General features: G+C 35.7%; 7 protein-coding genes, 1 long non-coding RNA gene and 2 pseudogenes across 14 annotated transcripts; 4 read left to right on the top strand and 6 right to left on the bottom strand.

Moving 5' to 3' along the window:
- Window positions 1-5,406: 5,406 nt before the first annotated feature.
- On the bottom strand, window positions 5,407-6,471 carry LOC147293077 (uncharacterized). The gene is made up of 3 exons (XM_086234318.1): window positions 6,379-6,471; window positions 5,813-6,298; window positions 5,407-5,698 (listed from the first exon to the last, which is right to left on the bottom strand). Exons 1-3 carry the CDS (start codon window positions 6,406-6,408, stop codon window positions 5,522-5,524), a joined length of 693 nt encoding a protein of 230 aa, XP_086090444.1. The 5' UTR covers window positions 6,409-6,471; the 3' UTR covers window positions 5,407-5,521.
- Window positions 6,472-6,664: 193 nt separating this feature from the next.
- Window positions 6,665-9,192, bottom strand: LOC147293076 (protein FAR1-RELATED SEQUENCE 5-like). Its single transcript, XM_086230999.1, has 6 exons — window positions 9,154-9,192; window positions 8,554-8,703; window positions 7,276-8,477; window positions 6,964-7,197; window positions 6,813-6,871; window positions 6,665-6,726 (listed from the first exon to the last, which is right to left on the bottom strand). Exons 1-6 carry the CDS (start codon window positions 9,190-9,192, stop codon window positions 6,665-6,667), a joined length of 1,746 nt encoding a protein of 581 aa, XP_086087125.1.
- Window positions 9,193-12,624: 3,432 nt separating this feature from the next.
- LOC147293075 (uncharacterized) lies at window positions 12,625-14,666 on the top strand. 2 transcript variants are annotated; one of them, XR_015120396.1, is made up of 4 exons: window positions 12,625-13,196; window positions 13,684-14,012; window positions 14,198-14,255; window positions 14,397-14,666. XR_015120396.1 is itself a non-coding variant. In XM_086232404.1 (2 exons), the coding sequence occupies exons 1-2, from the start codon at window positions 12,725-12,727 to the stop codon at window positions 13,761-13,763; spliced, it is 552 nt and encodes a 183-aa protein (XP_086088530.1). In that variant the 5' UTR covers window positions 12,625-12,724; the 3' UTR covers window positions 13,764-14,144. The 2 variants fall into 2 exon arrangements, 1 of the variants encoding a protein (XP_086088530.1); XM_086232404.1 differs by lacking the exons at window positions 14,198-14,255; window positions 14,397-14,666 and having other exon boundaries at window positions 13,684-14,144.
- A 5,035-nt stretch (window positions 14,667-19,701) lies between these two features.
- Window positions 19,702-25,708, top strand: LOC147293074 (uncharacterized). The gene is made up of 7 exons (XM_086232367.1): window positions 19,702-19,855; window positions 20,346-20,811; window positions 22,332-22,384; window positions 22,899-22,963; window positions 23,048-23,126; window positions 24,424-24,729; window positions 25,137-25,708. The coding sequence occupies exons 2-7, from the start codon at window positions 20,372-20,374 to the stop codon at window positions 25,289-25,291; spliced, it is 1,098 nt and encodes a 365-aa protein (XP_086088493.1). The 5' UTR covers window positions 19,702-19,855; window positions 20,346-20,371; the 3' UTR covers window positions 25,292-25,708.
- A 2,669-nt stretch (window positions 25,709-28,377) lies between these two features.
- On the top strand, window positions 28,378-29,173 carry LOC147293073 (uncharacterized). Its single transcript, XM_086233781.1, has one exon. The coding sequence runs from the start codon at window positions 28,489-28,491 to the stop codon at window positions 28,930-28,932; it is 444 nt and encodes a 147-aa protein (XP_086089907.1). The 5' UTR covers window positions 28,378-28,488; the 3' UTR covers window positions 28,933-29,173.
- Window positions 29,174-31,627: 2,454 nt separating this feature from the next.
- LOC147293072 (uncharacterized) lies at window positions 31,628-34,391 on the bottom strand. Of its 3 annotated transcripts, XR_015120539.1 has the most exons (4): window positions 33,980-34,391; window positions 32,206-33,440; window positions 32,013-32,056; window positions 31,628-31,785 (listed from the first exon to the last, which is right to left on the bottom strand). It is a non-coding gene; the product is annotated as an uncharacterized LOC147293072 (long non-coding RNA). The 3 variants fall into 3 exon arrangements; XR_015120541.1 differs by lacking the exons at window positions 31,628-31,785; window positions 32,013-32,056 and having other exon boundaries at window positions 32,075-32,518; window positions 32,777-33,440; XR_015120540.1 differs by lacking the exons at window positions 31,628-31,785; window positions 32,013-32,056 and having other exon boundaries at window positions 32,075-33,130; window positions 33,376-33,440.
- Window positions 34,392-39,950: 5,559 nt separating this feature from the next.
- LOC147293071 (plant UBX domain-containing protein 11-like) lies at window positions 39,951-55,201 on the top strand. Of its 2 annotated transcripts, none has more exons than XM_086232584.1 (10): window positions 39,951-40,081; window positions 41,094-41,226; window positions 44,127-44,179; window positions 44,281-44,362; window positions 51,273-51,338; window positions 51,430-51,497; window positions 52,042-52,293; window positions 52,470-52,908; window positions 53,418-53,693; window positions 54,672-55,201. In XM_086232584.1, exons 2-10 carry the CDS (start codon window positions 41,127-41,129, stop codon window positions 54,878-54,880), a joined length of 1,545 nt encoding a protein of 514 aa, XP_086088710.1. In that variant the 5' UTR covers window positions 39,951-40,081; window positions 41,094-41,126; the 3' UTR covers window positions 54,881-55,201. The 2 variants fall into 2 exon arrangements, with proteins under 2 accessions (XP_086088710.1, XP_086088709.1); XM_086232583.1 differs by having other exon boundaries at window positions 52,392-52,908.
- A 1,274-nt stretch (window positions 55,202-56,475) lies between these two features.
- LOC147293070 (uncharacterized) lies at window positions 56,476-59,891 on the bottom strand (annotated as a pseudogene). Its single transcript, XR_015120341.1, has 9 exons — window positions 59,879-59,891; window positions 59,603-59,660; window positions 59,105-59,183; window positions 58,661-58,720; window positions 58,483-58,585; window positions 57,931-58,035; window positions 57,648-57,828; window positions 57,360-57,541; window positions 56,476-57,231 (listed from the first exon to the last, which is right to left on the bottom strand). The product of XR_015120341.1 is annotated as an uncharacterized LOC147293070 (transcript).
- A 1,610-nt stretch (window positions 59,892-61,501) lies between these two features.
- Window positions 61,502-63,628, bottom strand: LOC147293069 (uncharacterized). Its single transcript, XM_086230998.1, has one exon. The coding sequence runs from the start codon at window positions 63,626-63,628 to the stop codon at window positions 61,502-61,504; it is 2,127 nt and encodes a 708-aa protein (XP_086087124.1).
- LOC147293068 (putative disease resistance protein RGA1) lies at window positions 63,492-66,574 on the bottom strand (annotated as a pseudogene). The gene is made up of 2 exons (XR_015120339.1): window positions 65,357-66,574; window positions 63,492-64,372 (listed from the first exon to the last, which is right to left on the bottom strand). The product of XR_015120339.1 is annotated as a putative disease resistance protein RGA1 (transcript).
- Window positions 66,575-69,996: the final 3,422 nt, after the last annotated feature.

Raw genomic sequence — 69,996 nt, 5'->3', positions numbered from 1 at the left:
TGTGGAGCACTCTGTAGTTTTCTGTTTGATTGTTTTTTTTCGGTTTGTTATACAGTTGTGACTGTCAAACAGTCAAAGTTGTAACTATATGAAATTCATAAAAATTTAAAGTTTATAAGGATTTAATGCTTTTGATTTAGGCTTAGGGGATAGATTCATACAACTTAGAGACTAAACATTAAAGTTTAAGCCTCGAAAAGACTGAAAAAAAATAACAAATCAATAAAAAATTTGTGACTGTTGGACAATCACAGTTGAGTTTGTAAAAAAAAAAAAAATCTCTCGAGCGCTCAACATTGTTCACCTAGCACTCGATGAACAGTCCGAGCGCTCGGTGAACAGTACAGAGTGCTCGGCATAACCATATATTTTAAAGTTGGTATTTAAACTAAAATTTAGTATATAAAGTGAAATGACATCAACGTTTTGGTAGTTAAAATGAAAAAACATTAAAATTTGGTACCTAAAATCAACGAACGTTTTATTTTACGCTCTTGTCGCTTAGAAAAAAATCATTTTAATTCAAGTTCTCTTTTAATTTTTCTCACTTTATATTATTACTCTTCAATTTCATTTAATCTATGCACTTTAAATTTCTTCCATTTAATTACAAGTTTCTGTTATATTTATTACACTTATTTTCCGCTCGATTCATATTTTTTATTATTCATTATAAAGTCTTGTTCTCAAGACTAAAAAAGAACTTAGGTCAAGAGGTGGTTCCTTGCTTAGCCGCACTATTGCTCGAATAAAAGACAGATTTAGACGCAATCACCAAATGGGTCACATTCAATTTCATTCATGCCATAATCGGCCATGACTGGTGACAGTGGCGGATTTAGAAACCTACTATTATGGGGGCAAGATTAAGGAGCAAGCGCAGCCGCAGCAGCGCAGCGGCAATCGCGAATGACGGATTGAGGTAGCGAGCAGGCCAGCAAGAGGCCGTCAGTGCGTTGCGAGGGAGAAGCAGCCAAGCAGGCGTCAGCGCGTCGTAAGGGAGCAGGGGCGACTGGGCGAGGGTGACACTACTATGTTCAAATGTTGTTTCAGTTCACTCGTTTTCTGTCATTCTGTGTGACTGTCATTCCTCTTCTTCAGATATATGTTCTTCATTTCTCTCTTAGCCATTTTCACAAACACCATGCTTGCTTCTCTTGCCCCTGCGCCTGCCAGTAACACCCAATCTTCATGGGGTCAAAATTTTTTCTCAAGCCCAGCAATTTTGAGTTTATGGGGTCAATTGAACTCATTGTAGATCCGCCCCTAATTGATGACATGCCTTGCATGAAACACCAAAAAGGACCAAGGTTTTGCTCTAGCTGCTCTCGACAGAAAAATAGCAAACACTAATATTATGCTTTGGACAGAAAAAAAAAAAGAAAAAGAAAAAAAGGGAAGATTAGTATTATCTTTTGAGGAATGAAGATAAAAAACAATACAACAACATCATGAAATTACTTAGCAGAAAAAAGGAAAAAAGCATCATCAAATTACTTTTATACATGGAGTTTTTTTTTTTTTTTTTACTTTAATTTATTTTACATTGTTATGCTTGTGCCGGCTACAACTTCTTTGATACTCATATCGTGTTGTGTTTGATAGGTGGAACGTACACTACACTTCATATCCAACACGATCAAATATACCTGTGTCATACATATTAGGTTCTATCATGTTATTTTGTGTTCGTTTTAACTGCATGGAGTGTCTGTCATACTCATGTTTGGCTGGATCCAATATATATATATATATATATATATATACATCTATATATATATACATCTAAACCCTAATGTTGCATATTTCGGAGTTAAGTCATTAATGCAAATCTGAGCTAAACTACGCAACCTTGATTCAACACACATTATTTATACAATAAAATATTAAACAAAAAAAAAAACATATATATACTTTCAAGGGCAGCTGGCTCACCAAATTAACAGTAAAGCTGAGCTGGTAGAGTGGTATATTGCAAGATTTTCTAGCAAGTGGGAATTATGGATTAAAATAAAATCACAATGATTGGTTTGGCTGACAAGGAATATATAAATCAATAGTATTAAGTATTATAGTGTTCTAAAGAATCCAAACTATAAGATTTAGGATTCACTCAAGCCAATACAAGTTGACTGACGATGGCTTTGAACATGGGATAGGAAAAGGCATTATTCCCAAAGATGCCGGATCCCAAACACTACCCCCTGCTTAATATATATTTTGGGCAGGAACACCCCCTGTTTAATTAAGGGAGCTGCTATTTGCACACCCCTATTTTTCTCTTTGCACACAAATTTCTCCTACACACCCCTTATTAATTTGTCAAACATAAAATTTCTTTTTTACACACCCCTATTATGACCAAAATACCCCAATCTCACAACCAAGTCTAAATTTCTCTTTACACACCCTCTCAACCCAAACATTACACACCCCCACAAACACACACCCCCACAAACACATCTACACTACACACCCCCTACCTCACCCCATCTCACTTCACAGCCACAGCCACCATTGCCGACACACCCCCACAGCCACCATTGCCGACACCCACCATTGCCCCGACACCCACTATTGCCGACACCCATCTCCGGCTTCATCACCACCGTCATCGCCGTCGTCAGCACCGCCGTGAACTCCATCAGTGGCCTCATCACATTTCTGCCACTCCTATCCCCACCACAGCTCTAATATTCAGTGAGTTTCTCAAATACATTAGTTTTAAATGTAAATCTAATACTTTTTTATCTAATTTGAATTAGTTAATCCATCCCAAATACCTTTTTCGTCTGTTTCACTAGATTTGTAGGGAGGATTTCGGGTTTTGGAGTGAGCATTTTCGGGGTTCCTCCATTTTCTGATTTCACAGCTCGTTCGGCACTGGTCTGCCGAACGAATTCATTCTATTCGGCAGTCATCTACCGAACTAAATGAATTGGTTCGGCAGTACCCTACCGAACGAATGCAAAATCAGAAAATGCCCATACTTTGGTTCGACAGGTGACTGCCGAACAATGAATATTGGTTCGGTGGTTACCTGCCGAACAAATTGAATTAGTTCGGCAGCACGCTACCGAACGAATGGAAAATTTCGAATTTCCCTATTTTGGTTCGACAGCCATCTGCCGAATGGTGGAATTGTGTTCGACAGTCAACTGCCGAACAGTTTCACTTTGCTCGGCAGTTGACTGCCGAACCACCTGTGTTGAAATTTTTTTTTTTTTTTTTTAGCTTTTAAAAAATCATATATTTGCTAAAACAATTTTCAATTTCTTGTTTGAAATTATAGGATGGACAGAAGAAGAATCAGACGTGGTGCATCTTCATCTAGAGGGGAAGTCCCCGATGTTGCCGATGATATGCAAAGAACACGACCCACAGCATCTGGGCGAAGAAGGCTAGTACAAGCACGAGCTAGTCGTGAGGCAGTTCCTGAACAAGCTGAAGTTCCGGTTCAGGATTACAATGAGGATAATCCGAATGAGCTTGCTGAGCCTTTCCCGGGAGGTCCCATTGACACGTCCCTGCTGAGGAGTTATGGAACTCACGTAGCTACTGAAATTTGGAACAACGAGGTATGATCTTTAACAGTTGGTATTTTATTCTTGTGCAACTTGCAGTAATAATGAGTGAATTTCTTTGGTTATGTTTGAATTAGGAACGGGAGCCTTTGAGGTGCATGTCCAAAACCACCAAGCTTCGTGAGTGGAAGTTGTGGGCCAGAACAGATAATGACCGGGTGAAGGGATATGTCCTTAATTCTGGGTTGACATCACTGGTGCAGTGTTCTTATCGTACGGTTGACAAAGTGTTGGTGTCCGCTTTTGTTGAGAGGTGGCATCCGGAGACCAATACATTTCACCTGCCTTTTGGTGAGATGACCATCACACTAGATGATGTAGCCAACATTTTAGGCATTCCGGTTGGTGGTGCACCAGTGGCTACACTTGTGGAGGATAACATTACTTGTGAATATCTACTAACTGCATATTTAGGAGTTAGTGGGGATCAGGCATCAGAGCAGTTGATGGACTTTGGTGGTGAGTACGTACGATTAGAGTGGTTACGTACGTGCTTTAGTGATGTCACTGATGCCGACTCTGAGCATGAAATCCAATGTGCAGCCCAGGCGTATCTTCTGTATTTATTGGGTTGTACCCTGTTTGTAGATAAGACTGGCACAAGGGTACAAGTGCAATATCTCAGACTGCTCACTAATCTAGACACCGTTAGCCATTATGCATGGGGCGCTGGATGCCTAGCATGGTTGTTTAGGCAGTTTGGATTTGCCTCTCGAGCTGGTGTCAAACAAATCGGCGGATATATGACACTGATAGAGGCTTGGGTGTACGAGCACATGCACACCATTTTCGGTCCAGCGTACGATATGAATTATTCCGAGAATACCCCTCGTGCGCTCCGCTGGACTCCAAGGCGGGATGGTGGCAGTGATCTTGAAGCAGTGCAAAGAATACGGCAACGACTTGATGTTTTGTCGGCTGACGAGGTAGATTTGTAATTTACAATTATTTTTATAAATTTAGGATTATATTATGTTTTCAACTATATAATGTTATTGTTTTTTTTCAGGTTATTTGGGAACCATACAAATCCCAAAGACAAGCACACCCATTGCCAGCTATAGCATTCTTCACAGGGATGATAAGGTGTTTTGATGTTGTTGAGCCTTATTGTCCCGAGAGAGTACTTAGGCAGTTTGGGAGGGTACAGACGATCCCCCCTGCACCACGTGCGGTTTTTCAGGGGGTTAGAGGTTCGAATGCGCACTCATACAGACCCATGTACAACTATTTAGCTGGTATGTGGGAGGCATGGGGGAATCACGTGTTGTCTGAGGAGGCGCGCAGTATACCGGTGAGGCGGCCATCGGATACTGTGAGAGGGTACCTCGATTGGTTCACCTCTATATCACATCCAATCGTCCACAACCCTACTCGCAGAGGTGCATTTGACCCACACGCCACATCGGATATTCCACACGCCACATCGGATATTGCATACTACCGGGTACGTAAATTTACACAATAAATTTTCTCATTTTCCGATTGCATCTGTTAATGTTTGCATATTTTGGCTTTTAGGAGCGCGAGGCTCGGATGCTACGGATTACCCAGCCGATTATTGACATGGGCGAAGAAGTTGCTATCACACGTCCTACTTACCTCTATCAGTCCGTTCAGAGTTTGCAACATATTTTACAGGGGACGCATTTGCAGGACACTATGACATACCAACGCGGTTCGAGGCGGCGTCCCCGCCAATGATTATAACTTGATATTTTTGTAGTTTCCGTAACTAGATAAGGTTTTATTTATGTCAAATACTATGGTTAATTTATATAATTGAATCCACCTCATTTTTTATGTGAAATACTTAGGTTCATGCAAAAAAAATATCCAAATACTTATATATACTTAAATCCACATACTTATATATATTTAAATAATACAATAATCTCATCATAACTCAATGTAAATGCATCAAGTCCAGAACATAATCAATCACTATCAAGAGACACTGGTTCTTGTGTGGATGGATCACTATGGCACACAAATTCTTTGAATTGCTCAAGGCGATGTTGGTATCTAGTATACCACATTTTTGCGCTTTCGGTGGCATGCAAGGTCCACACAGTAGGAATAGGTGGCATGGGGTGATCCGGTACTAAGTGTACCTATAAAATAGCATTACACATGAGTTCAATAAATATGGAATAAATATCCACTAAGTGTACCTATAAAGATAATTTAAATATCCAATAAAACAAACCATGTAGTTCAATGTGTACCTGTACGAAATGATCGTCATTGACAAAACCGATACCAATCTCACGAATCTCGGATCCCTCTAGTATATCTGGGTGTACGCTAAATGGTAGGCATGTTAAGCATAACGACCTAGATACATGGGTCACCACTACACCATAGCATGTCGCGATAACATATCCCATCTCCGGCATGTCCATCCAATAATCCTTTGGTGCAATAAGAGGTTCTTCAAAATACTCAATCGAATGCTTTAGCTCAGCAACTCGAGATCGACCAAATATGGACTCATATAGGATGGACAATGACCGTAACGAGTGGAATAAATCTATACGCACTTTCCGCCACGCATCTTCACCCAACCCCAATGCCAAAGCTACGACTCTATACCCACAATGACCGTCGGATTTCACATCAGTGGCACCGGTAATGAATGGCCTAATGCTAGCGTTGAATTGCTGTGTATACCGGTGGGTCGGAACAGATGGCGTGAGTGATGTCTTATATGCCTGTAGAAAAATATAAATAAATCCGATTATGCAATGAGTATTAGTAAAATAAAGTAAGATCATCCAAATGAATTATATACCTTCAATTTTGATACTCTTGCCTTTGGCATCTTCTTTGGTGAATTGGTGCCAACTGTACATATTGTAGGTGATGGTGAGTGGCTACCTTGACCCGAAAGTACATACTCGAAGGCAGATGGCAAACGGCGGGTAGAATTTTTGGCTTTACTAGGGCGCCCTTTAGTCTTTACCTTTGCACGCAGTTCTTTTAGCACCGTTATCTCTGGATTCATAAGCTCTTCTATTTTCAAACTCATCATCCTCTTAGTGTCCTCATTCTGTCCTTCCATCCATATTGCTAGTCTATCAAGTGTTGACTGAACCGGTGGATTTGACACTATCACTTGTGGTTCGTGAAGCATATCCAACTTTCTCCAACGGGGATGCACTGAATCAAGTGGAATACGCATCTTCCGTCGCCTATACGACAAAATCTCATGTGCACATGGCAAACAGTGTGTATGGCGAATCGTGCAATCACACGGTAATGTTCCAGTCGGATTTGAATCGGCCCTACAAAAAGAAAAGAATTATATTAGTCAGTAAGCATCACATTAATGAAGTGTTCATGGTAGTAATTATAGTTGAGTTAGTATCCAAATTACCGGCCAATCTCACAAGCAATTATAGTCAATGCCGTCATAGATACATAACCAATCAAATCTTTCAATTCCGGCTGTCTCATTTTGACTTGGACAAACGTTCGACTCTTCTCAAATGATGCCTTGATGTGTGTATGCTGCAATACTAACAATGAGTGTATATGTGCCCAAGAGGTATCAAAGGGAAGCTGGCTAGAGCCAAGTTCCCTTTTTAGCTTCGCGTGTGCACTTTCCGCCCTATTAATAGTCAAGTTAGTTTATATACAACACAATATAATAATTAACAAGTAATGCCAAATATGTGAAAGTGTTTACCTATTGGAAGTTGTATTACCAAAATGCATACATGTGTCTGTCCATACAGCCACAAACTTCTCCTTGAAAGGTATCAACCAAGTGTCCTTCAAATAGTCAATAACTCCAGGAACCCAACCGAACTTAGATTCAATCTGCTGTAAGTCTCTTAAATACACATCTTCTGACGTTGAATTTACCAAGGAATACCATGAACTATAAAACTTATCCCAATCATCCTTGGTTCCAAACTTTTTCTTGCAATTTGCCATCACATTTTTGCTAATGTGCCACCTACACAATAAATGTCTAGCAGTAGGAAAAACTGCAGAGATTGCATTCATGAGTGCTAGATCTCGGTCTGTGACAATCACATCAGGAAGACAATCATCGCTGAGTAACGACCTCAATCTAGTCAAAGCCCAAATGTAATTGTCTTCCTTCTCATAACTAATGTAAGCAAATGCAACTGAGAAAGTCATGTCCGTGGATGTGACCCCAACAATCTCAAAGAGTGGCAGACGGTACCTATTAGTCTTATACGTGCAATCCATGATCAATACATGTGGAAATGCACGTAAGAGATCAACACAACCAGGGTGGCTCCAAAACAAATCAGTCACAATATCATCACCACCAGAACATCTATGCCACTCAAAGTATTTGTGTTCAGATAACTTACTTAGCAAACACTGCATTTCAGTTTTTCCAGCCTTCTCTTTCACCCTATTGCGGTGTCTGACATTGTATATTGTTTTGATTGTTGTTGTATTCGAATAATCCCTTTCCTTCAAGATGGTCAGAATCTGCTTCGGTTTCACTAAACTCTTAGACATATCCACCAATAAAGAACTCTCTGTTTCAGATAATCTCCCCACAAATGAGTGTCCTTCACCAGTAACTAAAACTCTATGGTTATGCACTCCACATACCACACTTAGCATCCATTCATCCTCATTACCAGTTTGCACACCCTTTAATGAGAAGGGGCATCCACATCTTTTTGTAGTAGAGTCCCTACCATCCTTAGGACGTTTTACTATACAACTATCAGCATCATACTTGGATGGCCTATGGTGACCACTTCGTTCGCAACCAAGGAACACTCTAGCTTTCTTCTTCCCCACCCCTGCTGTATTAGACCTCATTATGACAATGACTATGTTGTTCGTCCTTCCTTGTGCACGTGCCCAGCTAACCAATGCATCCCTCGAATGAAATATCTACACATATGAAATTTACATTATTCACATTTCAACTACATTTGCAACATATATTTCCCAAATAACAAATTCATACCTCGTTTGTTGTGAATTCATTACTATAGTCACGTGAGTATTCGGTCAAAACCTTGGCCTCGACCTCGACCTCGACCTCGGGCCCAATGTAGTCCTCAACCTTGCTGTTCCGAGTAGAAGCACCACCATATTGCTCAGTCGGTTCATCATCCTACACATAAAACATGAAAATAATGTCAAAACAGTACGTTCGGTAGAAGGTTACCGAATTGAATGAATCTGTTCGGTAGAAGCTTACCGAACGAAATCATATTGTTCGGTAGTAATCTACCGAACCAATAACCTTAGTTCGACAGTTGACTACCGAACAATATCGATTTTTGTAAACAAAATACTTCATTCGACAGATGTCTTCCGAATATATGTACAATGTTCGGCATGTGTCTGTCGAAATTTATAAGTTCATTCGGCAAACAGTCACCGAATGGATTTTTTAAAATTTTTTTGTAATTTTCATTCGGCAGCTAACCACCGAATATGTTAGTTATGTTCGGTAGTCATCTGTCGAACAATGCAGAAACGTTCGGTACTGGTTCGCCGAATGAACCGCGAACAGGAAATGAAAAAGACGAAAAAAAAACTCAAAAAATCACGATCATACCTCGTCGGAAGGCGAATACGGGACGAGTGAAGGCTCCATTCATGAAAATGAAGACTTATTTGGCAAAATGGGTAAACACTTTCAATGAGGAAAAATGAAAACTTAGGGTTTAATGGAGGAAAAATGAAGAGAAGAGGTTATGAGAGGAGGGGGTGTGCAATGAGAGTATTTTGGCTGAGGTTTAAGAGTTTGGGTGGGGTGTGTAAGAGTGTTGGGATGGGTGTGTAAGGAGAGTTTTTTTTTTTTTCAAATAATAAAGGTTGTCCTTTTTGGTCTTTTCTCTTTGTGTCAATTAAGTAATTTCACAAATTGGGTTGTTAGGGGTGTGCAAAGAGAAAAATAGGGGTGTGCAAATAGCAGCTCCCTTAATTAATTACAAGCTTACAAAGACAAGGATTTTGGATGTGAAATGCTCCATGCACACCCACTTTGATTGTATAATGTATTAAGGAGAAATATATTATTATTTAGGAGGAATTAAATATTAGGGCCTATTTGGTACGTATCTGATTACAATAATTTTGGTTCTTGTAGTTTGCCAGGGTTTTATTTTTGTTTCTTTATTTTCAATTTTGACAATAATGCTTATATACTTACCTGATGTTGCATTTTGAATTTTAGGAGTTCATTTATTTATTTATTTTGACCAATATTACATCATTTTAATCACTCAATTTTCGATGTATAATGGTGGGATTTCAACTAACAACTAATTTCAACGCTCAAAACCAATTGATAGTTTGAGTAGAGACTCAAGACCTTTATTATAAGCACACTTACAAAAAAATTATAATTTTTCAATGTATGACAATTGTCGAAACCCAAAACCGGACATGTAACAATTGCACATACTTTGAGTAGTCTGTTTGATTTTAAATAGGTTGGATTAGAGTATTTAAATGGACAACGGAAAAATGAGAGATAATTTAATTTTTTTCACAAAAGACTAATCCCAAAGTTACAGTAGTTCAAGATAACTTTGAAGAATAATATAAGACTCGAAATACCAAAAGCGTCCATTAAAGGGTTTCAAAATCAAACAAACACTACTTCAAAAACAGTTAAAGGTAAATGGAACTCAAGATCATCTCTCTGAGCAACAAAGTATAAATAAAAAACAAATGCCAACTCAAGAAACAGTTGAGTGGAATCACCAATGATAAAATAGGAAGTTGACAAGTCCAAAAATGCGTGACCTTCGTCCAAATAAATCTCTTCACCATACCGCCTTGTTCTTGTAAATAAGTCTAATAACAAGGTCAAGAGAATATCGTATCATGAATTGTGACAACCCTTATAGTGTAGGTTATTCTACTAAAAATTTCCTATTTTTAAGAATAAAGAAAATGAAAAAAAATGCATTGTTGCTTTTTGGGTGTTCTATTTGTACCAACTCCATTGTTATCTATACCCCCATTCCATTTGTTTCCATTTAAGTTCCAATTTTACCTTTAATGAAAAAAAATTAACAAAATCAAAGAAGAAAAGAACAACTAAAATGTCAGTCCCAACGCCAGCGGCCTTGCCCACCTGCGGCCACCTGGGGCTGCTTTGTTTTTTTTTTTTTTAATTTTTTTTTATTCTTTTAGTTTTGTTTTCATCAAGTATAAAATGGGGGGTTACAATGAATAATGTAAGTGGGTATAAATAAAACAACTCTTACTTTTTTGAAGTGTGAATAACTTCCTAGATATAGATAAATGAATATACCTCATATTGATAAACTCTATAGATCCCGACCATGTTTTGGCTTGAGAATTGAGATCATGACCATGTTATTGGATATTGATAAGGCTTTCCTTTCTTTGTCCTATTGATAAGAGTATCAATCAAACACAAATTCAATGATGTGGGTGACTTCCCCCTTAGGCACAAACACTCACATCAAAACAAAATCCTTTTATTCACAAGAAAATAACTTCTTCCCACGTGCCTTGTCTTTCATATATACAAGCGACAATAATCTTAATGCTTATCATATTTATTCATTAAATTATATGAGAGCATAAACCTCGGTATTTTCAAAATATATTAATTCGTGAAAAATTCGATGAAACACTCATATGAAGCCATTATACTAATAGTGAATTTTATTTTAGTACCAAATCGCTAATAAATTTTATGTAAAGAATTTTAATATAATAAATTGGTGTAAATGACAATTTTTAGATTTTTTTTACAGATGTACTTATTGTATTTTTTTAGATGTACTGGGTTGATCCTTATTTAAATTTTGATCTTCATATAACTTACTTGACTGGTTGTCTTTTAAGCCAACAATTTTAGTTGTTAAACTCTACAATCTAACAAATTCTTATGTTAATATGGTTAAAAGTTTTTATTATTAATTCATATTATGTTGTTAATGACCATTAAGTTTAGCAGACAATCAATTTAATTTCTTTTTATGAGAGAAAGTTTTGAATTTAATCATGAACAATAATTACTTTAAAATATTTAGACTATACTTGATAAATATAAAACAAAATTATTCCATACATTAAGAATGTTAAATAAAACTTTAACTTTTTTTTAAGAGATAATTAGGTTTAGGTCATTTAGAAAAACAGTTTTTAGATGGAGACCAGAGGTGTTTTAAAATTTATAAGAAAATCATTTTAATTCATAATAAAGTTCTTTTAATTTATAAAAAAATTCTTTTAATTCATAATAAAGTCTTTCCCCGATTTAAAGAGTATTTTCCCCTATTTGAAGGGTATTTCTCTTCCTAGAATGTAGAGTGGGCTTTGTAGAGGCTTCATGTTAGGTTTTAACTCTGAGATTTTGGGCTCCGCCCAAAATTTTGGAGTTAAAACCTAACATAAAACTGTCAAAGAAGAAAAATAAAATGACTTAATTAAAAACTCTAAATCATTACCGGTCTTAATCTAAAGACTCATAAAATGGACTGAACTCTAAGTCTCCCTTTTTTGTATTATACAATTTTATAACATCATTTCTCATGAGGGTTGAATACAATTTTATACAATTTTAATCATAAATTATAATTCATATGAGTAAAACGACGTGATCAACCGTTAGCACCCAAATTTTTATCCGAATCGAACGAGACTCACGCAAACAAATCCAGCCACAACATGCTGGACCTGCAACGCCAATGCCTTTTCGTGTCCAAACGACCACCACGTGTCAACTTCCCAATTCTGTCTTCATCAGCCTCTCTCACCTCACAGTACAGCTGTCCTGTCCACGTCACACATCACAGACAATAATTTAGATGATGATAGGCTTAGACATACACATCCACACCTAGTCCACGATGTGCCATGTATGTATGAATGGTATGATGATGTATGATGTGCTACATACATGACATATATTATAACATATATACATCCAAAAGTGGAAATTTCAAAAAAATAAAAAAATAATAATAATTAGTTGCTTCCGTCTCGAACTCTCGATACAGCTTTAAAAGCAGACTCTCTCCGCGCTCTCTCTCTCACACACACTGCTCTCTCCTCACGGGAAAGTAATTAGGAAAGTGTGATTACGAGTTTAGAGAGAGAGAGAGAGAGAGAGAGAGAGAGAGAGAGAGAGAGAGAGAGAGATGAGGAGCTTTGAATGTGATTCAGAATCATGGGTTTCTTCAGCAATCTCATTCCAAGAGAACCCAGAAGAAGAAGATGAGATGACAAATCAACCGCTAGAAGAATTCGTAGAAGGAGAAAGAGAAGCAGAATGGCCGAAGCTGAAGAGCATGAAGAAGAAGAAGAAGAACCAGGTTTTGCTTGAAGGGTATGTAGAGGCAGTGGACGAAGACGATCTGACGAGGACCAAGAGCTTGACGGACGAGGACCTTGATGAGCTCAAAGGGTGCTTGGATCTGGGCTTTGGGTTCAGCTACAATGAGATTCCTGAGCTCTGCAACACATTGCCTGCTCTTGAGCTTTGTTACTCTATGAGCCAGAAGTTCATGGACGAGCACCAGAAGTCTCCCGAGAACTCTCCGGCGGCGTCCCCACCCGATTCGTGCCCTTCGGTTTCGAGCCCGATTGCCAATTGGAAGATCTCTAGTCCTGGTGAGTCATCTGGCTTTTCTGTAAATTTTTCTTTTTTGGGTTTTTTTTTTTTCTTTGGTTTTAAACAAAACTGTGACATTGTTAGCTGGCTGTGACTTGTTGATGATCCAGGTCCTCCCTTTGTTTTACTGTATTATGGGTTTGGATTGTGATTTAATATGAACTCAAGATGAAATTAGGAATTTGTTGTCTGACTATCGATTATTTGAATGGAATTTGGGAAGTGTAAATTGGTCTGTTTGATGTTTTCTATGGATGAATTGATGAACTGGGTCCTCTGTTTTTAGAAGTGTCAGTTGTGGTATGATTGATGTGGAGGTTAATATTGAAGGTTCTGCCTTATTTTGAGATATTGGTGAAGTTACTCTACATTGAGTCTTGGTTTGAATTTGTCCCCAATTGGGGTCTCTGTTGTTATTCTAATGTTGTTTCAATACATAATGAATCTTCAAATATCTGACCTCTTGGTGACTTTTTGCTTGTCCAGGTGACCATCCGGAGGATGTGAAAGCAAGGCTCAAATACTGGGCACAGGCTGTGGCATGCACAGTTAGATTATGCAGCTGAGAAAGATTAGGACTTTTTGGATTAATTTCTTAGAGGAAAATCAGAAAATGGATGGACAGTTTCTTTGAGATCAAGCAAACATCAATAGTGTGGACCATCATCTGGAGCTTGCGCTTCACTGGTTTATTCCAGAATGGCTTCTATCAGGAATGAATGTTCCTGCAATTCTTTAGCTGGAGATGAACTCCTAGAACCTGTTGATGATTGATTTACTTTGAGGAAGAGGAAGATTGAAGATGAATATTTCAGGTTTGAGATCAACCAAATACCTGAGCCTTGACTTAATTGTTCCGAAGCTAAACCATTGTTTAGGATTATTGTATCCAGAATAAGGAAAATAAATCATGAAATGAATAAACGTATCCTTCGATTTTATTTCTAGTCAATGTTTTGGTGTCTATGAATTCCAACCTTAGCTGTTGGTTTTTATGCAGCGGTGAAAGCCTTCATTAGAGCTTCACCAAGTACTTGCTGACCTCTGCATTTGCTGAGGTAACTAACCTAACTGATCAGTGAACATTGTGTGCTTTTTCCGGTGCTCACAATTATGACACTATAATGAATGTTATGGTTCTGTGATGCGAAGAATGCTTAACCGTACTGACTATTTTTGTATATCCGTCCTATGGATAGATTTACACCCATTCGGCTGGAATTGCAGATGCAATTGGAAAGAGGGAGAGGATTGGGTACCTATTTTTCCTGATTGACCATGAAATTTCATTTGTAAATTCTCAATTTTGATCCTCTGGTTTGTTTTCTTGAAATATGGTTTCTGGTTATGTCAAGGGACTGTAACTTTCAAGTTTTGTTGTCTATATGGTTACTGATACATTCTAGCTATTTTATTTTCTGTTAGCACTGGAGAAGTAAAATGATGACCTTAATTTGGGAAAATTTTTCTAGTTGTGTGATCTTCATTAACGAATTGTAACCTGGAGATAAACTTTGGAAAACTTTAGAATGTGTGGCTTATTAGTAAGTAGTCTTGAAGAATACTTTCAGAAGGTTTTTCTATATTTTAAAATTTTTTAATTTATCAGAGAAGACCTTAAGGATGGGAAACAAGGTATAGGTACTACAATGCAAATTGGAACGGTAATGTTTGATTGTGTTCCAGGTATTTGGGATTTATTCCTTGTATGGGATAAGAGAAAGGATTGCCTCACATTGTATGCAGAAAAATGAATGGGACAAGAAAGGATTGCCTCACATTTTTATCACATGAATTAGAGTGGGATGAGAGAGATAAATATATACAACTTATATGCTCTTTTTAGCTCTTCTTAGGTCGGGATGAGAGAGATAAATACATACGACTTATATGCTCTTTTTTGCACTTTTTAGGTCTATGTGATAAGAGAGATAAAAATTGAGACATAGTATTGTATGGAAATTTTTCTACACTTGTATGGCTCATAGTTTTTATAAGAGGGGGAGAGGGTTGCTGCCATATTGCCATGGACCTATTCAACGTTTTGGATGCAATTTTGACTTGGCAATCTTGTGTCCCAAGAATTTAGAATGTGCTTCCTTCCTCGTGTATGATTGGAGGTTTATAATTTGGCCTACCTTCATTAACTTGTCTTTCCAAAGAATCTTATCAAATACGGCAACTTATTAATTAATTAATTAATTTTAGTTATATGCCAGCTTCATAAATCATTGGGGATGGTCATCTACTCTTTTTGGGTCAAAGGATTTGTTGCCATTAAGTAAACCCAGTTAAACACTACTTATTTTCTAACATGTATGAGTCGTTTCATTTTCTTTCTGGCCAATGAGCAATTCTTAGATGTTACGCAATTGTGCAAGTGTGTTAAATATGTCTTTTACTTCACGTTACTTATTTCCAATGTCGACTGAAATTTCTCACTTTCACACTATTAGTTGTCACAACAAAGAGTAATGTTATTTGGACAATCTTTGCTAATTTTCCAACCACTTCAAATGGCAATTTAAAAGAAAATAATTTTCATTTTGAGAATGGAGAGATGATAACAATGTAAGGATTGAAAATTGAACAAAAAATTGAGGTTAGCTAGTACACAGAAAAAATACATCTTGTTTGTATAAAAAGCAATTCCTTTGATTTGCAATTGATCATCCAAGTAGCTGAAACAAATGAATAAATGAAGGTCTCATCTTCTCTCTATCTTTGAACAATCTCATTCTTCCTCATCAATTGTCTTTACTTCTGCATCCCACCACCATTCAGCAGACCCTGCTTGCCTTGACACAATCTATAGACTTCTGGTGAAGTGGGTTCTTTTTCTTGGGTCTCAAAGCTCATTCTTGGGCCTTTTTCGAGTTTCATCCGGAATAATGAGTGGATTAGACAAGTGTTGGAAAATAAATTTAAGCGCAATGGAGGAACACTTCATCTAATAAATGCAAACATGATCTTCGAGATGTACAACCTAAAAGCCGCACACAGCTCCCAGACAATAATGAGCTTATTTGATAACAACAATTGGAACTCTTCGTTAAAACTCTTCTCAATTGTATTGCTCTTAACCTTTGTATTATCTCACTTGCTTTATTATATGGAGGAAAAATTTTAGAAAAAAGACTGACTATAACCCATGTTGTAGTGCAGTATGCCGAATTCACTTTGTACCAATTTCTTATTACAATCTACTGTTTGACTCAATTAAGGGTTTTTCGTCAACTCTGTGAAAACATCCGTTAAAAGTTGATCAGGTGATCAGGTGACCCAAATATGATCAAATTTAAGGGCCAAAATCATCATTAAAAAGTAGTTATAAAAATAAAAAAAATAAATAGAGTTAAAAAAAGGGTGGGAGGATGCAGAACCCTCCCCCCGCCCGCCACCCCCCACCCCCCCATCCCACCTCACCCCTCCTCTCTTCCCCCTCTAGCCTGCCCCCTCCTCCGCTGTCGACCCCTTGCCCCACTAGCGACACCCTTTCCCCTCTACCACGTCTCTCTCTTTCTCTCTTATGTGTGAACACCGCCAAATCCAAGGTGTGTCAATGGTGTATGTTCACGCCTAGTAGAGAGAGAAAGAGAGTGAAGGAGAAAGATAGTGAGAGAGATAGAGAGAAAGAGGGTGAGAGACAGAGAAAGTGAGACACATAGATAGAGAGAGAAGTGTAAGAGGGGGGAGAAGGGTGGCCGGTGTAGGGGAGGGGGGAGTCGTCAGACCATGGCCAGAGAGGGGAAATGAGGTGGGGTGGGAGTGGGAGTGTTGGAAATATGCGCACTAAAATCAATAGTAATTTTTGTTGATGCGACTCAATGGATATTTCAATTAATATATAATATAGAAACATATTAATAGGCATATTCATTATTCATTACACTGAGAACTCGAGGATCAATGTGTCAATGAATATATGCATCTATGGAATCTAAGTGGGACATGGTGAGCTAAATGGTTAGTCATTGAAACTCATGCTGCCTTATGTTTAGATTCCTAAATGTTTCTAGTCAAGGAAGAGAATGTTAACTAAATATTAACATTCCGAAAAGACTAGCATATGTTAATGATTTATCGCTTGAGGAGATGGTGAATCTCATGCCATAGTGTATGGACACTAGAGCAAGTATGTGGATGCATGTTACATATTGATGAGATTATATTTGGAGTTTTGACTTGTATTCCATACTTCAAAAATAAAATCATGACATTGGATGAAAGAAAGACCTCACAGTATTGGAATCATACTTGAATAGGTTTTTAGGCTAATTTTATTTGGTTTGGGAGCCATGAATTGTGGCTATGTGGTAGCCTTGAATTTTTTACCCTTCTTTAATTTTAATCACTTTAATTTTTGGCATTTTATTTTGAGGAATTTAGAATTTCCTTAATTATTTTTGGCAAAGTAGGAACTTTATGGTTCTAAAATTTTTCTTGGATTGAGAGAGAGATCATGGTTGGAGGGTGCTCATCTCAATAAATTCCAAAAGGTTTAGTGGAGTGGAATTGAATTTTGGAGAAAGGAATGTGATTTATCCAAAGTTTGGTGATTTAGGATTATTTTGAATTTCCAAAAATTAGTTTGGAAAGTGAGATTTTTCTTAATTGTTTTGGAAGTCAAAATATTTTTTTGAGGATTTAGATAAAAAGTATTTATCAATACAAGTTTGTAGGGTTTTTTGGTGAATTATTTAGAGTCTCGAGCTATTTTTGATGAATTTTCAAAGTTTGAAGAATTTTAGTAATTAAAACAAAGGAGTATGCTCATATGGCGTTTGGTTTTAACCTCAGTCGTCCAACCCAAAATACAAAAGGAAGCTTTCACATAGCCCAAACCAACGTTATTTTGGTGTTTTTTGTGTTGACACTTCTTTAACCCTCAATCTCATCCCTTGATCTTGGTTTTTGGATGCAATCTTAGCCACCCATTCTTGCCACCCACTGTAGCCAATCCTAGGCAACGACTAAAACGGATTTGAGCCATTCAATCCGCCCAAAAGATCCTATATCCCTCCATTTTTCACCCCCATAAGCCTATAAATAAAGGCATCCCTTCCCCATTTTCACTCTGGCATTTTTCTTTTTTCTTTATTGTAAGTTTTTCCTTTTTTTAGTTGTTCTTATTAGCTTGGACTTAAGAAGAAATCCTTACTAGATTGGTTTTTGTTTTCTAGGGACATATGTCCGAAAAGAAAGGTCATGCCAGAACCTTGCCGAAATTAACTTGTGACTAAGTTATTTTTGGACTTGGATTTCCAGTTACATAGAAAAGAATTTTGAGCATTGGTGAATTGGACGGTGCACTATAAAAAGGTTAAGCTTTAGACTGTAGATAAGGGAAAACTCACACCCTGTGTATGAACCTTTTTCTTGTGTGTATGTATGATAGTAATATTGTTGCAGTAGAAAGATGCATGTTTTTTCTGCCATATGTTGCATAATTTTTTGACAATGATATTAACTATTGCGATATCTATTGTGATATTTTGATGACCTCTGAGTTAGGAGTCACATAATCAATGACCTTGAGTTTCAATCTTCTAACTTTCACTACTACAAAATTATTGATAGATATCACTACATAAATATCGGTTGTAAATGCAACTAACATGGTAAATTTTTTAATATCACTTTTATTTTAATTTTTTAAAAATAGAAAATTACATTTAAATCAATAAAACATTTTAATATTACATAATGATCAATGTAAATTTTCTTTTCCCATAATGGTTAATGGATTTTGAAATTATATTCCACTTTAGTCACTAAGCCTAATACATTTGATGATGTCATGTATTTTGATGCATTAGAATATATCAAATTGCCCTTCCCTTTTTTTTACTACTTCTGGGTGTAAAATTACAACGTAGCCATTGATTTAGTTTAGGATATAAAAATGTGATTTAGGGTATAGAAATGAGATACACGGTATATAAATGAAGTTTAGGGTTTAGAAATAGGTTTTAGGGTTTTAGAGTTTATGGCTTAGAATTTAGGTCTGCCCAAAATCCGAAAGCTAAATCCTAAATCGTTTTGCTGCGTAGCAATTAAACACAAATCTAATATAAATCTAATTAAATTTGAAAAGTAATGTATGTTTATTAATTTATTATAATTTTTTTTTTTCATTTTGGTCAGTAACTAAAATAAAATTTTAAAAAAGTGCATTGATTAATATGTAATTGTGAAAAGTTTTATTTATTTATTTGTAATTGACCCTTTTAAAAACCGATATCAATACCATTTTTCACATAATCAAATTTAATGATTAATTAACTAACATCCATGAAAGAAAGACTGTGTGTCATCCAACAAATAATAGTTTTTGAGTACCTAATTGAGACAAAGACCAAGGTTTTGTATCAAAATTGACAAAAACCTTTTCTTATTACTTTTTAGTTTTTGCTAAAAAGTTTCTGAGACCCAAAACGACATCGTATGGGCTGAGTGTTTCAAAATCTTAAAAAACGACGCCAAAGCTATCAGACCTCCTCTTCTATCGCGATTGCTGCCTCTTCTCTCCCTGAAAGACTGAAAAAATTCCTAGGCTGCTCTGATTGGGGATTTCGGCGGCAAACCACTAAATTGGACGACATTTCGGTGGTTGTAGAGAAGCTTGGAGAGAAGTTGCAGGAACCCGAGCTTGGAGGTTTTTGTTCTCTTCTTCTTCTTTCAGTTTTTCTTCTTCTTCTTCACTGTTCTAGCTGGGTTGGTATTTGATTTTTCTAGTGTTAGACGAATATTTTGCTGCAACTTGGTAGTACCGTTGGGCAGAAAAGTACAATTGGCTATTTGGGTTTTACTTTTTTTTTTGTTATTGCAACTTTTTTGTATTCCTTTTCCAATTTGAGTGCAAAATCCCCTTCTCCATTTGATTCTTTGGATAAGGATGATGGTGATGTTAGTTTGAATGATGTTGATGATGAGGAGTGGGATGGATGAAGTGGATTTTCTCTTTTGGGTTTGCTTTTTTGTATGTTTTGTGAATGACCTTGTTAGATGATCATTATTATGCTTGTTTGGATTCCTTTTGTAAGTTGGATGATCTTGTTGAATTTGATATGATTAATGGTTGATTATTATCAACCAAAATAGCATAGGGAAAATGGGAAATAACAAGAATTTGATATTTTCATTAGGAAAAATCCATTCTTTGTTAGTGGTCATGCCGTACCTTGTTCGCGAGAATCTATTCATTGGCAACATCAGTGATGCAGCAGAAATTCTCCAAAATGGTAGCACCAATATCACACATATTCTATCAGTTCTGAGTTCGGCATCAATATCATTTTTCTCTGAATGGCGGAAGGGTCTTACAATTCCCACAAAGGAAATTAAGAAGGTCTATGTTAGCGGGTCTGGTGGTAGCACAGCTTCTGAGGATGATTCTGGTGATGGGACAAAAAGTAGCTTGTTGTCCGATAAGCTCTTGTACTTGTTGGAATATGCAGGCAAGGATTTGAAGCTGGTGAGGATGGGGGTTCCACTGAGAGATATGGAGAGGGAAGATTTGTTGGATTATTTGGACGTGTCTTTGGATTTCATTGATAAGAGTAGAAAAGAGGGGTCTGTTTTGGTTCATTGCTTTGCCGGTGTGTCTAGAAGGTACATATTTTTTGCTCACTTTATCATTTTCATCTTTATTGTTTTCTTTAGTTTTTTTTTTTTTGGTGAAGTTTCTTTAGTTTTTTGTTACTGTTGCTTTCATCAATTTCTTGTCAATGGCTTTAAATATTCACAAAATTGACCTTCAGCATGGTTAGCTCTATGTTATTAGTTACATATTATTCTAGAAACACCAAAATTTTGTTGGTAGATACATGTCCTCTTATCAAAGGTTCTGCAAAGGCATTTCTTATTCCAAATCCACCTTTATTTAAGGCACAGAATAAAGTTGCATACGCTCGATATTGAATAATCTTTAGATCCTTCAAGAGGCTGCAACACCAACTGAAAACCATTTTTTTTAAGTGATAATTGTAGCTTTTTCAAAATTCCTCTTCTCAGTTCAACTAGAACAACTTTTGCGCAGTCACTGGTTTCTCTTGAAGCTTTTTATATTCCTTTTCTGCTCATTGAGAATTACAATATTCTGAAAAAAAATGACAAGAATTAAATCTGGAGTTGATGAGAGGGAAATAGAAGTGAGAGAGATGGGAAGAAGAAGGGACAGAAGAAGATTGAGGAGGGAGATGGATAGAAGAAGAGAAGAAGAAAGATGAGTTTAGATAGAAGGAGAAAGTGAGAGACAAAGGTACAATAAACTTTTTTGAACTCTCAATCAGAAATAGATTATATAGAAAATAATATACCTTTGGAGAGAAGTTACACATCAAATTCATTCATGGCTTTACATAACCGTTAGAACTTCTTTTCTACTATACTTGACCATAAGTACTTGTTGAGCTTCAGTACTGCAGGATTTTAAGTCTTGCAAAGAATTATTTAAATTACTAATATTCGATGACTTTCTTATCTAGTTATCTGCATGCAGTTGAGGAAGTGATTATATATTGGATGTGTGGTGCAAAATCCAGACAATGCAGCAATTGTTTTTAGTTTCTGCATAGCAACCATTATTAAAGGAAACTTATTGAAATCTACAAGTGTGAACAATATGAGTGATTATTAGAAAAATTAAAATGTAGTTGCTTGATAATGACCTTATAAAGTAAGTTCAAAATTTGATTTGCATGTGAGGCACTTAAAATTGAGTAAAATCTAATATTAAATATTGCGCAAACATATTTGATTTGTCTTTCAAATTCTTAAAAAAAAAAGAAATGGAAGGAAAGGTTGTTGAAATGCATGCATGCATATTTTCTGGGTCATAACTTTGGATGTTTGCATGGATGCTTATTTTATTTTGGCAGTGTTATTTTCATGTTATTTTCTGGGTCAAACAGTTTGTATCTATATATTCTCATGTTATTTTTGGCAGTGTTCAATAAACTCAAGTGCATCAAGTAGGATATTGTTTCTTTCTTATTTCTTTTTTAGAATAATATCTGTCTTGCTAATCTGTGTCAGAAATTGGCAGAACAGGCCTATATTATTTAGCTTTTCTAGTTTACTGAATTGTCAAGTTTAAAGGGTTATCACCCATCTTTGCGTGTTTGTTGCAGTGCAGCTATCATTACAGCATATCTGATGAGAACAGAACATTTATCTCAAGAAGGTGTGAACAAATCATTTATTGTTTTTTCTATTGTGAGTCTACATATTGGTATATGACTATTATATTTTCAAGATCCCAATAGTTGTTTTGTCAGATTTAGATAAAAAATAGTTTTGACAAGCTTATATAACTTTAAAAGAAAAATTGAGGGGAGAGTGGGTTTCTGATGCTAAATTGCTTGACTCTTAAACCCTCCCCCCCCCCCCCCCCCCCTCTTCTGTTTTTTTTCCTTTCTTCTCATGCATTATGAATAGCTGTTTTATCAGATTTAGATTAGAAGTAATTCTTCACAAGCTTATATAACCTTAAAGAAAAAAAAAAAATTGCTAAGCAATTGAATTCATCAAAATGGAGAGAGAGAGAGAGAGAGAGAGAGAGAGAGTTGTGTTAACAAGCTTATATAACAAAAAAATTGCTAAGCAATTGAATTTGACAAAAAGGAGAGGGAGAGTGGGTTAGAAGCACTTAATTGCTTCTGTATTTACCCCTTTTTTTCTTATATACATTCCTGCAGATGCACTGGGATCCCTGCGGCAAAGCTGTGAGTTTGTTTGCCCCAATGATGGTTTTCTAGATCAGGTGATGCATAGAACTCCTATGTCACATTACGTGTTGCTAATCTTATTGTATCTATCCCATCATAAATTTTTTATTCTGTTGCAGCTAAAAATGTATGAGGAAATGGGCTTCAAGGTTGATCATGCCAGCCCCGTATATAAGTGTTTCCGCATGAAAGTATTGGGTATAATTTTTTCTTCTCCATTCCCACCCCTCTTATTTCCCAATGTTTCATTGAGCTGTCTGAATTAAGGGATGCTCATTAATATATCATGCATTTCAGTTTTTCAAAGGTTGATAGTATATGAGCTGATAAAAGTGTTCCATCGGGCATAGAGACTACGCTATAATTCTTATGCTGTCAACTGAAAAGCACTGTAGTGTATAGGCTTTTCTTGAGTCTCATGATATACTTATTTAAAAAAAGAAAAAAGAAAAATCATTAAGAAGGTGTTGAGGAGCACTGGCTTACCTAGTTGGTCACATTTCCATTGAAGTAAATCTGGCAATGGGTGAAGCCAAGTATTTTGACCAAGAAATATATTTTACAGGAATGACCCATGAGACATTTTTCTAGCATCATGGGGTAGTTCAGCCAATTTAAGCTTTATTCTCTATGGGTGAAAGAAAAAAATTCCAAGAGAAGTGAGTCAAGTTTTTTCAACTGATAAAAACTGGAAGTGCGGAATAATTTTATATCAAAACTTTTAATCTCTCCCCATACGGATGCTTGCTCAGCTGGTTGGGTGGTTATTGCTCAATGAATGTCTTTTTGAGAAGTGGGATGGTCATAACTCATAATTGTTTTGGGTTGAATATGAATGGACAATGCTTGATTATGAGAAGCCCCAAGAGAAGCTTCGTTTCTCTCTCACCACATGAAGTTAGTGAATAATACTTTGGTGGGGGTTGTAGTCCAAGTTTCTTAGAACGGAACAAACCTCTTTTGGATGCTAATGGAAGATACTCTTCTAGGTTCTCAAAGGAACTCAAAAAACCAAGGCTAATTTTATTAATAATCCAAAACAAAACAAAAAAGATTCTCTCAACTTACTTTTAATCTCAATTTATAAAACTACAAAAACCCTAATAATAAAGTTGATAGGCCTTAAAATAAAAATAATTTCAAACATCAAGTTAACTTAGGAAAGCTATTCTGAAAAAAAAAAAAAAAACTTAGGGAAAACTAACATAAGAAAGATTCATAAACCCTAATTATTAGAACTACTACAATGCTGCTACAGTGCCCATGCTCCTCCACCCTGCGTAGCATTTTAGCCCGGAACAGCTAACAACATGGGAAGGATTAACAACTACATTGCAATGTTCCTTGTGTTATTTACTATGTGAGAAATTGTTTGGCTCAGCACAGGAGACATTATAACTTATTCTTACTCATTTTGGTGGAAGTTTTCAATATTAGTGGCAAATGTGAATGTCTGTTTCACTGCAATTGAAGAATTTTTTTCCCATCCTTTCAGGTGAATCTTACCATCGAGGGGAGAGAATAGACACTTCTAAATTTGGGGCAGATCCTGGGTTGCCTAGTGAAGTTTCCTCTGAAGTAGAAGCAACTCCAAATGGTGGAAAAACTGGTACTCCTGCATTCCGCTGCAAGAAATGCCGAAGAGTGGTTGCATTACAGGACAATGTTGTGGATCACATTCCAGGTGAGGGTGAGACATCTTTTGAGTGGCGCAAGCGAAAAAGTAGCAAGGCATATAATAAGTCTGAGGATTCTGAATGTTCATCCATTTTTGTTGAGCCTCTAAGGTGGATGACGGCAGGTAAAGTTACATATATGAATTCCTTATTTGTATACCTTTTGTTCTTTATACTTGTTTTGATTTTTTTTTTTTTTTTTTCTATAGAATTGGATGATGAACTGTCACATGAGATTTCATATCAACTATAGATAGATTTTTGTCATTGCCAATCGTTCCATTTAGTTGACAATTTTATGGAATTTCAAATAATGAAAATAGATTCCCATTTGTCCTACAGATGTGAAGAATCCACATCGCTTTTCTTGATCATCTTTTTTTCTATATTTCCTAAGCTTATGTAGGTTTCCATATACCTCAACTTAAGTAAAGTAGAACTTATTTTTGTTGGTGGCATCTTTCTTTCAATGTGATTTGGCATAGAAACACCAAATAGTTTAATCTTTCTTAGCATTTCTTTCATTACCCAGTTGAAGAAGGTGCAGTGGAGGGGAAATTGTCCTGTGCACATTGTGAAGCTCGCTTGGGTTACTTCAATTGGTCAGGCATCCAATGTAGTTGTGGGAGCTGGATCACCCCCGCCTTCCAGCTTCATAAAAGCCGTGTGGACATGAGCACCGTCTAATATCTGTCGAGGCAAAGCCCGAGTTTAGCCCCCCCATCAAGAGATAGATGGGTCCAATACCCATCCAAAATGATCATTAAAGTATAGAATACTAGGATTTGCAAGACAATCAGCAAACATAGAAGAAAAGGAGGTAAGTATATGAAGTTTTCCTACTGTGTACCCAGGACAAAATGGAGCTGCTGCAGCTAGACAAAATGCTGTGCGCCTTGATATGTGTTATATGAGATTCGGGTGTTTTTCTTTCTCTTCCAATGCGAACTAGATTAGGTGACTGAATATTGTGTCGTCATATCGGTGGATATGGTATGAACTGTTAAGATTATAAAGTTTTGAGTCATTATGGGGATCACATTGTATATCTTGGAGAATAGCCCCCTTTATAATTATCCAATTTTAGTAGTAAACGTTTTAATTCGTGGGTGGCTTATAGTACATGGTAAAGATGTTGCAGGAATGAAATTCTGGTGAATTCTTCCTGTATGAAAGTTACAAAAACCACCGAAAAAAAACATTACGTACTTTGTGTAACTTATTTCCGAATTTTTCAAATAATATGAAACAGAAAAAACTGATCCTCAAAGTCCAAGATTAATTTACCAATCACAACTACGCTTTTGTCCGTGAGGAGAAGAAAAGAAACACGATAGCCCAGCTGAAAATGAAATTGTTTTTAAGGAGTTCAGACCTATTATACCTAATTTTAGACAAAAAAAAACTGATTTGTGAAGTAATTTAGCCATGAGTTATTTTGATAACAATGATTTGTGAAGTAATATACAACTCAGTTATTTAGTGAAAACTGACGTGTGAAGTAATTTAGACTTATTTCGAAAAACAACTGATAAGTAAAGTAATATAAACATCAGGTATTTGGCTAAAATTGACATGTGAAATAATATAGACATTAGTTAATTAACTCAAACTGATATGATAAGTGCTATAGACATCAGTTTTGAAGCTAATATCTATTGGGGGAATAGTTATCATGACGGGGCTTATCTATTTTTTGTATTTTTACATCAGTTTTTCGACTGATGCATATTAACATTATTGTTTTAGTGATTATTTGGAGATGTTAGAATTTTGATTAAAATTTTTGGAAGTTGAATTTTGAAATTGAGGTTATAGGAAAATAATACTACTTGAGAGGAGTCCATAGAATTTTTCGGACTTCCGAGCTATTTTTAATGAAAATTTAATGTTAAAGGATTTTAAAAAATAGAAAATAGGAAAGTGTTATCATGGATTGATCATTTTTGGCAGAAAATTTGACGAAATGTTGAAGGGTGATATTGATGTGCTAGTGGTAAATATGGAGGACCACATTGAGCGAAAAAGAACTTTAAGGACCAAGTTGATATATTGGTCAAAATTAAGGGATTATTTGTGATTAAAAAAAATAAAAATAAAAAAAATTCAAAATAATCACCAAATTTTGGATAAATCACAATCCTATCTCCCAAACTTTATCCCACTCGAACTAAACCTTATAGACTTTGTTGAGATGAGCATCATCCAACCATGCCTTCACTTTTGGCACAAGAAAAATTCTAATACCTCTAATGAATTCCTATTTTTGCCAAAAATAAATCAAGGAAATTCTAAATTCCTCAAATAAAGTGCCGAAAATTAAAGTGACTAAAATTAAGTTAAGGCGAAAAATTTAGGGCTACCACATCCACTTCCCCCTGACCGCTTGAATTAGCCTTAACTGCTTATTCTAATTTATATTTTGACACATCGTTTAGTGAATAAATTTGAGGACTCTAAGTCTCTAATATTATTATAAAAATAAATGAGGTGTTAGTGTATTTGCTTTTCTCACATCAGAACCATTTTATAAGGCCAATGACTATTTAGTCTAGTGGATAATACTCAATCTTTCTTTGTCGGAGTAGGTCTTGAGTTTAAATCTCATGGAAGGTAGTTAATCAATAAGAAACCCTAACCGCCACAAAAAGAGCTCTTTTCTCTCTCCTCAACTCTCCCTCCCTCAGTTGAGTTTTCCAGGTGTGTTTCTCACAGGCTCGATCCCCCTGCCTCTCCTTTTTATGGTTTTGGTATGACCTACGAGATACTCTCCTCCTTGTAAGTGAGAGCTTTTCCAAATTTCAATATGAAAGATTTTTCCGACGTCTAGTTTTAGCAACAATGCGCACTGGGTCGGATCATCGGCAGAGCGGCGGGAGATCATCATGATGGCGCAGCAACGACAACAGCAACGGCGAAGAAAGGTCGTGGTTTCGCGCCTACGATCTGCCGCACTTAGTAGTCGCGACTTCGCGTCCTCCTTCTCTCACACAGAGTGTGGGTGGTGGCTGTTGCCTGGTGGTGCTAGCTATGGTCTTTGTTTGTTTATTTTGTTTTGGTTTATTCTTGTGTATTTCAGCCCTGCTCGTCCTAAGGTTTTGTTTTACAGGTTTAGAGCTTTTATTCCCGTGTCAGAGATTGAAGGTGGAGGTGCCTCGAACGAAAGAGGTGTGTTTATGCCCTTCAATACCTCCATGTTCCATCATTAAAAATTAGTTCGGCATGAGATTGAGTTTACTTTGTATGCGAATTTTGTTCGTCTGTTTTGTTTATGTTGCCTCCAGTCCATAGGGTCAAGTTATTGTTTTTGCATTTGATGGTCCTTTCTGTGTGAAGCCTTGAGAATTTGGTCTTTAGTAGATCTTGACCCTATTGTCTCCGGTCCACAGGGTCAAGATCTAGTTGTTGACAATTTTACTTGCATGCTTGTTCTTTAGCTGTGTAGTTGTTGTGTCGAATTTGCTAGATGTTGTAGTGGCAGAAGATCTTGTAATTCTTCTTATGCTTCATTATTTCAATCAAGTCTTGAGCCTAACTTTCTCAAAAATAAAAAGGAAAAAGTTGATTAATAAGTAAAAAAAATTTTTTATAAGTGGTTGCATCTCTGTCCACCAATGGCCAATGGTTGTGTCACGTGACCTTATGGCTAAATTCTATACCTTATGGGCCCATGACATAAAGTTCAATTCAAGGTTCCTATCCTTTCTACATTAATTTAAATATAATAATAATATTATATAGGAGGCTAAAGTGGCCCTCCATTACATGATTCTCGTCTTACCCAATACCCACTTTTTCTTCTACATACACTAACAAGCATAAAGCTAGCCCGATCTCCAATATTCTCTCAATCTCACAACAACAACAACAACAACAACAACAACATGGAAGATCTCATCGCCCAATTCAGCTTCCTCTCAAACCAAGCCTTGCAAGACAAGAGCTTCGACCCCTCGACCATCGAAGACCTGATGAAGCTGTTCGAGATCGAAGCCTACAAGTCATGGGCTGCAGTGGAACTCCAGCAGCAACAAGAAGTGGAAGAGGCTGAGGCTTCCATGCAAGAAGCTGAGGACTACTTGGACTCGGTCATGGAGAGTGCCATGGATGAGTTCAGACGTTTTGAAGAGGAAATGGAGAACATATCGAGAGCTGAAGTGGACAGCTTGGTTAAGACTGCTGAGAGTGCAAGGAAGATGGGAAAGTTGATGGAAAATGCAGCTTCTGTGGCTTCCAAGAAGTATATTGAGGCTGCACTCAACTCAGCCACTGCTTCCATGAAATCAGCTTGGAAGGGAATTTCAGCTAAAAAGGTTCACCCTTCTTAATTAAATTGATTAAGGGTCATATATATATATGCCATTAATTCTAGGCATCATAATTGGGATTATGTAAGGACAATTTGGTATTTATTGCTCACTTTAATTACTTTATTACAACTTTGTATTTGCTTTGCAGTGTGAAAAAATTGGGTCCATTAAGTGGTTTCCCAAGATTTGGCATACTGACACTTCAGGCTCAAAAAAGAAAAAAAAAAAAAAAAGAATTAGAGATCAAATGTTCTACAGATATCATACATTTGGGGATAAAATTTATATATTGTTCTCTTATATATATATTTTTTTGTTTCTTGGTGTTTTTTCTCTAAATTTGTAGGATGCATTAATGAGATCCATCTCATATTCTCACAAATTGAATGAGAAAAATAACAAGAATAATGCTGATTATGATGATATTGATTGGGTTGAAATTTGGAATATCGCATAAAGGAATGATCTGTGGAAGACTGGAAGAGGACAGTCCCCAATTGTGGTACTGTTTCCCCAATTTTTTAATTGAGAGAAAAAAAAAAGGGGGAAGGGGTAACCGTTGATGTGGATAGTTGTCCATTGCTGACCACTTTCGGCATCAATAATTGAGTACGGCTTGAACAAATTTTTACCGTTGGCTTGTTTTTCCTATTTTGCCCTCACCAATTATTTTCAGTATCTAGTTATTTAGGGTTATATAAAAGAGGTAGGGCAAATTACAACTATATACATCAATTATATTTTCTTTTTCAATTTGGTACCTTATACTCAAAAAAGTTTTATTCCCGTACATCAACTTCAATATTGCATCTATCGAGTACCTTCGTTATCTGTTAACTTGGCACACGTCGACCCCCTCACTCATATTGACTTGACTTTTTAAAATAGCGACATCTACAAAAAAATAATAATAAAAAGAATCAATTACACTTTGCACCCCTCAAGTATATGTCATTTTTCACTTTGGTATTCGATGTTTAAAACATTTCAATGTGGAACCTAAAATTTATGAAAATTGCAATGTGCCCCTTCAGTTAACATTTTTGTTAATTTTGACTGCATATAACATGTGTGAGATTCATTTATACTAATGTGGACAATAAATTTACGCCACGTGAACAAAAAACAAATAAAAGCTAGCTAAATTTGTATAGGTTAAAAAAATAAAAATCAATTAAAATTTTGAAAAATTGAAAAAATAAAAATCTGGGCACGAAAGAGATGAGGGAGAGGTAGGGATGAATGAGATAATTTTTTATATTTAGTTTTAATGTTATCTTTTAATTTTTTAAATATATAATAAATTAATAATTTACCTGCCTTTTTCTAATTTCTTTTTTGTTTATTTGACTTATTTTATTTGTCCACGTAGTGTAAATTTACTATCCACATCAATATAAATGAATCTCACACTTTCTATATACAGTCAAAATTAATAGAAAAATTAACGAAAGAGGTACATTGCAATTTTCATAAACTTTAGATTCCACTTTGAAACATTTTGAATATCGGGTACCAAAGTGAAAAACGGTCTATACTTGAAGTATACAAAATGTAATTGACCCTAAAAAAAAAAGGGAAATTTTAGAATAAATACTAAAAAGAAAGAGGTTTTGCTATAGAAAGGGTCAATTACCAAAAAGTCAATAAAAAGTTTTAATATTACAAATAGGTCAATAAACATTTTCAAAAAACTATTATAGTCAACATTGACTAAAATGTAATAAACCAAATTACAAATTGTGCAAAAGAGGACATAACATTACAAGAAATTACGTGCACTGCCAACGGTCAAAAGATATAGGGTTTACATGAAAACAAGGGCAAAAACGTAAAATGAACGCAATTACTGTTTCAAGTAAATTCGGTAGTGGGCTGAGCAATTAACTAAAATATAATTTCTCAAAATATACTATTAACTAATATGAGATATGAAATTTTGTATTGACTATAATGTAATTTCGAAATGTTTTATTGACTTTTTTGTCATTTTCTATTTTACTTGTTTGTCAACATGCATGGTCCATATATAGTTTCTTATGTATATGTCATATATGATATTCTTCACCATCATCATGCATTAGCTAGATGATGGGTAAATACAAAGACTGGCGTTGACTCATTAATTAAGTTAATTTCACTAATTATATATAGGCTGTCTACTTGTGTGAAGTTCTTATGTGTACGAATTCTTCATTACCAACTTATAGCACTAAATTCCTGAAATCTTGGTCCTTATGCCTTAATGTTGGAATAAATGACACATAGTATGTTTTCGTGTGTGAATACGTTGATGAAGTCAATGAGGGTCACATGGAACTTCTAAGGTGTGAAAAGATACCAAACCTACATCACGGTTTCTAAAAATAGATACAACGTACTTGTCAATTATATGTGACTAATTTCATTGCAAGTAGAGGACTTGGGGTAGGCCAGTTGACCAAGCAGTTGTGCTGCTCCCCACCCACCAGGTTTCGATCCCCACCTCCCCCCCTCTAGGCCTCTCCTTGGCCTCCCTTTGTAACCAAAAAAAAAATTGTGATTAATAAATATAATGAATTAATAAATAATTGATAGAAATATAAATAGTAGTAAAATGAATATTTCTCATTTAAAAAATTTTGATTAATAAATAGCATCTAAAAAAATATAATGGATGTTGTAGAAGGGCATTAGAGAAACAAGTCATTACATGAGTACAAAACAATTTTAAGGAGTTCAGTAAACTACAAATTACAATTAAACAAGTCATTTCACATTGGCAATACATACAATTACCACAAGTTTCCTATTCTTTGTAATCTTGGATAAATGCTTCAACTAAGATTGGCCGACTCTATTAGCTAGAGTAACACATCCCTTTCCTTTAAACTGCAAAAACTACTTCCCACAGTCAATAAAAACTAGGAGGGATGTCAATAAAAGAACAGCAAAAATAAATTGAAGCTATCTATAAAGTCAATAAAAGAATGAAAGAATTAGAACCCTCACAGTACCATAGACAAGTCCTTAATTGCCAATAACATGCAAAAAATGTTAAATTCTGTAATTCACATTAGCACCTAAATAAAGATGCTCATGTATTATTGCCAACTTACATGGAATTTGACGGTCCCATAGAGGAACAAGGCCCTTGTACAACCTGCAATGGAGAATTGTTCACATGTAAATCATAACAAACAGTAGCCTGTATTACATAATTTTAAAATCTAAATCAATTATTCATGTGTCTGTCTGTGTTTTCTTGGTATATATATTAAGCATATCCATAAGCGCCTTGAGCAATGTAACCTTTAACGCCTTCCTCCTTGAGCAGTTCTGAAACCTGTTGATATGCTTTTGTACTTTGCAGGGTCAATATAAAAAACTAACAATAAAATACCCACAGTGTTATTTAAATTATCTAAAATATCCACCACTAAGTATAATTAGAAAAAAAAAAATTAAGAATCATAATAAGAAAGATAATAAAAACCCCAAACCTGATGATACAAATGCACTTTCACAAGTATAGAGTAATGGGGAGTCTAGTCGATTAGATCAACCAATCAATTCTCTCATATAAGTAGCTGTAGCTGCTCCAATGCACAACAGATATAAGTAGCTGCTCCAAATACAAAGATTTAAGAAAAGAAAAAGAAAATGAGAGTAAAAGAAAATAAAAGAATAAGTAAATCAAGTCAAAAATACCTGGAAGGCAGAAGAAATAACCATATGTTTAAAATAAATTTCCATTACCAACACTCATACTTTAAATCTAGCTATCTGAGCTAACACCAATCACCAAACACATACAGACACACACTTGGAAGACTCGTTAATAGTATCAGGGGAAGAGAAAAGTTTATATATAAATATGTACCTATGTATATAGTGTATAGAAGCATGTACCTAGCTGCTACTCAAACACCTACAGTGGAGACACCAATGCAGATAAAAAAAAAGTTAGTCAAGTAATTAAAAACAATAGCCTTATAAAAATTGTAAACACACAAAGACAACTTCAGATGGAAGATTATAACAGCAGTACCAGGTCCTCTTGGTGAATTGAAATACATGGCAAAATTCTGTTTGAAAATCAGAAGACAAACTAACTGATCAAGCATTTGCACAATAGTCCTTACCTTTCCAAAGATCACTGTAAGATACATGCATGAGAGGGAGCCACCAAAAATAAGTAACAAGACTGATAGTTAAGAAAAACACCTCCCATACCCTAGGAACAAGAACATCAAGGTAAAGAACTTGAGCAATAATCATATCTGCCATATCATCAACAATTCCCCCACAACATATTATTCTCTACCAGTCATATGAACAACAAAACCATGAGAAAATAGCTTGAGCATGAGAAAATAGACTTGATATATTAACAGTCCTTGAGACTTGATAGCTTGAGCATGAGAATATAGACTTGATACATTAACAGTCCTTATCTCTAAAAAGAATGATATTCCATACCAGGAGTGCCAAGAAGACTTTAGTAGTATAGCACCCTCTTAGTGCAATATATGTTTCGCTTACTCCTATTTTAAATAATCAATCAAACCAGAAAAAAAAAAAATCAGTGAATTAAACTCTCATTCCATTAAGTATGTACTAAAAAAAAAATTCAGTAATATATACTGATATTAATAATAAGAATGTTGCTAAATTAATAATTGATGCACTACTTAAAGTTATTTAAGATTATCTGACAACACCAAAAACCAAATACTAAACTATCAACACCTCTCCTCAAATCAATTTTCTTATGAATATCATATATTTGAGTTTGACTCTTTTGCATTAGAGAAAGAGGAACTGTAACGGAAATGAGTTTTCCGTTAGTCTCACAAACTACCCAAAACATTGAATTTAGTATTCATCTTCTCTACCAAGGCTACATAGGGAGCTTTCTCCTGATATAGAAAGCTCCCTCCCTAAAACAGTATCTTCCAACCTTAGATTGAGAAAGAATATTCTTACCAACACAATCAGAACATGTCCTAGTACAAGGTTTAGAGTATGTGCATGGATTAAGGAGGAAAGAAACCAACAGAGAAATCTGAAGAGAAGATAATACCTTTTCCTTGAAATTGGGTAAACAGGTATCCCCTGAATACTTCTCTAGTCCCAACAAATCCAGCTGCCCTCTGCCTTCAACATACTGCAACCCTAACCCTAGCTTCTTCACTCTTCAGCCTTACGAAAAACCCCCAATATAACCAATCCGATTGTACTTCGAATTCAGCAACAAAAACCTGGATCCGAGCAATTGCAATCGTATTATCAACGAAACCAGATATGAGTGAAGAGAGAGAGAGAAGAGAGAGAGAGAGAGAGAGAGAGAGAGAGAGAGAGAGAGAGAGAGAGCGAGAGAGACAAGAGAGGAGAGAGTGATATCGGCGAGAGTCAATCTGTGTTGCGCATTCGAAGGAGATCAGCAAGCTAGACTCGAGAGAGATGATTTGGGAGAGTGGTGAGCTTCAACACAATCTGGGGGAGGGAGAGAGAGAGAACGAAAAATAGAGAGATGGGTTTTTTTTTAATGTGTTGAGGGATGGGTCGGGTCTAAATTTTTAATTGTTGGGAAACAAGTCCAAATTTTTAAGTTGGATTTATTTCATATTTAGTACTTAAATTTTGATTCTTGTCTTAATGTGGTACCTAAACTTTTATTTGTCCCAATTGAGTACCTAAACTTTTATTTTGTGTCTAATAGGTACCAAAATGAATTTTTGTTAAAATTGTCAATAAAAATTAGGGGTAATATAGTCAAAGTATATTTTAATTATTTTCTTTATATGTTTAAAATTATTAAAAAAAAACACACAACAAACAAAAAAAATTAAAAATTAAAATTAAAATATAAATTTTTTGAAGTGACTATATTGCCCCTAACTTTTGTTGATAATTTTAACAGAAATTCATTTTGGTACCTATTAGACACAAAATAAAAGTTTAGGTACTCAATTGGGACAAATAAAAGTTTAGGTACCACATTAAGACAATGGTCAAAATTCAGGTACTAAATATGAAAAAAACCCTTTTAAGTTTGAGGAAATGTTTTATGGTTATGAGTTATGACTTATGAGTTTAAATATCAGTTTTAGAAAAAATTTTAATAAAAGGAAAACTTAATATATCAGTCTAAAAAATTTGGTGATATGTAGGGGTGGGCATCAAGCCGTCCGACCCACAGCTCCGCCCGCACCACCGGCTGTTTAACCTCAAGCTAACCCACCCCGATAGAGGCGGCTCGGGTGGCGGGTTCCGTTCTTTACCACCCGCCGAAGCCGAGCCGAGCCGCGAGAGAGAAAGAGAGTTGCATATGAGAGAGAGTGACATGCAAGAGAGAGAGTTGCAGATGCCAATCGATCTTCCTCCCCGACGCCCCCTCTACCCGCAACACCCCCCACGACGCCAGTTAATCTTCCTCCCCGCACCTTCTCTCTTCTCTCTTCTCTCCTCACTCTTCTTCTTCTTCTCGGCCAAGCCGTTTCCGACTGCTCCGACCCGTCTCCGACAAAGACCCGAGCCGACTCCCACCAGACTCGTATAGTTGGAAATGGTTTGGGCTCCAAGCCGAGCCGCCCACCCGATGCCAGGCCTAGTGATATGTAAATGGATGAACACATCATCCAAAAAATTAACTATATCAAAATATTAACAATATCAGTTTTCTTAATAACTAATATCTAAAAAGTGATGTCTATTAAAGTTATTGTTGCAGTGAATTGTCAATAATCCAAATTAAATTCTAATACCCTCTAATAATTAAAGTTATATTAACCTCAAATAAATCCCATAAATCCACAATAAATTATCATTTTCCCAAAATTATTTAGAAAAATTTATGAGGTCTCATGCTCAATTGATTGACTCCTTAAGAACCTTGTTTTTCTTGAGCCAGTACAAAAAGCCTACATGCTCAATTGATAAAGTCCCTAATACTTTTTTGATTGAAGGTTGTTGGGATTAGCAGTTTTGTTGACTGTGCTCTCAATTGATAGAGTGATTATGTGTATCAATACACAAAGTATCTAACGCATAGTTTTTAGAAAAATAGTTTTTGTGCTCTAAACATTCAATAGAGCGCTAATTGACTATTGATAGAACAAGTTTTCCAGAACTGTCAATTGATACACTAGGCCAGTGTATTGATCAATTATTTAAGTTCTATGTCTTTGTCTAACAGTCATGTTTTGCTTATCTCTACACTCGAGATATGTGATCTCTCATTAGGAGTAGATTATTTAGGTTATCCAACTGCTTGTGTTTCTTTATAAATATATCCTTATAGGCTTATAGCTCCTGTTGATCTTTGGAGATTTTTTTTTAAAAGGAACTTGAGAGTATACTCCTGGGGGTACGGGTATTGTGTTCTTGGGATTCTGAAGGCTGACCCTGTTGTGACATTGCAAGTTTGGGGTGGTGACTAAAAGAGAATACAAAAAAGGAATGAGAAAGTAGAGAAAGAAGATAGGGAAGAAGAAAGAGAGAAGGGGTTACAGAGGAGGAGGTGGGGTACTGCCAACGTTGCATGGAGGCCACTGGTATGGCCATATGGGTAGTAGGCATTGCAGTTGGGTGGGGTGGGCTTGGGTAGCTAGCTGTTTTTTTTTTTTTTTTTATAAATTGGGTAAACATAAGGCTGCCTTTTGGTTTGGTTTTTACTAAACCGATCGACTACTGACCGAATTTTTTTTGTTTGATATATCGACCGAATTTTTTTTGTTTGATATATCGATTTCACAATTCGAAAATTGAAAATTCAAAACCGAAAAAATCCAAAAAAAGTTGATGAATCGACCGATTATCGAAAATTATTATTGAAAAAAACTGAATCGATTATTACCAAAATATTTATAAAAAAAAAACTGAAACAATTACCGAAATTTGGTTATATATGCTTATATAATACTATTATGTTAATAGTACAATAAATATTAAACTACTAATATCTTAAACAGCTATAAGATAATATAATTATATAAAGTTATCATATTAATATTATCAAAAGTGTGAGTTAAGATATAGAGTCATTCTTTAATAAAGTAAATGTTATTATTTTTAGAAAAATAAGAATCTCATCTTTAGGTAGGTATTGCATATATATATATATATACTCATATTTATTGGTATATATACATACTAAATTAATAGGATATGTACTAATACATATTATTAAACTAATTATACTAGTATATATTATTACTAATATTAATATTATTGCAATTAATACTAGTACTATACTAAACTACCAATACTACTCGTGCAAATATATATTCATCAAACATTATATTTTATGCATCATATTTAACTAAATTTTAATTTATATTGGTATATAATAATTAGTATTATTATAATTAAATCGAAAATGAACCGAAGATATACTGAAGTATACCGAAAATGAACCGAAGATATACTAAAATAAATCGAAAATGAACCGTAAGTATCCGATACCAAAATTACCGAAAACTGAAGTTTACCAAAAATTACCGAACCGAAAAATATCGAAATCGAAAAATACTGAATTTTTTGGTTTTGATTTGGTAAGCCCTAATACCGATCCAAACCGATTGATAGGCAGCCCTAGGTAAACAACATTTTTGTCTTTGTATTTTGACCAAAGATCACATTTGGTTCTTATGGTTTAAATTTTTTCAATTTGGTCCTTATGTTAATTTAAATTCTCCATTTTGTGTTTATTTTCTAGGGAACTTGAAGCTCACAAAACTTATAGTGTTAAATTTTAATTTTAAGATTTTCTTAAATTCTTGTTTGAAAATTTAAATTCAAGACCACATACATGATTTTCGGTTATTTTTAATTAAAAGTTGCGAGTTTAAAAAATGGGCCAATAACAAAACATCAATAAATATTTTAATATTACAAATTAGTCGATGAAATTTTTAAAAATACCATGATAGTCATTATTTACTAAAATGAAATTAAGAGAAACTATGTGAATTAATAACCGGACAAAACACAAAAAAGAATATACAGATACTGCCTCTATGTTGACATGCTGTTGACATTACCAAATGTACAATTTTTTAAATTACATATAATTCAATAACAACCATATACTTTCTTTAATTGGTAACTGTATGATAATTACCATTTTATAATTGATAAATGTCACATAGTTATCTTTTTTTAATTGAAAATTGTGTGACAATTACCTTTTTTATGTTTTTTTATTGAAAATTGTCACACAATTATTATTTTCTAACTGGTAACTATCACACAGTTACCGTTTTTTAACTGGAGACTATCACACAGTTACAGTTTTTAGACTTGATGACTGTGTAACAATCACTATTTTTAAAATTGAGTCAAAATTTTTTGGAAGGGTATGATAGTAATTTAACAGTAGGAATAGTATAGGGCCACCCAAATTAAGCTGGCCTATTGACTAATATGTAATTAGCAAATATGTGTATGTGATCATTATGAGAATCCAAATTGTATTTTGATTATTATGAAATTTTTAAATGTTTTATTAATTTATTTGTAATTTTTAATTAAAAAAGTTTATTAGTCTCAATTTGAAAAAAGTTAAATTTCATAATGTCTTAAGATTATAAACGACATAAAACAAAAAAATGAAATTGGCAAAATTTGAACCACGAAAAATGATTTCAAATAAAAACACATGGATTAAAATCATTAAATATGTAGTTTACCTTTTTTAATTTTTTATTATTGCATTAGTAAAATAGTAAATTATATTTAAATTAATAAAACATTTTAATATTACATAATGGTCAATGTAATTTTTCTTTTCCCATAAAAGTCAATAAGTTTTGAAATTATATCCCATTTTAGTCACTAAGTCAAATTCACTTGATAATGTCATGTATTTTGGTGTATTGGAAAATACCAATTTGCCCATTTTTTTTTCATTACTTATAAGCGTAAAATTATGACGTTGCCCTTAATTTAGTTTAGGGTATATAAATGAGGTTTAAGGTTTAGAAATGGGTGTCCAAAACTTGGGAGCTAAATTTTAAGCCATTTTATTGCGTAGCAGTTAATTACAAATCTAATAAAAATTTAAATATAAATAATAATGTATGTTTATTAATTTATTGTAATTTATATTTTTTCATTTTGGTAAATAATAAAATTATAAAAAAATGCATTGATTAAATAGAAAATTAGGATTAAATACCAAATCTCAATAATTTTTTGGTATAGCATGAAGACCATATAATATTTCAATTGAACTACCAAATTTAAATGTAGTTTTTTAGATTAGGTCACAAATATGTTGACCCATTTTATTTGAGCCTTTTTCATTTGACATTTTTATCCTTTAGCCTATATATGATGAGTGTTAGTTAAAATTTATAAGGTTTTGACAAAATTGCCCTTGAGACTTTTATATTATCTTGAAAATTTGCTAATATAGTCTCAACTTCACATTTAGTTGTGATTATACGACACTCACAACTTCAAATTTAGTTGTGACTGAACGACAGTCACATCTAAGTTGTGAGACTATCACAGTTAAGTTGTGACTTAATTGAATTTTTTTTAGATAAATTATACTACAATATAGTATAAATAGAGGTCAAAACAATACTTTTATTCAAAATAATATATAATATAGTAGTGTGAGACTGTGAGTTGTCTCTTTCAATTTATCAAGACAGTCACAGTTAAGTTGTGACTGTATTGATTTTTTTTTTTAATACAATATAGTATAAATTAATATAATATTTGTGATATAATATATTTTTTATTTTTTATCGTAGTGACATGTGATGTAATATTTGTAAATTTTAATACTTTTTACTTTATTAATTTATTTAACTTTTTAACTAGTACTTAATCTAAAATGCTATTTAATTTTGATACCTAAATTAAAAAATTATTAAAATTTAATAATTAAAATCAATGGACTTTGATTAAAATTTAATCGTACAAAATTTTATTAATTTATTTGTAATTGATTCGTAAAACATGAAGTTTTAGGAGAAAAGGTTAGGTGTGGTGCCTAGTGAGATCGTAGGCCGTAGGGTATGAATAGAATTTCTCACATTATAATTTGCTCGTCTTACAAAAAAGAAAAGAAAAAGAAAATAAGAAAACTCTTGATGTGCCATGGAGTTGTCTTTGTTCAGAGCTTAATCTGTTATACAATAATCTTCTCTCAACCCTAATTCTCACTAAGGTAAAAAGCTCCCCTCAACCCTCTCTTTCATCGTTTGGTTTCCGAGAAAAACTGCGAGGAACCAATAGAAAAGCAGAAAAATTAGAATTTTTTTTTTGAAAGACTTATCGTTTTCCAAAATTTCAAGTTCAATTTACTATTTATAAAAATGGAAAGTTGAATTTCTTTGCTCCATAAATTTTGCAAAATTTCCTTTCAAAATCACTGGTTGGTAACCTTGATTAGTTGGCGAGCTCAAGTTGCAGAAATTTCGGGGAATTGGGTGGAAATTGGGTTTCTTTTATTTAAGAATTACCTGGATGCAATAAGATTTTCCATGTATTAGTATTATACATATATATACATCTTTAGCTGGATTACTGTGATTCCTTGGGTTACTAATTTTATCTATCATTTTCTTTTCCAGAAAATAAAGAGCAATAGTTTACTGAAACTTTTACTTACCATGGTCTAGGTGTTAATTGGTGTTTACCTGAATTATGCAGTAACTGAATGTTTAGCTGAATTATTTGATAATTGAATTCACTGAAGTTTTTCTGACGGAGAAATTTAATTAGTGAAGTTTTTTCATCTGCTTTAGATGCATTAAGAATGGATTAAATATTTTGTTCTACAGAATTATTTTATATCGTGAATATTGAATTCTTTGATTGTTGGCACTTGGCAGTAGATGCTGGGAGTATGCGGTTAATTTGGTGTAGCTTGACAATATGTTTATTTTGTGTTCGAAGTATACATTTAAGAGGACACTTGTGTAGTTGGGTGATGGTTTAAAAAAGGTTGCAGAATGAGCATGTAATTCAATGATGATATGCATATTTTTAAATTCAATTAAATAGTTTGTGGCCCTGTTATTCTTCAGACAATAGCTCAGGTACCCCTATAGTTTATTTGCTAGTATGAGTTGATAGTGATTCTAGATATGTGGCTTTACATATTGAAGATCTATGTTTGTCCTTTTTTTTTTTTTTTTTTTTCACTATTGATTGTGTTTCTTTTTTGGAATCTACAGGTCTTATTAAAATTTTGGAAATTTTCTGAACAGATGGATCAGTCTCTCACCTATCTTATATACAAGGGTTCCATACCTGAAGCAATCACCGAAGCAAAGAAGCAGAGGAAACTCTTTGTCGTCTATATTTCAGGTTAATGATTGGGTACCTTTGGAATATGTTGTATATAAGCACATGATCTCCCGTTCCTTGTAAGCCAGTTTTGTAAGGATAAGTTCTACCTAGGGTTTAGCATGGTATCAGAGCAGGTGTACTACAAGGATGGGCCAGGTTTGTATCTCTAGCCCTGCATAGAGGGGAAGTGTCAAGTGACTCTAGTGGGGGAGTGTTAGCATAGTTCCAAAAGGCCTGGGTACTTTTGGAATATGCAGTCAATAAGCATGTGGGAACCCTTTCCTTGAAAGTTGGTTTTGCAAGGATAAGTTCTACCCATGAGGTTACAAACATCACCTTTGGGTTGGGGAGGGGGAAATGACCATTGGAATATTTTGGATTCTCGCTTGGAGGCAATCCAACGGTAACCAGGTTTTGGGATTCAGTTGTGGAGAAAAGGGAGAAGAGATTCGAAGGTTGGAAGAAAGCTTTTCTATTGAAGGGAGGTATGCTTACTTTGATTCAATCTGTCTTCAGTAGTTTTCCAAGTTATGACCTTCCATTCTTTTTAGAATCCCAAGTAAAGTGGAAGAATGATTAGAGAAATTGGTGAGGATCTTTTGTTGGAATGTGTTGAGGGAAAACAAGAGCCTTTGGTTAGATAGGATATAGTGTTCAAAACTAAGAAAAATGGTGGATTAGGGTTGGGTAGTTTGTTGAAAAGAAATGACGCTCTACTTGGAAATTGGTTCTGGAGATTCCCTTTGGAGAGAGATTCTTTATGGTATGCTGTCATCAGAAGTAAATATGGATTACGTTTAAATGGTTGGGATTCCAAGATCCAACCAAAAGATATTTCTCAAGGCATTAATTCTTTTCTTCATGTTGTCATTGTCTAGTGGGAAATGGGAAAAGACAGGATTTTAGAAGAATTGTGGGAAGTACATTTTTTCCTTGTCTACGTAGAATTTTGACCTATCTTAATGTTTCCATTTAGTTGGGAATCTTGGGATTCTGATTTCCACTGAAGAAATTTAAATGATTATAAAATTAGGTAGTTTTCTTCACTACTTTCTTTGTTTGTCACTTTTTTTTCATCTAGACTGGATAGGAGGAGTTGGAAGTTGGAGTTGTCAGGGGTATTCTCTTGTAAAGCCTATGCAAGGAAGTATTATGAGATTCCATCAATTTTGTTCTTCCATCCCTCTTCTTTTATTTGGAAGGCTAAAGTACCACTCAAGGTACAAGTTCTAGCTTGAATTTTCTCTCATGGAAGGTTCAACAGTAAACCTTGTGATGTGGAACAGAGGAGAAGACCTAATGTTTGTCTTCTTCCATAATGGTGTATCATGTGTAAAGGAGAGGCTGAAAGCACTGACACTTGTTTTTTCAGTGTCTAATTGCATTGAAATTATAGTTTGTTGAGGGAAGCTGACTTGAAGCTGAGTTATTCCAGCACTCCATAATGCATTATTTTGTGAGATGTGCAAGGATTTGGAGGGGAGGGAAGAAGAGTTAATTTTCAAAGAGGTGTGGTGTGATGGCTATGTTTTGGGCAGTTTGGTTGAAATCAATAGAAGGATTTTTTGGTAGCAAGAAGGGGTGGAGGTTTTGTGGGATAAAATTTGATTTTGGTCATCCTTACTGGCTTTGGTTTCCTAGGAGTTTTTAGAAGGTAACATTTTTGCGTATGTTGGCTGATTGGAGGACTATTGTTGTTTAGGAGATAGACTTTGTTATTGTATCACGATTTTAATACCTGAAGGTTAGCTAGTTTTTAGATCCAGCTTTCAGTGGACATCTTGTCCTCTGTAATATCTGTTTGTACTTGTTTGAAAATTTTAATAAAATTATGCTTCTTATAAAAGATATAATACGTTTGCTATTAAATGTAGAAAGGTCTTAAATATTGGGTTTTATTAAGAAAGTGATTTGTTTTTAATCCATCTAGGTGAAGTATTTGATTTTGTTTATGTAGTAAACTTCATCAATAGAAAGTATTTTAATTAAAGAAATTGATAGAGTTTTCCTAATTTTTTTAAACGTATAATGATATAAAATGAAAACATAATTTTGAGTCTTTTAGATGATCATTAAAGATATATTCTTCTTAACTAAAAATAAGAGTAATTCAAATCAGAAGTAAGCTTTAAGTATGAAATGATGTCAGTGAAAAAAAAAAAAAAACGCATCAGATATATATTCTTCTTAACTAATAATTCTGAAGTTTCCCTTTCTTCTTGTTGAATTGGACTGGGAAGTAGCAGTTTCTTAGGTTCTTGTGTTATGTTGGCATAGTTGTCTTGCCTTTTTTGGTTGTCAATTTGTTCAAGGGTTTATGTATTTTGCTATTCTTGTATAGTTTGAGTCTTCTCTAGGTGGACCACCAGTTTGCTGTATTTATACTGTTTCTACTTAATTTTAATAAATTTGTTCTGTTTCCTAGAAAAAAAAAAAAAGGTATGAAGGGGAGGGCGAAGTGTTGAAAGAAATAAAAAAGAAGACAGAAAATTTTTCAAAATGATAGTCTTATAATAAGTAGCTGTATTAACTTATTTCTTAAAACAAGGTAGTTTAATAAGTAAAGAATTAATTTATTCCTTAAAATGACATCACTGCAGTACAGATCTTTCTGTCCAACGAATGCCTTCTCACATTCTCACTTTTATATGTAGTATGGATAATTCTTCTTATCCTGTATTTCATAACTTTGTAAAGAATCTTCTGTGATCTTTGCGCATTACAGTTTCATACATTAATACACTTTACTGCCACACATTATTTTCTTTTCCTTTTTTTAATTAGTAATTTCATATTATGTCAAGATTGTTTTGGTACATACATGATATCAAGATGTGTTATAATAGTTTTTGTTGTAACCTTTATTACATGTGCTTATTTATTTATTTATTTGTTTTTTGGCTATCGTGGAATTTCAGGTAAAGATGTGGAATCTAGTCGTTTGGAAAATTCCACATGGACTGATCCAAAGGTAAGTTTTGTTCCTTTTCTTCGTTTTATCTTTCATTATAAATTTATTTAAAGCTTATATTTCTTCTGGCTCTTATTCTTATGTTCGTGTTTTGCATTCAGGTGGCGGACTCGGTATCAAAGTACTGCATTTTATTACACATCCCTGAAGAATGCACTGATGCTGCAAATTTTTCTGCAATATGTATCCTTGTATAAAAAAGACAATCTATACATAAATTGCTTCGGAAGTTAGCCTCCTGAGAGAATGCTACATAATAATCTGTTTCAACTTCATGAGAATGCATCCTTAGAAGATTATGTTGTCTTAATTAGCACATCAAAAATCTTAAAAGAATTATTGTGGTAACTTCATTAGGTTCCAGCTGTTTTCTCTTTTTAGGATGATCAGGTAACTTCTGTTTCAATTGTGTGCATCTTTACTTACTCCCAAGCCTTGGGCACAAACAGTAACCAAGGGGGATCATGGCTTGATGCAGGACAGGAGCAAAGGCTGCTGTCCAGCTGTAGTTTTAGGGCAAAGAACCACTGTAGAGAATACTTCCAGCAACAAACAATAGGAAGAGAAGAGAATAAAGCTATATAATCAAAGTTGGAACGTAGATAAATGAGTTCTAGGGTTAGGAACCCAAAAGAAACTCTCAAATCTGAATTATCAGAAAAATATATTGCATAAAAAAAACTGTCTATTATAACCTAAGCCTTAAGCTTATATAGGGAAAACATAAACCTAAGATAACTAGGAAAGCATAAACCTAAACTAACTAGGAAAATATAAAGGCAAATCCTTATTAATTAAGATCTAATAATCAAGAAACTAGACTCCTAAATTCCTAATCAATCTAGGAAATTATTTTGGAAACCCTAGCAGATGCTCCTGCATCAACTCCACCGGGTTGGAAAGAACTCGACTCCGGCGAGAAAGTCTTCACAACTTCAGTATATATCTCTGGGTCAATTCTTTTCAACTCTTCTTCAGCAATCCATGTACTTTCACTAGCATGTTTTCCCAACCATTTGACCAAGAATCGCCGATACTGGTTCCCTCTCCTTGATTTCACCTCTTTGACGTCTAAAACATCTTCAATAACATCGGGTTGTGCTTTTGGAAGTTGTTGTATTTGTGCCTCTGTGGAAACTGGTTCCCCATCAAATCCTTCAAATAAGTATAAATCAGAAACATTAAAAATTGGGCTAATTTGAAGGTCAGGTGGCAGCTCAATCATATAAGCATTTGAGCTGAATTTCTTCAGCACCTTGCATGGACCAAACTTTTTGGACTTTAATTTATGGTATGTGCCTCTTGGAAATCTATCTCGCCTCAGATGCACTAAAACCATATCCCCTTCTTCAAATTCTTGGACCCGTCGATGTTCATTGGCTGCTGCTGCATAGGAGTCATTACTAGCTTTTATGGCAGCCTTCACTTCTTCGTGCACCCTCTTAACATGATCTGCAAAAGCTTCTCCATCTCTACTCACCCTTGCTTCTTGTGGTAGCGGTGCTAGGTCAAGAAGATGCTGAGGTTTCAACCCATAAGCAGCTTCAAAGGGGGTCTTCTTTGTAGTACGATTAACTGAATTATTGTATGCAAATTCTGCTTGTGGAATAATCATATCCCAACTCTTCACATGACTTCCAACTAAACACCTCAACAAATTCCCTAAACTCCGATTTACCACTTCAGTCTGGCCATCTGTTTGTGGATGGCAGGTGCTAGAATATTTTAGATCAGTCCCAAACTTTCTCCATAGGGTTCTCCAAAAATGCCCTGTAAATTTAACATCTCTATCCGAAACAATAGAAGTTGGCACACCATGTAATCTCACCACCTCTTTAAAGAACAAATCAGCCACATGTGAAGCATCAAAAGTCTTAGAGCATGGAATAAAATGTGCCATTTTGGAGAATCGATCCACCACTACAAAGATGCTGTCATGTCCCTTTGATGTTTTAGGAAGTCCTAATACAAAATCCATGCTAATGTGAACCCAAGGGGCTTCGGCCATCGGTAAAGGCGTGTACAATCCTGTGTTTTGTGAGTTGCCTTTCCCAAATTGACAAATCTGACACCTTTGAACCATCTTTGCAACATCCTTGTACATTCCAGGCCAATAATAGCGGTCAGCCACCATTGCCAATGTCTTATCTCTACCAAAATGTCCTCCTAATCCATTCCCATGAAGTTCCCTAATGATTTGTTCGCGTAGAGATCCTTCTGGAATGCACAACAAGTTTCCCTTAAATAAATATCCATCTTGCGTTCTGAATGGCAACATCTTCCAGCCTGTAGGACTTTCAAGTGCAGCAACTATTGAGCTGAAATAAGGGTCTGCAACATACTGATGTTTCAGCTCCTCAAACCCTGTGATTTGAGTACTCATGACAGCCAATAGTAAAGATCTCCTACTCAAAGCATCTGCAACTTTGTTGGACTCACCAGTTTTGTATTTGAGACAAAAATTGAATTCCTGAAGATATGAACTCCATTTGATATGTCGAGCATTCAACTTCTTTTGAGAGTTCAAATATCTCAAAGCTTGATGATCTGAATAAACCACAAATTCTTTATATGCTAAGTAATGCTCCCAATGTTGAATTGCTCGAACTAGGGCATAAAACTCTAAATCATAGGTGGAGTAACGTCTCTTAGCATCTGACAATTTCTCACTGAAAAATTCTACGGGCCTTCCTTCTTGACTCAAAACAGCCCCTATTCCTGTATGAGATGCATCACACTCAATAGTAAAGAGCTTTTCAAAATCTGGTAAGGTAAGTACCGGGGCTTCTGTCATCATCCTCTTTATTTCTTCAAAGGCCCTTTGTGCTGACTTTGACCATTCAAATGCAGCTCTTTTCAAACATTCAGTTAATGGGCTCATTATGGAGCTAAAATTGCGAATGAATCTTCTATAGAACGAAGCCAATCCATGAAAACTGCGAACATCACTCAAAGATTTAGGTACTGGCCACTCCTCAATTGACCGTACCTTTTCAGTGTCAACTTGCAAACCTTCGGCCGAAACAATAAAACCAAGAAACACAACTTTGTCGCACAAAAAGGAGCACTTCTTCAAATTGACATAAAGCTTCTCTTTACATAGAACCTCCATGACTTGATGTAAATGGATTAAGTGCTCATTTCTTGTTTGACTATAAATTAATATATCATCAAAATAAACTACTACAAATGAACCCAAGAAAGGTTTTAGTACCTCTGTCATCGCTCGCATGAATGTGCTAGGAGCATTAGAAAGTCCGAAGGGCATCACTAACCACTCATAAAGTCCATTCGGTGTTTTGAATGCTGTCTTCCACTCATCACCGTCTCTCATACGAATCTGATGGTAGCCGCTTCTCAAGTCTATCTTGGAAAATATCTTGGATCCAACCAACATATCAAGCATGTCTCCTAGGCGAGGAATAGGAAATCGATATTTCACTGTAATCTTGTTAATGGCACGACTATCCACACACATTCTCCAAGACCCATCTTTTTTTGGTGTGAGCAACGCTGGAACAGCACAAGGGCTCTTGCTCTCACGCACAAGTCCTTTGGCAATTAGGTCTTCCACTTGTCTTTGAATTTCAGCTCGCTGTGTGGGTGGCATTCGATAAGCAGGGAGGTTTGGTAATGAAGCACCTGGTACCAAATCAATCGCGTGCTGAATGCTCCTCATTGGTGGTAGCCCTTGTGGTAATTCATCACCAACCAATTCTTGAAATTCCATCAAGATATGCTGAATTTCAGCTGGATATTCCTCAAATTTTAAGTGCTGGTTTTCTTGTATTGTTTTAGAAACCAATGCGAACATAATTCCCACCTCTTTACTTTCAATTTCAAACTGATTCCCAGTCAGAAACCCATTAATCTTGGCTGTCTTTGAAATGCTAGAGACCTCTTCCTTAAGAGGCTGCAAGGTCATCTTCTTCCCATCTTTACGAAACGAATATGTATTAGCCCTAGTGTGATGGATCATGTTTTTATCAAATAACCAAGGCCGTCCTAAGAGAATATGACATGCATCCATAGGCACAATATCGCACAAAGCCTCATCATCAATAGTATTTCCCATAGTAAACTTAACTAAACATCGAGAAGTGACTGGTACCTCATTTCCCTTTCGGAACCATGCAATCTTGTAGGGATTAGGATGTTTCTCTATTGGTAACTTAAGTTTTTCCGCTGCTTCTTTCGAGATAATGTTTTCACTGCTACCGCCATCAAGAATCACATTACAAACTTTGCCACCACATAGAACTCGTGTACGAAATATGTTATGGCGTCTCCAGTCCTCTTCTTCAACCTTGGGAGTTGTCAGCACTCTTCTTACCACCAAAGATTCTCCCTTTGCTGGCAAAAGATCGATAACTTCTTCCTCCTCGTCATATTCATCAAAGATTGGGTCTGAAATTGCAATTTCTTCATCTTCTACCTCGGCGAAATTCACCCTTTTTTGTGGACAACCATAAGACGTGTGTCCCTTTTCTCCACTAGTAAAGCATCAAACCTGTGACATGCTGGTAGCCCTAGAACTACTTACACCAGCGTTGTTGTGTGGGACAAATCTTGGTATTTCCTTACCCTTGTCGATCCTTTCAGCCCCCACAACATTCCCACCACTTGTTCGGACACTGGAGTTAGCAATTTGGTCACTTCGAACACCCCGAACAGCAGCTGGGTTTCTCTGCCAAACACCACCAGAATTGGGTCGTCTGACGGCACGACGCAGCACTCGTTTTTCTGCCATTAAAGCATATTGTCGAGCATCTTCGAGATTGAACAAACGTACCACCCCCATCTCATCTCGAACGGACTGATGCAAACCAGCGAGATAACGCGATGTCATCTGTTCAGTACTTTCGTGTAAACCAACCCGAATTGAGAGATTGTTAAACTCAGATGTATATTCGTCAACAGACATCTCTCGTTGCTTCAAAGCATGAAATTTTTCATACAACTCCATTGTATAATCAGCAGGCAGAAATTGTTTACGCAACTTCGCTTTCATATGTTCCCACGTGTTGATTTTTGGCTTCCCTTGTCGAGATCGCTGCTCCTCAACTCGCTTCCACCATTGAAGGGCAGTACTCTTCAGTTTCAGCTTGACAAACAACACCTTTCGATCCTCGTCCATAGGCTTCCATTCAAAATAGTTCTCTAAACTTGCCTCCCAATCTAAATAATCTTCTGCATGCATCTTTCCATAAAAATCAGAAACTTCAATCTTGATTCCCCCACCATTCAAATCCAAGGCACGAACCAACCGCTCCTCCAATCTGCCGTGACCCGGATTTTCTTGGTTTCTAGCAGCATAAAAGGGGTTGTGTCCACCTGCCTCAGTAGCGTCATCCTCATGATTGCCTTCCGACATGTCAGAGGGGTTGCGGTCGTCTTCCGGTCTCTCCATACGGACTGCCGCGCGTTCCTGACGTTGGAGGGTTTGCACCGCTCGTGACAACTCTCCGATCATATGCCGTATCTCCGCCATCTCTGCTTGTTGTGCGTGATTGCCTCTGCCAGGGCCTCGACCACGTCCAGCCATGGTGTAGACCTAGGGTTTTGCTCTGATACCAATTGATGCAGGACAGGAGCAAAGGCTGCTGTCCAGCTGTAGTTTTAGGGCAAAGAACCACTGTAGAGAATACTTCCAGCAACAAACAATAGGAAGAGAAGAGAATAAAGCTATATAATCAAAGTTGGAACGTAGATAAATGAGTTCTAGGGTTAGGAACCCAAAAGAAACTCTCAAATCTGAATTATCAGAAAAATATATTGCATAAAAAAAACTGTCTATTATAACCTAAGCCTTAAGCTTATATAGGGAAAACATAAACCTAAGATAACTAGGAAAGCATAAACCTAAACTAACTAGGAAAATATAAAGGCAAATCCTTATTAATTAAGATCTAATAATCAAGAAACTAGACTCCTAAATTCCTAATCAATCTAGGAAATTATTTTGGAAACCCTAGCAGATGCTCCTGCATCATGGCTTCACAGTACCGCTACCCAAAAAGAAAAAGTATTCTCCATTCTAATGAAAATCTCTATTTAGCCCCCCACAACCCAAAGTCAACCTGCTGCCCTCCCACTGCCCCAAAACAGCACCAACCATGCTGAGGACTATATATAAAGTTTACTGCATCTTGGCTTTAATTTCTTCTTGTGCTCAATTTGTAAAATTGACGTAAAAGACCCATTTTGCATATTGAATCAGTTATATCATACCTATTGTGACATTAAAACATTTACTCTAAACATATTATCTTATTTTATAAAATATCAAACATTTATAAGATGAAGGAAACCTTCACATATATGTTTACTGATCTAATTTGGCCCCTCTTTCAATTATTTTTCATTTATTTATTCTTATTATTTGCATTCTGCCCTTGTCTGAGGGTAACACCCATATAGTTGCCTAGTAAATCGAACCATACAGTTTTTAACTTTGTTCACTGCTATGGGGAATTTTATAAGAAGTACTAATGTATCACGTGCTTCTATCTTTCAAGAGGTGGGGATCCTGACATTATAGAGTGTGGAAAGTTTTATATTAAAAACTAGGCATCAAACTTTGTAATTTGTTTTTTTCTTCCTAAGAGGAATATGTATATTTCACAAGTCATCTTTTCTTGTTTTTTTGTATTCTATTCTTTTCTTTTTTCTTTTTGAACTATCAGTCATTTATCATCCATATTTTGAATAATGGCTAAAACTATCCATCATTGTCAGTATGTTGATTGTCTATCTCATTTCCCAAGCCCAAGACATTAGTGTTCCTGCAGAAAGCAGGAATGAGTGAAAAGCCATGAAGCGATAAGGCATCACAATTGATTCCAAAATGAAGTCACAGCTTTTGTACATTGTAGTTTTGAAGTAGGTGGTATTAAATTCTGCGGTTCTTTGTTGACTATTTTTCTTCCTTATTCTTTGGTGATAGTCTTAATAACTGGTGAAGCTGTTTTATATGCTGCATATACCAATTAGCACAATTGCATTTTCTAAATTACATGTTGTATAGATTATTTTAGGCTCTTTCACATTATTTGAAAGTCAAAGAGTCTATCCTTACATCAACCTGTTGCAGACCCACAGAAATCTGTACCTTGTATAACAGCTATTGGATACAATGGTGTACAACTTTGGCAAAATGGTATGGTTTGTATGAATCTTTGTTTTAAGTAAAGTATATAGACCAATACATAAGCATGTCCTAATAATTTTCTCCCTTTGCAAATTTATAGAGGGCTTTGTCAGTGCTGAGGTTCTGGCATCCAGTTTAGAGAAGTTGTGGTTGGGTCTTCATATCCAGGTATACTTTTTCTGTTTTCCCATTGCCGGGCTATCGGTCATCATAGTTTAGTGTCAACTCCGCTTTGAAACACATTGATGCTCGATGAGATGATGTTTGTTTTGATCTTTCTCTGACCGTGTTGTGCTAATGTTTTTGATCCCTTTTTTACAATTTATGTTAAATGGGGTTTTGAAATTTTGATTTTTCTTTTTAATAAATGCTGTGGTTGCTCCCTTTAACCATCTTCAAAAATGAAATTGGAGTCATTGTATTATACTGTTCCCAATTATACTTATCTGTGCCTCTTACAGACGCACAACTTGTAGTTGTGTTTATCATTTAAGCATTTGCAACATCAACTTACCTCCCTTTTGGAATCACATTAATGTTTGATGAATGCAAATCTTGGAAACATTAGAGAGTCTGTCCATGTGATTTGAGCAAATAATCTGCTGGTACTCTTTATTTTGGCTGTATTCTTTAGAGTGTACAAGACCTTGCAATTTTCTCAGTTTATATTCAAAAGAAATAATTACTAGTATTATCTCATGATGAACTGTAGGAAACAACTGCAACTGTCTTGAGTGCAGCTCTTGCTTCAAAGAAATCTGAACCATCTACTTCTGGGGTTCCTAAAACTGTCTCAGCGGATGAAGAAAGTTCCTCAAGTATAGCTGTTCTATCTGACCAAGGAAGTTCCTCAACTACGGTGGTTTCATCACCTTTAACAGATCAAAATGGTCAATCAACAGTTTCTATAGGGGTTGCCTCTGACATGATGAAGGAAGACAAAACTTGTGATTGCACAATTGAGGTATATATACCTGCATTGACTGCCTTGTTACGTTTTTTAGTATTTATAAACTTCATCTTCCATGATGTGATGGTTCTGTTTTGCTTTGACATAAATAGGAGAAAAAAAATGATTTAGGAGTCAAGACCTCTTCAAAATCACTTGATGCTAATGAGTTAGAGTGTGTCGGGGAACAGGCCAGCCGTTCTGCCGAAGCTGCTAAAGGATTGCAGGGTCTTTCTGTGGGAGACCAGAACAATTCTGGAGGCGGTCATATTTCTTCCAGTGAAGAAGGTGGTTATACCGGCCCAGAAAAGATCACTGCTAATCATTCAGGTGTCTCTGGAGGAGATTCACAAGCATTTAGTATTGAAGAAAATGAAGTTGTGCAAGTTGGAAAAGGTGAAGATGAAGATGATAAGAAGGTTGATGCATTTGAGAATTGTATAGGGGTCAATAAATCAAGTGATGTTCACTTAAATATCCGAACACCTATTGGTATGAGCCTACGAGAGAAATTTCCTCTGACAAGCACTTTGAGAATGGTCAAAGACTATGTTGATAAAAACCAGGGAAGTGGTATTGGCGCTTATGATCTAGCCATCCCCTATCCTCGCAAGGTATTCAGTGATCAAGGTAAGAAATGCTAGATAGTTATTAGTTATTACCTACCTTTCTTTTTCACTAAGAGATAGCTATTGCATTATTTGTTTGAAAGTTTGAATGTACGTTGACTGGTATCCTCGTGTACTTGTAACCTGTGGACATTCCCTTTGGTCAAAATCCCGGAAATGTTTTTCTAGTATATATTACTGCCTTCTTTTGCACTATCCTTCAATTTTGTACTGGCCTGGTAGACTGTGTGTTTTTGTTGTGTGCACATCTGTTGTCCATGCACTTGCAATTGCAATGCAAGTGCATCTGTGATGTTTTCTTGTTTGGTAGGTAACAGTAACACTAAGAAACATGCTAACATCTACATTCAAATTAGTATGTTGAATTACTTTTGCATAAGAATTAATATGCCATTTGCATGCATGAACATCAGCGCACATGAGATTTATATGTTCTCTCTCTCTCTCTCTCTCTTGTAATGTGTTATTATCAAAACAAGCCATTCATAATTTCTTATTGGTTTAATGCAGATTTAAGTAAATCATTATCAGAGTTAGGTCTGTTTGATAGACAAGCATTGATAGTGGTTCCGCATCAGCAAGCAACTGGTTACCTCAGAGGGGGATCTGCATTCTCAGAACAAACAGATTCACAAAATATTGCTAATTCCTCAACTGAAAGTAATGGGGGATATTTTTCATATGTGAAAACAGCTTTATCTTTCGTAAATCCTTTTTCTTATTTTGGTGGTGGTGCTAGCACATCAAGTTCGGGACAGAAATCTCAAAATCCCATGTGGGAATATAGTGAGTTTCTACTCCCTACTCTTATGCCAAAATGTCTCTATAACATTCCTACTAGGTCTCTCATTCGGGCTTAGGAAGTTTTTTATCTTATGACTTTCAAGCATGCTGAAGTTTAGGTGCATTTGAGCCACTAGCAAAATAAAAGAAATTCTCACAATTGCTAGTATAGTTTGGTCAAAGCAATTGATTTTCACTGGGGAAGAGCCCTACTTTTTACTCGATATTTGCAAATGGAATGCAGAGGCAGGCATAATAATCTGTGCTAGCTTTTAAGGGCGAGGTCATCAGTCTGTCTTCTATTTCTATGAACCAATTATGAATAACATCTACTGGTCAGATATTTTTATATGACCCTTAGCTCAAGTGGCATCGGTGGGATGGGTGAAAAGTAGATCGTAGGTTCCATTACCTGTGTAATTAAAAAACAAGTTACATGGGGTTTGAACATGGCTCCTCCCTTATTCGGTTGGGATATTGGGTTCAGTTTAGGTAGTTTAATTAGCTAGTAAAATGGGGTCATTGTAAATGTATAACCCGAATGAATTGTAAATTTGTTGTACCCAAATGAAGTGTGGTCAACACAGTAAACACACCTGTATACACGGGGGAGATGGACCATGAGCCTTTGTTGTGCACTTTCTTTCTAGAGCTAACTTGCGGGAAGAAAAAATATAAATGGAGGATAATGAAACAGTAGTGTAAGCTTCTTAATTGAAGTTGCAGAGGTTACCAATTAATCTTTTTCTTTCTCTCCATCAATTGTTATATATTATACTTTTCTATTCCTTCATTTGATGGTGATGTTTAGGAAGTTAGCTTGGTGCACAAATAACATTGCAGATATTTATCAATCTGTTTAGAATTTTCTTCTGTTGGTATAAAATTTTGTTTCATTTAATGAATGTTCCTTTTCGAACATTGTTGTGGCATTAGTGCATTACTCAATAACTTATACTGACATTTTTCCTGTTTCATTAGACCCGAATCCTGCAGTTCGAAATAACGCCACCGAAAGCACTTCTGCAAGTGGTAGAAATGAAGGCAAAAGCAAGAAACCATCAACATCTCGTTTGGGAAGTAATATTCACACATTGAAACATGATGACGATGATGGGAAGTTCAGCGATAGAAATTCCTTCTGGAATGGTAATTCTACACAGTATGGTGGCAATGATGATGCCAAATAATATCTATGATTTTAAACTCTACTCTGTTCTTTAAGTCCCCAGATCCCTAATTGTCTGCTTTTCGCTTCTTACCTTGCTAATGAGTTTGATCTGCAAATAGAGAATTGTAGATAACAAGGAAAAGCTATCGAGCCTCTGATGGTTCTTGTTGTTTTTCATAATAATGTTGAGTTCTTTTCTATTCATATAGGAAGGGATGAAAGAACAATGAATCCCATGAAATAGTTTGGATAATTATCAACTCATCATACTTTTGAACCTTTTGAGTGTCATCCTTGTAAATATTTGTACTTTCTGGATAATCATAATGTTGGTCTTTAATTTTGCTTTTTAATTTTGATTTTCAACCAAAAAACTCATTAAGTGAAAGGTATATCCGTATATGTACTAAAACCAATCATTTGATGTACTTTTCAGGGATTATCAAATGTATGAACTCCTGTTTTGGTAAAAGAAAGGGCCAATTTATTTATAATAAAGTATATTATATGATTGTATGGATGATGGATAAAGTTTTATGAAATATAAGTGGAGATGATAATGAACTAAATAAGTTGGACTCTCGAGACCCATGTCTCTCTATCCAAAGGTTCTTAATGTTCCTAGTCATAGACTTTTTAATTGGGCACTAACAACTCAGATAACTATTTCGACACAAAAATGCTCGGCCACATGGAGGGCTGAGGGTCTTGTCAAAACACGCATTGCCGGGTGTGAGGCGAGATTTCCGACCTTACACGGGCGTGCCATTATTCGGCTTTAAAAATGAGTGAATGAAAACTTTAATAAAATAAATTTGTTGCGCCAAATAGAAATCTAATTTCTAAAAAAAACAATTGTGCGATAGGAAATGAACCGAAAAAGCCTATTTAAATTCTTTTTTTGCCTAGATCGACTAGAACTTTTAACAACCAAAATGTAAATAAAATAGCAACATGAATTTAAAAGAAAGTTTAATGGGGAAATAACACTAAAATAAATTCAAAGAATTACAAGAGGTGTTCTTGCAAAACCCAAAATACAAATAAATTGCATAAGCATAAAGAAATACAATTAAAAGGGCCTTGAAAGGTTGTGCATCTGGAGCCTTTCATTGATCCTTGTAGCTCCCTTTTTATAATAAGTCATTTACTGTGTTCCCAAATTTTATAGCCAAGTGTGTGACTTAGAATAACTTGCTTTTAGAGTAGGTAGACAACTGTAGATGAGCTACTTTGAGTGGTGGATAGTTGTAGATGAGTTGAAAATGAGATAAGATTAAGTTGATGAGTCACTTTTGGATTGCAAACATGTCCATCCGAAAGCCATCCAATATGGTCAGTCAAGAGCATTACACTATTTGGATTATTACTTGATGATCATCCTTATATTTCAACTTGCTGATATCCAACTAGAAAAGTACATCTAGTGTTGAATTTAGCATCATACACTACGACTCTAAGGCCCCATCCTTATTATCCTAATGACATTTCATTGATGAATATTTGTATGTCAGCATATATGACTTAATTATTATCTATGGTTTTGGATGACTGATTGTCAGCAAACGAACTATAAATTGTGCCATGCATGTTATTATCTAGTCATCCTGTATTTTGGTGTAATGTTTAATTTTTGATTACTGTCACATTTTCTCTCTGATTGTGATCTCTTGTTCTTCCATTCAATGAAAATCGTTTGCTAAAGCACACGACATCATTGCATTAAAAAGAATAACAATGTGGAAATCCAATGTGAGCATATCATGCAGGTTGGGAAAAAAAAGTTTGGGTTTTGATCGAATTACTAATCAAAGAGTACAAGAAAAAGTGACAATGCATGCCTAAACAGTACTAATTATTGATTGTTTGAAGCCAATGCCTAACTTGACTGATTAGCAGGCTGAGTTGTAAGTCCAAAACCAAAGGGGAAGAGGGGATCATAATGTGCATCACCAACATTCATAGGGAGCTGATAAACTGTCTTGAACCAAGACCTTGGAAGCAATCCAGTGAATCCATAATCACCAAAAAGAACATCAGCAATTCCTTGCCCTTCAGTTCCAGGCAGCCATGCAGCCACAAGAGCATCAATTGAAGAAACGTAGGGCACAATCACAACCGGGCGGCCGGAGACAATAATAACAATGCATTTGGCCCCGCCACAGACGTTGGTGATAGTGTTTGGACCCGGGTCTGCAATTGTCAAATTCAAACTATCCTCGTTTGTCTCGGCGTAGGGGTGCTCTCCAACAGAAACAATGGCATAGTCGAACTTGATTGACTTCACAAAATCAGCATTAGGGTTTTCACTGAAGATAACTTCTGTGCTGGGATCAATTGCAGCTTTGATGGCACTTACGATTGTGGTTCCTGTACACAGATGAATTATGGTCGAAATTAATTAAGCAGATCGACTATGACATTGTATATTGTATTGCAAGGCTTAACATTCCTGGTGTCGAATATACACTTAACACAAAAAAGCAGATAAAATATACCAGCAGTGAGGTTGTTGCCACTAAGTCCTTGCCAAGTGAGAGTCCACCCACCACATTGATAGCCCAAATTGTCAGCTAGAAACTAGGATCTTCTTGGCCTTTTTAGGGAGTGGCATATTTTCTCCATTCTTCAAAAGGACAAGTGACTTCATCACTGCTTCCCTTGCCATATCTCTATGAGCCTGCAATTAATAATCATATAACATAACATAAGCATTCATGACTACTTTATCATCATTCATCAGGTACATTAATTATTTTAGAAGGTTTAGTATAAGAGATCAAAACCTGGCTTCCAAGCTTGTTAGCAAAGCTCTGATCAGCCAAGGGTTTCTCAAACAGACCCATCATGAACTTGACTCAAAATTCTCCTAACTGCATCATCTATACGGCTCATGGGGATACGCTTGTTATTGACAAGGTTGGTCACAGTGCCAATGAACTCAGTATGATTGAAGGGAACCATGACCTGAAAAATTAACACAAGTTATTAGAATTGCATAGTTTAAAAATCAGAATTAGAGTTTTTCTACTTGTATTAGCATTCATATTTGATTTGTATACAACTAACCATTTCAATGCCAGCTAGAAGACCAGCAAGAACTGAATTCGGGTAATCCGAATGGGGTGGATAGGTAATTTTGTCAATACCCTGAAAGTCTGAGATGACAAAACCCTGAAATTTGAACAATAACATGGTAGTAATTAGTACTGCTCATTCATTCATTCATCCATTCATGTCAGAATTTACACTTAGATAATAACATGGTAATTCATTTACACTTAGATAATAACATGCATGACACAATTCACAATTTATAAGTCATTTGCATAAGACTTAGAGCCCTATTAACGATGATTGGAGATATATGTATACCGATATCTCGTGTGTGAGAAATTTCTTATATGTTTATCTTTAGAATTCGTTTGAGATTTTTGAGACTAAACATTATTTGGTCATCAAATATTTATGATACGATTATAGAGTTTGACTGATGACATTCTTATACCTTGTGATACTAACACTCACTTGAAGAAAACGAAAGATATATTGTTTGAGCAGGTATACTCAGAAGGGCTGTTAGAGAGTCACATCTAGGGAACTAAATATTGAGAGCCTTACAATCGAGTGCCCAATATTTGAGAAGAAATCATGTCCCTGAGATAATTTATGGTCAACATTGGGCTTGACCAGAAAGTGGGCCTCATTAAATCTTAATCCCATTCTGAAATGAGAAGGATCAGTTAGTCCGGATAGGCATAATTCAAGGAACAGGTCATCCAAGTAATTAACCAAGTACCTGCAGTGCACTATGTATTGCACACCAGTTCTTCCTTTCGAGTTATAGGCTCTTGAAAACCTACAAATCATTCCAACATAATAGTTTAAGCCAATTGTAGGTTTAAAATGCTGCATGTTTGCATCAATCACATGGTGCAACAGAGACTGCTGATTGCATTCCTTAATTTCCTTCTCTGTCATTTCACCATCTTTGTTCTATTCAACTTTACACACAGCTCTTGTGCCCTTACAGTGTAATTAATTAAGTCCTTGCTCTCTCTCTCTCTCTCTCTCTCTCTCTCTCTCTCTCTCTCTCTCTCTCTCTCTCTCTCTCTCTCTCTCTATCCTTCTCCCTCTCTCCCTTTCTCCTCTCCTACCACAGCTCACCCAACCAAAAAAAAAAAAAAAAATAGAAATACTGAATTAACAGATAAAAATAATTTCCATATAGAGTAAAAATTACCTTAAACAAGTGGTCAACCAAGAAGTGTGATAAAGAACCCACGCATACCAAGAAGCATTTCCTTGTAACAACAGGGTATCTGTGCCATAACAAACATGTCCAACATGGCTTAGAACGTATTTATATGCATTGTAATAACGAATATAATTCTAAGCATTATGCAAGAACTTAATTCAGAAAGGAACATGATATCAAAATAAGAGGCTAGCTAGCTTGAGAAAGACACAAACATATGAATATCATTTAACAAATTCAACACAACATATATTGAAAAAAAAAAATCTCAAATGATAAGCACTCAAGCTAAATCTTTGAATACATACAAGTCAAGTATATAAGGAAAATGATTTTTAAGAATAACTGGAACAAAAGATGCCAGTAACTGATCAGTTCTTATGATTATATGGAAATGCAATATATTATTAGGGTAATTCTCATGATCACGTCACCAAATAGCCAAAAATGCAGTGTGATGCAGGGCAAAGGGAACTCAAGTACCAAGACTAAGTTTGCACTTATTGCACAGCACTTGTTCTTCCAATTGAGTAAGAGCCTGCTGAAATCGAAAATTATGACAAAATAATAATAGATGCCATTTGGATAAAAAAAAAAAAAAAGAACCTAGGAAGAACATAGACAAGTGAAAGATAGAGCAAAGGCAAGAGAAGAGTACAAAGCATTAACAAAACTAATTTAAACCTACTATGCGAAGATATAGGGGGCTAGAAACACCCAAAACACCAGGGAGATTTAAGAAGAAAAAGATTCCATTACTTGATGCTCATATTTGTTGAAGTCACTCAACCCAAAAGTTGAACATAAGTGTGCTTATTCCAGTATGCTCCTTGCTTGGAAAGGAGAGGATTATTAAAACCTGAAACAAAAAAAGCATAGATGTTAATGCAATGACACCAAAACTTAAGTGTTAAAACTGCAGTCTTTTTTTTTTTTTTTTTTTCTTTCTTCTTCCTTTTTGTTGTAGGAGAGAAGGAACTTCCAATGACGAAAAGTACTAGTAATTTAAAAAGAAAACAAAACGACACAAACAGCATAACAAACCAATAAGTAGTGAAGTAAGTAAATGAAAGTGGGAGAGAGGAGAAAGAGAACAAATCACAAATTATTGATTTGAGAAAGAAACTTGCACTTGATTCTGGAATATGAGGAATCTTGGGCCACTCCGGCGGCTCTCCTTGGTGCATCTTTCCTTTAGAAGGCAGAAATAAAAAATCGTCAGAAGTTTATATTGGTGGTGTTGGATATCATCTGCAATGTAGATAGATACTTCAGATTCTCACATTTACAAATGCAGTTCTTCAACAGATGATAGGTTCCCTGACAGGATCCTCCAATAAATTAAATGTATACTTGCAATGGACACTAGCCCCCCAAAACTGCAAAAGAGTATCACCAAGTTGTCAAATTAACTGTGGAGCTTATGTCGTAAACAACTCAGTTTCTTCAAACAACAGGTATACAATCAATGAAATAAAATGATCTGCAAGAATCTAGCCCGGAAGATAAAATATTATGTATGATGCATCCCTCTCTTTCTTATCCCATCTAATAGAATATTTAGAATATCCCCTTTACTTAATTGGAAATGCTAATTGAAACCTGACCCAAAAAGTTAAAAAGTTCCCATGAGAACCAAACTCATGAAGGACCATACCAAATCTGGTATGTATTATAAACTTGTACAAGATTCAGCTTGAAGCCTATTATGCATGAACAGATGTTAACATCAACTTGATCACTGAAAGTATATCCAAAATAATTCTTACTAAAACAAAAGGAATATTATAAACAAAAGGACTTTCACTATTCCTTGCAGAGTCGATCTACCACTAAGATGTGTCAACCAACTATGCTAATCTGACAATTCAAATCTCTGTAAATACAATTCGAAAATTCATTCATGATACAAATATAGTAGGTTTATTGATTGTTATTTTTCCGTTTCATTGTCATTCTGATTCCCTATAAAAAGGAACATAATATCCAAACTGAGAGGCTAGGTTGAGAACAAAACAAACAAGTATATGTATATAATATACAAAAAGCAACGCAACATGTCCTGGAAAGAGTATATATATATATTAAATGATAAGGGCCTGAAGTACCTGGACTAAGTTTGCACCTATTGCACATCACTTGCTCTTTCCAGTTGACTAATAAGAGTCTCCTGAAAACCCACAAATTATGGCAAAATAATAACAGATGCCATTCAGAAAACAAGCTAGGAAATACATAGACGTGGAAAAGATAGAGCAGAGTACAAAGCAATTAGGAAAGCATACTTTGTGAAACTTGAAGCAATTAGGATGAAACTGGCGCATCTTGGAAAATGTCTAATTGTGGTAGTTTGCTGAGTCGTCGCATGGTTTCAATCAGTCTTCAAGGGCTGAAGACATTTGGTATGTGAGAAATCTTGTGCCATTCTGGGCCACTCCCCTTGGTGCATCTTTCCTTGAGACGGGGACAATGCTGAATCACTAGCTCTTCTAACTTGGTGAGGCGTTTCATAGCTTTGGCTTTAGGTAGATACATCAGATTCTCACAATTCTCAATACTCAGATGGGTAAGAGATGTAAGTCTACCCAACCAGTCTGGAAAAGCCTCCACTCCGTGAAAAGATTGTATCGACAAAGATGTTAGAGAAGTGAAGTGTTGAATTTGTTGGGGCAGAGACTTGAGCTTAGGCCACCCCCGCAACGTTAATTGTTTTAGTTGTGGTATAACCTCAAAATTGGGGAAAGAATCCAGCTCCCCCCAGAACATTCCAATGTCCATAACTTCCAAACGAGCGAGACAATGTAGGCCCAATGGCAAATATTGTAATTTCCCACAACTCAGTATAGTGAGTTTTGAAAGAGATTGCAACCTGGATACGTCTTCTACCGCAGATATCAAATTGCCGCAATACTCGATTGACAACGTCTCAAGAGATGTGCAGGATGGTAGCCCACTCGGCAGACTTGTCAACCCATCACAATTTACAATCTCCAACACACGAAGGGATGTGAGGTTATCTAAATTGGGAATACTCTCTGGAGTCAGGAAACCGCGTATCGACAACCTCTTAAGTGAACGAAGGGATGTCAGGCTCTGATTTGAAATCCATGAAATTAGCTTAGGGCAATTTAATATGCTCAAATCCTCAAGGACGGGGGCATGGTATTCAAGCCCACTCGGTAGGCTTGACAATTCATCACAATCTTCAATTTCCAAATAACGGAGGTATGGGAGGACGTCTGAAAATGGAATGGATGTGAGATTGGGAATTCCACTTATTGTCAAGTATTGAAGAGAGGTGCAGTATTCCAACCCCTTTGGTAGGCTCGACAACTGAGGACATCCCTCAATAATACATCTGCGGAGAGATACAAGGCCTTGTGTTATGGGAATGGATGTCAGTGCGCACCCGTATATATCCAATGTCTGAAGAGAGGTACAGTGTTGTAACCCACTTGGGAGGCTTGATAGTTTCTCACAATTCACAATCTTAAATTGGAGGAGAGATGTGATGCCCTGTGTAATTGGAATGAACTCTAGACTATGGCAGCCTGATATAGTCAACATCTCAAGAGGGAGTGTGTTCAGCCCATCGGGTAAATGCATCAGCTTCCTTACATTTTGTATATCCAAAGAAGTGAGAGTGGTTAGTTGACTGCTTATAATATTTTCTAGTGGCATGGCGCTGTCAATACCAGCTATTGTCAACTTCTGGAGAGATGGAAAATGTCGACTGCTGGGTGCATTTCTCAATTGGCCACAAAAATAGATACATAACTCCTCAAGACAAGGAAACACAATTACTTTTTTTGGTGCTTCCATCCATTCACTTAGCATCCCGCACCCAAAAATTTTTAAGGTTTTCAATGCTGGAAACAAAGCCCTTGTCTCATTCCTTGTCGTACTAGTTGTACCGGAAACACTGTTATACCCATAAAACTCAACTCCCAGGCATTTTAGCTTACGCAAATTGCTAATGTCAACATGTATAAGATTTGGCAAATGACCAAGCATTGGGATTTCTTCACATTCCCTGCAATAACTTAAGGAAATCTTTTTCAAATTGAGTGGCAGCCCACTCATCATCCATGATGCAAATTTAGCACCCATGAAGTTGTCAATTATTAAGCTTTCCAAATTACAGTGCGGTTGGAGGCCATCTAATACAGCCTCATCATTGTTGCTGCTTTCCCTGCCCCACTTCCATTCAAATGTTAACTTGCGTATGTTTGCTTTCCCCACTAAATTTGCTTTCTTTGCTTCTTCTCCATCTCTCACAAGTTGCAAATTGTTAATTCTTAATTCACCTTTCAAATGGTTTAATTCACCCAGCTCCTCAACTCCAGGACTCGTTTCCCCACCCAGAGTATAGTAACGTAATGTTTGCAGATGAGTCAATCGCCTCATCCTAAATGGAACTTCGACATGCATATCAAAATAAAGATGTCTCAAGTTGATCAAATTTTCCAATTCCTTCGGAAGCTTCCTAAGAAACTTATTATCATGCATTCTTAATGTCTGTAGATTATAGAGTTGACCAATTGATTTGTGGAGAGCTTTGATTCCTGTTCCGGAAACATCCAGGTACCTCAAGTGTCTCAGTTCACCAATTGAAATTGGCAACACCTCCATATCCACCTTATATAACTTTAAGAAGCGCAAAGCTCTAAATCTTGGAAAGATGCTATTAGGGATATTGTCATCATTCAAAAACAATGAGCGCAATCTTCTAACACTTGTGTTTTGCATTTTTTCTAGTATTGGAGTAGAAATCCGTGCAACATGTCGAATCCCAAGTGTATCATCATTATCATTCTTCTTGATGTCTGGCGTCATGCTCTCAGATTTGAATACTTCTTCAGCAAGATCGTGCACAAGATCGTGCATCTTGCAACTGTTAATACTGCCAAACTCATCTTTCGTAGCATCTTGAAATAAAGAGTTTTCCAATAAAATATGAAAATATCCATTGCCAATATCCTCCATCTTTAGATTACTTTTGTCAGGGTGGAGTAATCCTTGAGCCATCCAAAGTTGGATCAAGTTCTCTCTTTCCATTGCAAAATCTTTCATGAACATTGAGCAATATGCAAAACACTGTTTCAAAGATGCTGATTTTAGATTATCAAAACTCAACTTCAAAACGGACATGACTCTCTTCTCTTGATCTTCTTGTAAATCCCATATTCTACTTTCTTTAATCAACAACCATTCATTTGTTGAAGTTTTAGAACGCAACAAGCTTCCCAAAACCTGTTGGTACATAAGTGAGAAATTATACTCAATAATGAATAGGTTAACATTAGCAAGAGTCCAGCTACTATGAGGACTGTGAGGCACAAATTTATAAGACCCCTTAGATTAATCAAATGACATTTAGTTTGTTGGCTTTATGTTAGGTTTTAACCTTCAGAATCTCCACAAGCCACATTCTACATCCTAAGAGGAAATGGGGTAAACTCGTCAGCGAATGTGGCCAAAAACGGGATGAGGAATAAAATGTTTTGGTGAGGGTTTTTAAAATTTTTTTTTTATAATTTAATTTAAAACAGATTATTGGGTAATTAAATGGGTATAGAGGTAAGGTTAAATATGTGTTATTGAATTAACTCTAAGGGTTCTTATAAAACAGTCTCTCATAATTTGTCCCTCGTACTAGCCATTCTAAACATTAGCAATAGTAACAAAGCAAAAATAGTATTTTAATATGCAATGTTCACTATATTCCAACATTCTTTTGGATCAATGCTAAGTGCAATAGTGATCTCCATTTTTTCCATTAGGGATTTGTTTTTTCAAACGTTGTTAGTCATACTGGTGTTTGAAAAATAATTATTATGAAGCAACTTGTAGTCATGCATGCATGGCTTAGTGATAATCAGTAGTATTAGAGTCATACTGGTGTATGTAACTGAGGAATCAACTTTTAGGCTGATATAATAAATTTCTTCTTTGACCAAAAAAAATAAAAAGAAACTTCTGCCCTAATTTTCTTTTCTTGTACAATCTTTGTTAATTAGAGTTATACGGGTGTTTATTAAACAACTTGTATACAATCATGCATGGCTTAAAACAACGAGAATAAATTAAAGAAATAAGAGAAAAAAAAAGTATTTCAAGTAACTTGTGGATTGCAGCTTAATTTATTAATAACAAATAATAATAATAATAATAATAATAATAATAATAAAAAGTGTAAATTAACTTCAAATATATAATATGATAGTATATACATACCTTTGCCACCAACGGTACACCTCCACACTTTTCAGCAATCTCACGTCCAATTCTCTCTAGATCTGGGTCTATTGGAGCACTACCATCTGGAAACGCTCTACCCTTTATTATAGACCAACATTGATCTTCAGATAGCTTGCTTAAATCACACCTACTTCTAGGAAGCGTTTCCGTCAATGTTGCAACTTTGGCACTGCGGGTGGTGACAATGATGGTGCTTCCCCGAGCAGCATTGAGAGTTGACAAACAACTCTTGATCAGAGTGTTCCATTTATCCTCATCTTCATTCCAAACGTCATCGAGTATGAGGAGATATTTTTTCTCCGTCAACTCTTTTTTGAGGGTTGTGATCAATGCTTCCTGAGTTACTCTTACTGCTGGTTTTGTCGGGTCGAGAGATTCTAACATCCGGATTAAAATGGAATTGACATGAAAAGGGTCAGATACACACACCCATATCTTTTTATCAAAATAATTATCCACGTCAGGGTCATTGTAGATTGACTTAGCCAAAGTTGTTTTTCCTAGGCCACCAATTCCCACAATGGCCATAACCGAAAGATTTTCTTGATTGTTGGAGTTGGTCAAGGTTGCAATTATGTTTGACACAACCTCCTCCCTTCCTACCATGCTTTCAATGGATGAGTTGGTTTCTCTATCCTCTCTAATTCCATGAGTTGGTTTCTCTCTCCTCTCCTCGTCCTTGGCTTGATAATTTAAAACTAGGCAAACTAGTCCAACAGAAGATGCCTTCCTCTCCAGAGCCGCAAAAGATGCGTTGATTTTCTGAATTTTATGTGCCATTTGCTGACGAAATAAAATGGGATTAGAGAGAGAGAAGAAGTTGAGTACCTTTCTCTTCATATGGTTTTGCAACTCCACTTTACGGCGGAGAAATTCATAGTCGATTTGGTCCAAGACATAGTCTGCTTCATCAGCTACGTCTTTAAGTTTCTTGACCCAGTTTTCCACAGCCTTGGGACGACCTTGTGGCTGGTGGGCAACATCAGCTAAGAAACCTTGAATGCTGGATACTGATTCAGTGAGTTTCGTTAATTCTGCTTTGAATCCCCATGCAAGACTGAGTTCTTGAGCAGCAACTGCACCCACCTTCTTCAGTATTCCCTCCACAGAAAAAGTAAACACAGTTTCTAACATCTTTCCTTCCATACTCAAGAAGACACAAAGAGCAGAGAGATATGTTAGAGCAGAAAATGCAGAGTAGATGATGGATCAAGAAATAATTGAGGGACTTACTATATACACTTTAATTTGGAGCATCTTATTAATGTTTCAGCTGTACAACTTTGAATCCATTCATATTGGTTGGTCCATCATTTATTACTTTTGCTTTCTGGCTTTAATCATATAGTCTGGCTTTGTAGAAAGGTTACGCGTTTTCCACATTTTGGGTCCCATCCACGTGCACAAACTTGATAGCTCTGTTAAACTTGCTTGGATTTTAATTGCAAGAGACTGCTTATATGTTAAGGTTGTCAAATTTAACCATTTGATTTTGATCAGTGGTGTTCCTTCAACCGGAGGTCAATATATACACTCACTACCAGAATTATTGGTTATAAGAGCTGATGGATTCTGCATTATTGTTGCAGCCCACATGTGATTGCTACAATCAATTGATGCAACAATCCGTCCCATACAATAAACCATTTTAAAAAAATTAATTAATTTGAAATAGTTAAAAATAAATTTCTGCATTAATTTATTATTTGGGCAAATGGATTTTCATTAATTTTGTTGGTAAAATAATATGGATATCCATTTCATCATAACATATATAACTCCTAAATACATTCCACAAACATCATGAAATCAGGAATAGATTAAAAATATTATGATCAAATCCAACAATATCAAAGTGCTACATAACCCATAAACAAAAGAACAAATTTTGTAAAAAAAAAAAAAAAAACACTTTAATAGATTGATTACATATAGAAGCTGCTGATGTAATGAGTACATAATTACATATACAAAAATCAGCAAAAAGAACAAAAAAAATTATATTTCAGATTTAATAAGGAAAAACATACTAAGAAATGAATTTTATGAACGATCAAAAGAAAAATAAAACAAATAAAAGTGAAACCATACCCTTTCTATGTCCCACGCACCCACCCACCCACCCACCCACCAACCCACCCACCCACCCACCAACCAACCAACCAACCAACCAACCAACCAAAATATATCCAATCCCATGAGCCTCTGTTAAGACTGTAAAAGCATTTATTCATTGTGAATTTGTGAGTAAGACATTAGGATTCTAAGTTCTGGACACATTTTTATTTTTTGCAAGAATAGACATTAAATTAATTTGTAATTAATAGAATGAAAGTTTTACTCATGACTAAAGAAGCTGGTTGTTCAATTGGTCAAAAAAAAAAACTGGTTGTTCTCTATGTAAGTACTTCACCTATACATTCACAATCCCTTTCAATTTCCTGGAAAATAGAGAAACCAAATGAATAAAGAAATATTGCTTTTTCCAATGACAAAGAACTCCACTACCCATTGGCCAAAAAAAAAAACAGAACTCCACTACCCAAATCAGAAAAGACTTTTTTGGTGTTCCCCAATCAGAAGGAGGCTGACAGAGAAAGGGATTTCGGTGTTCCCAATGTTACATAACTTTCTGAAAATCCGAACGAAAACAAAAGGCCATAAAATTTTTAGAAACACTAAAATTAAAAAATCCCAAAAACCAAACCCAAAGGAAAATTTTACGAAAAAAATAAAATATTGAAGTTGGTATCAAAGCTCTTCTCTTTCCTGAAAAGTAAGCTTTCATAATGTGAGTATTTTCTAAAATTCTAAGTGACAGCAAAGCTCAAAAGATTCGATCTCCAGTCTAATAACAGCAATGCCTTCTCCATACCAACAGGTCAAAAAGAATATGATCTCTTCCGGCTTGCTTATATTTCTAATAATATCTAATTCTCATATCCTGGTAAAAATGTAGGATTGATCATCAATATAAGAATCAAAATAATCACCAAGAAGTAAATCTTGAAGTACAGGAGAATGATCGAGAAAGGAAAATTCAAGCAAAAGGCACAGGGAGCTAAGGAAAATAATCAAGTGCAAGTCATTCAAAAACTGTACATTGCTTTCTTTTCTTTCTTTTTTTCTTTTTTTAACCATTATCTTGATTTAAAACGAGTTAAAATTATAGCCTTAGAACATACCTACAATTGTCATGTCAACCAGAACCTGCTTCAAGCCTTCTATTATCATAATAAGCAATTATATAACACATTGATGGCATGTTCATATAGAAGCCTAGAATCCTAATATTCTTAAACTCCACATGTTGATGTTACAATGAAACATAACCCTGCATTCAAAGTGAGCTATTGGCAAAAAATTGGCATCGGCAAGCATGCATTATTCTTCTCTTCATGATAGAAATGTTCAAATATTCAATTACAACCCAAATTGAAAAAAAACAAAAAACAAAAAAAAAAAAAAACAAATGTGAACCTTAAAGTATAAGATTACTGATTACTGATTACTAATTACAAATGAAAAAAAAGACATAGCATGCTTGAACCAGCAATTTACTCTAGATAAACTTTCACAAAAATAAAAATGGCCAACCTCTAGAAATATTAATATTTCTTCAGGTGGATTACGTTCTATGGCCTCGGGAGATACTTGCCCATTTGTACTTCTCGAAGCCTATAAGCTTCTTTTCCGAGGGCTTCCATGATCTCGTAGTGCCCATCCCATGTCTTCTTGAACTTTTCGGATTCTTGGCCCTTCTTCGAATTGGGCTTCTTTGGACTGGTTTCTTTGTCTGCACTACTTTCAAGAGGACCTAATCTCCAACTCGAAACACCATGCTCCTTACTTTCTAGTTGAAGTATCTCGTGGTGGCATTTTGATAGCTCGCGAGTCTAATTAGGGGCGTCTCTCTTCGTTCTTTCGCTGTGCTTCTCTGCGTCTCAAGCCACGTAGGGCCAGAACTATCCTTGATTAAGGGCTTTTTGTGCTAGACTCCTGCCCCCGGCATGGTTTCCGATTATAAACTTGGCTATGGTCAGTGAATGGGTCAATGGTGGTGACTCGGGGACTATTCAAGATCGATTCCTCGAGGCGGATGCATCCGTCGGCTCGAGTGATCACTTTTTGCATGTTCTTCGGGGGCCTCATAACTAGAGATTAGTGTAGCTTGCTTCCCTCGATTAGGCCCTCGCAGAAAGCCATGGCTGCGGTGTGCTGATCGCAACTGTTGAGGGTGGACATCTCAACCACGAATTGAGCTAGGTAGTCGCTCAAGCTCTCACGTTTCTGTTGCTTGGTGCTGAAGAGTACAAAGATGTCTTTCTTCCGTTTCTGATTACAGATTTACTGTGTGATGAATGCTTCGCACAATTCGGCAAACTCACTGATGGATTTTGGTTTGAGTTGTTGAAACCAAGTCAGAGCCGATCCTGCGATACTCAAGGGAAAAACTTTGCTCATCAGGGTTTTGTTGTCTGCCTCCAAGATGAGATGTTGGTGGTAATTGTAGATGTGCTTGAGAAGGTCAGTTGTTCCCTCGAACAGCTTGAACTTCGGCCGTTAGAACACTTGGGATTTTGGGCCTCCAAGATGTTGTCCGTGAAAGGGGACTT

The sequence above is a fragment of the Dryas octopetala genome, chromosome 2 (assembly GCF_963921425.1).
Source record: "Dryas octopetala chromosome 2, drDryOcto1.1, whole genome shotgun sequence".
In the NCBI taxonomy this organism is placed as follows: domain Eukaryota; kingdom Viridiplantae; phylum Streptophyta; class Magnoliopsida; order Rosales; family Rosaceae; genus Dryas; species Dryas octopetala.
Note: the sequence above shows the minus strand (reverse complement) of the source record. Positions and strands in the feature narration are given on the sequence as shown.

Excerpts from the sequence above, each read along its gene's own strand:
- LOC147293071 (XM_086232583.1), top strand. The coding sequence starts at position 41,127 with ATGGATCAGTCTCTCACCTATCTTATATACAAGGGTTCCATACCTGAA. Across the intron at positions 41,227-44,126 it reads CTTTGTCGTCTATATTTCAG|GTAAAGATGTGGAATCTAGT; the intron begins GTTAATGATTGG and ends GTGGAATTTCAG. Across the intron at positions 51,498-52,041 it reads GGTTGGGTCTTCATATCCAG|GAAACAACTGCAACTGTCTT; the intron begins GTATACTTTTTC and ends GATGAACTGTAG.
- LOC147293077 (XM_086234318.1), bottom strand. The coding sequence starts at position 6,408 with ATGCCAAAGGCAAGAGTATCAAAATTGAAG. Across the intron at positions 6,299-6,378 it reads CAAGAGTATCAAAATTGAAG|GCATATAAGACATCACTCAC; the intron begins GTATATAATTCA and ends ATTTTTCTACAG. Across the intron at positions 5,699-5,812 it reads ATGACGATCATTTCGTACAG|GTACACTTAGTACCGGATCA; the intron begins GTACACATTGAA and ends GCTATTTTATAG.
- LOC147293069 (XM_086230998.1), bottom strand. The coding sequence starts at position 63,628 with ATGCATGATAATAAGTTTCTTAGGAAGCTTCCGAAGGAATTGGAAAAT.
- LOC147293074 (XM_086232367.1), top strand. The coding sequence starts at position 20,372 with ATGCCGTACCTTGTTCGCGAGAATCTATTCATTGGCAACATCAGTGAT. Across the intron at positions 22,964-23,047 it reads ATGATGGTTTTCTAGATCAG|CTAAAAATGTATGAGGAAAT; the intron begins GTGATGCATAGA and ends ATTCTGTTGCAG. Across the intron at positions 24,730-25,136 it reads TCTAAGGTGGATGACGGCAG|TTGAAGAAGGTGCAGTGGAG; the intron begins GTAAAGTTACAT and ends TTCATTACCCAG.
- LOC147293076 (XM_086230999.1), bottom strand. The coding sequence starts at position 9,192 with ATGGAGCCTTCACTCGTCCCGTATTCGCCTTCCGACGAG. Across the intron at positions 8,704-9,153 it reads CGTATTCGCCTTCCGACGAG|GATGATGAACCGACTGAGCA; the intron begins GTATGATCGTGA and ends TTTTATGTGTAG. Across the intron at positions 6,872-6,963 it reads ATTGCTTGTGAGATTGGCCG|GGCCGATTCAAATCCGACTG; the intron begins GTAATTTGGATA and ends TTCTTTTTGTAG.
- LOC147293073 (XM_086233781.1), top strand. The coding sequence starts at position 28,489 with ATGGAAGATCTCATCGCCCAATTCAGCTTCCTCTCAAACCAAGCCTTG.
- LOC147293075 (XM_086232404.1), top strand. The coding sequence starts at position 12,725 with ATGAGGAGCTTTGAATGTGATTCAGAATCATGGGTTTCTTCAGCAATC. Across the intron at positions 13,197-13,683 it reads TTGGAAGATCTCTAGTCCTG|GTGACCATCCGGAGGATGTG; the intron begins GTGAGTCATCTG and ends TTGCTTGTCCAG.